Genomic DNA, 54340 nt, shown 5'->3' with positions numbered 1-54340 from the left:
TAGCTAGAGAGATAACAGTTGTAACTAATCATTCACATAGTAAGGAAATCAGTTTAAAGTAATAATATTCATATCATATTTGTGTACCACATTTTCATACCACCTTAGGTGGCATTTGATATGAATATCCACATTATTTGAATTAATCAGATTTTTAAATTTAGTTCATTATTTAATAAACTAATAAGTAAGAAAAACTACTTAATTAAATGATGTTTGTGGTATACGATGAGTCTTTTTCCTTCATTTCCTTGGGTTTTGCAAATTTTTCAAATATTGTGGTTGTCCACATCAAATACCACCTAAGGTGATATAGAAATGTAGTATAAAAAATAATATGAATAGCATTACTCATCAATTTATACTATTTCTTTCTCTAAACTTTTCTCTCAATTTCCTCTTTGCTTAATCTTCCGATGGTTTGTTAAGAGTTAAAACATTAAAAAAAAAAACACTCATATTATTTGGAATACCGTCACCGTAGCATCTTAATAAGTAGATGAAAATTTTGAATCAATCAGCCTAACCATGGGTCAGACAATACACAAATGCGGTGGTACATGTCCCCGCATGAAATGAAGGTTGAATTTACATTAAATCGGATAATACACAAATACAATGTGACTCGTTCTTTTTAAGACTATTTGACCATTCAATTGGCAAAACTGACATACTAAGTTTGTACCTCCGTTAAGTTGGATAATGCTCGAATACAACAAGACACGTTCTTTTTAATAGTGTCTGATGATTCAGCTGTTAATGAAACTTTTTTTCTTATACCAGTTAAAAGTACTGTTACAAAATTGAGTCACATGGGAGTTGGCAGTAAGCAAAAGCCTTGACAGGCCTTAAAAATTTAGACTTACTGTATAACTACAGTGACATGGCGTCGCACTTAAGCAGAAGGCAAGACTAGGAACTAGAAAGTGGACGAAAGAGTGTACCTCATAAAAAGAAGAGGGACTGCTTTGGGAGTAGTCCCAAACGAGAGAGAGAGAGAGAGAGAGAGAGAGAGATTACTTGTTTGTTTTATATTGGGAAGCTTCTTTTGGGGTTGATCGATCCCTTTCTCTAGGTTGTGTCCTTTTACAGCTTTTACAATTTACAGGCTTTGTAATTGGACCCGGCTATTCTGCCCTCTCATTTCTCATATATTCTTATTTCTTTTTATTTTGTACGATCACGGTTAAGCAACGTCAATATTTTATATTGATTTTTTTATAGAGATAATAAGACAAAAAGCAATAGTAATATAAAATGTTGACGTGGCTTAACCGTAACCGCACAAATAGGAAAAGATGAGAGTCTATGGGAAGTGGGAGGGCAAAAGCCAGGACCTTTGTAATTTGGATGGAATCTATGGATTATGGTGTATGTCTCATTCCAGGTAACTAGATTCTCTATCTCCCATCTCTATGTGTGTGTGTCTGTCTTGCTCTTGGCCTATAACCCAATTGTTTGAGAGATGTAAAGAAGAGGTGACAAAAACAAGTAGTGGTGGTGGTGCGTATCAAGAACTTGTACTGGGTACGTTGGAAGTAGTTTTGGGTAGTTACAACTTACATGAAGTTGAACACCAATAACACATGCTATACTTTCAAGAAGTTGAACTTCAAGATTGGCTCATGTTATGGTCCACAATTCTTACCCTTTGGATCTTTAGTTAATGTCTAAATAGCTAAAAGTTCCGTACCATGACATTATTTTACTGCACTTTTATCTATCTTTGACATTACATATTTTGTAATATGAGACATCCTACAATGCGCACACTCATCCTTAGGTTAAAATAGATCTAGACTTTGGTTTTAATTTAGGACAAAGCTAGGGAAACTAAATTTTATAAACTAAATGATATAAAAGTTGATGAATTGGATTATTACGTATGTGTTGACTAATATGCTTATTTCTTATTGATGATACATCATTTAGTTTGCAAATTTTGTCACATCCCGACCCGGGCTCCACCACATCCCAGGCTCGACTCCGCCATAACACGATATTGTCCGCTTTAGGTCCCGACCATGCCCTCACAGTTTTGTTTCTGGGAACTCACTTGAGCAGAACTTCCCAGTGGGTCACCCATCTTGAGAATGCTCTGGCCCCTTTTTCGTTTAACTTCGGAGTGCCTACGGAACCCGGAGCCAGTGAACTCCCAAAAGGCCTCATGCTATATGAAGGTGAGTATGTACATATAAGGCATAGAGGATCCCACTTCAGCACGCCTCAATTTAGGTCGAGGTGTGTCAAATTTAGTCTACCTGCACTTTTACACATCGTTTCCATAATATGGCTTCGTCATTGTCCGGGTGTAGGTCAACAAGCCTTGACTTCGGTGTTTATTTGGATATTCAGGTCGGGATGTGTCATTTATGTATCAAACGTACAAAATTGAGTACCCACCAAAGTTTTTCTCAATAACGACACTAAAAAGAAAGGATAGTACTCTTCACACACCCATTTTTACCTCCTACATCCATGTTAAGTTTTTGTCATTGATCTTCTTCAATTCATTCGATTCAACGACCGAAAAGTGAGAGGAGAATAAGAAGTAAAATTGGGTGTGTGGATAGCATTACCCAAAGGAAAAGTCCAAAACACCAAGACAAAAGCTATGTAATTATTCAGCTTTTAGGCGTATTTATGCCTACGCCCTCTGAAACTCAATGAGTCTCACTTTATTCCATGTAATTCAAATTTTGTTTTAACCCTCTAAAACTCAACTTATTTTTCACTTTGCTCCATGCAGTCAGTTGGAAAATCCGTTAAAGTTGGTGACATGGCACAAATGGGACCCTCTTTTTACAAAAATATATGCTATGTGGATGCCATTTAAAAAAAAAAAAAAAGAACAAAAATAATTTTTTTTTTTTTGAACTAACAATATTATCTATAATAAGGGAAGGTAGGCTAAGCCTCACAAATGGGACCCTCTTTTTACAAAAATACATGCTATGTGGATGCCATTTAAAAAAAAAAGAACAAGAATAATTTTTTTTTTTGAACTAACGATATTATCTATAATAAGGGAAGGTAGGCTAAGCCTCACAAATGGGACCCTCTTTTTACAAAAATACATGCTATGTGGATGCCATTTAAAAAAAAAAGAACAAGAATAATTTTTTTTTTTGAACTAACGATATTATCTATAATAAGGGGAGGTAGGCTAAGCCTCACAATGGGTTAGCAATAATGTGGTTCAATTTCGCCCTTGACAAGAATCGAACCTAAGACATCTCACTTGCAAGTAAAGATGAATACCATCAGACCGTATAAATTTAAAACACAAGTTTAGATTAATGCATTTAAAATAAGAATAAGTCCCCTTATCCTTCTTGTCAGAACCCTTATTACCCCTTTTCCCTCATCCCTCTCCCCTCCTCGCTCTTCTTTTCTTTTCCTTTCTCTATTCTCTTCTTTAATTTCCTAGACAATCTCATTGATGAGTCGATATTATACTTCATATGTTACCCTATTCTTAGTATTAATTTACTAGTTATTTTGGTGAAGTTTTGATACTTTGATTTATATTTCTAATGTAGGACATGCGATTTCCTCTTGAGCAAAAAGTGACCAAATAGATGAATGTTGGAGTGATTTCAATTGGAGGATGTTCATGGGTCTCTCAACTTGTTCGTGTCAAAGTTTTAGATTTTCTCCCAAGCGGATAATTTAAGGTAGTGAAATAAAAGAACAGGGTGCAATGCTGTCAAAGTGACGTTTTGGGCTTATTTGGACTATTTGGTATCCAAAATTGTGTCTTTTCACGATGGGCCATTCTGGAAATATGTTTGAGACATCATAAGCTTTAAAATAAGTCAAATTGGGCCTGATTTGAAGTCCTTAACATCCAGAAACGTGGCTGGTTCTCTGCTGGGCAGATTTTCATGTTTGTTTAGATTATGGTTCCTAGTTTCACTTAACTTATTGTTTTTCCTAGTTTTTGGAAAGACCTTTTCTAGGAAGGATTTTATTTTGTAATAGTATAATAAGACTATTTGGCCATTAGGGTTCGGTGTGCACTAATTTGGAAAATTGGGCTTAGAGAGCTTTTGAAGGCATGATTTTACGTAAGTGCCCTTAGAGGCAAGGGTTTTGATTTTTGTTGATCAGCGTATAGTGAGGCGTATGAAATTTTTCTTTAGAATATCCTTGAAATATTCGACAGCGCGGGCTCATAGGCGCAAGCAGATAAGGATTTGGAGTTACGATTAAAGTTCTACGAAACTCTAAACCGAGAAGTACTTTTATTTTGGTTACTATTTATATATATATATATATTATTTATATATATATATATGTATATATTTAGAAGTATTATTATTTTATTAGTTGTTGTTAGAATTAAGGGAAAAAGAAAGATGAGGGCGTCGGGAGGAGGAAAAACAGAAGAGAGAAAGAGAACGGACAGAGCTACCCAATCGGAAGCAGAGCGAGGAAGGTGTTGGGCCAACCAGAAAGAAGAGAGAAGTGAGGGACGAATCAGAGAATGGAAAGGAGGGGAAAAAGGAAGGAAAGAAAGAGAGGAACCGGCCGGGTTCCCCTTCGACCCGCGCAACCCGTTTCAAAACCCGCCCACCCCATGTGATTTTTCGATGGTTTTGCACCATTCTTCTGGCGAATTCCAGCCACATGATGCAAAATTTAACTTAACACACAAATTAAACCATCTTGTTGTCAAATTGTAGTAAAAATACAAGTAGGGATCGTTCTAAACCGGGGATTAGGAGGGCTTGCTAAAACCTCTAAACTTACTAAAAAACATAAAAACAAAGTTAAAAACGTTTGAATGGACTCAAATGACTCAAAACAGATTCTAAAGACGCAAAACAACTTAAAAACACTCAAAATTGCCTAAAAACACTTACTGGGCAGATTTGACTCTAACACAACTTTGGATGAATTTAGTGTTTTGGTTTGAATCAAAACACTCAAAAACACTAACGAAATAGAAATTTAACACTTTGAAACAACAAAGTAAAAGGGGGATTTTGGTTTTGACGAATTCGAAACAAACAAACAACTTATAAAATTAGACAGATTGTAAAGCGAATTTAAGAAATGAGATGATGGATGGATTAGTTAGAGGTCCGTTCTTCACACATGACACACTTGTACATGAATTGATTTCCAATTGCTTTTCAATAAACTATGATGCTCAACACCCCAGATTAACCGTGATGCATAAATTAACCCTTAAATTTTCCTTTACTCATTGAATTGGATGAATGCATGCGACAACCCAAATCATTCTCTAAAAGTCCCCTATATGAATGCATAATAGAGATACAATTAGAGATCATTACGTTCAATGAAAATCATAAGTGTTGACGAGGCAATTATAACTATGAATGCATGATACAATTGCTAAGAATTCAACTAACGCGATTGTGATAAACAACCTTCACTACTCATGAATATAAACTTGTAACAATTAGGTAAAACTCATTTATATTCTAGCATCTAATTCATGCATGAAAACTAAGTATGCATCCTTAATAAACATACAAGAATCAGTTATGAATAAAATAGATAATTGAATTGCAATCACAACTTATCAAATCACAATTGGAAGAAATCAATTCAAATCTCAAGCATGTTCATGGCTTCAAACTTCCCCCTAACTAAATAGGGGTTTAGCTACTCATAATTGCAACAAAATTAGAAAATAACAAAGTAGACATTGAAAGAAAGAACGAAGTACACCTAAAACGCTCCAAAGTTCCAAGCTTGAAACGCCAAGGACCTTTGTTTTCACCACCTTGTTGTAGCACAAGTGTCTAGGATGTGTATGGATATATGGATGGAATGGATTTGCACGGCTAAGAGATGAAAGTGTATGGATTGATGAGATGTAGTATGGCTAGATGAATGGATGGAGGTCACGGCAAGGAAATTGTGTTTGTGAATGAAGCTCTTTTGATGGATCAAGATTGTCCTTAGGAAGGGGAATAGTGGATGTATTTATAGGCTAAGGAGACGACCACTTCAATTCCTTGCATGTGCAGTTTGTATGGGTGTGTGATGTCCATGTTTCCCTTTACATATGCACTCACATGACCTCCATCATTTCAGCCACAAAACAAACACATTTTCTGCCATGTTTCTCCTTTACATTTACACACATGTTCTTCATCATTTCAGCCACAAATCAACCCATTTTCTGCCTATGTGTGTGTCTTTCCTTTGCCCATGTGTGTGTGTTTTTCCTTTGCATTAGCACACACATGTTCTTCATTATTTCAGCCAACAATCCACCCATTTTCTGCCCATGCCAAGCCCTCCATGCCGTGCCTTTCTTGTTGTGTGTGTGCTGTCCATGTAGAGTGTGTGTATGCCCTCCAACCTGTGTAGTTTGCATGTGTGTAGCTGTCCATGTTTCTCTTTTGCATGTGTCGTGCCTTCTCTTTCTAGCTGTGCATTTCCACTTGCTTCAAAGCCAAATGAGTGCAATCATAACTCCATTTGCTGCTGAGTGTTGATGACAAAGCAAAACACAAAACAAAAGCCTTTACTTTCTCATTTTATTAGCCAAATCTGCTTAGCCCTTTTTTGAACCTTTCAGTGTTACAATGCCCATAACTTCTTCTAGAAAAATGATATTAACAATCCGTAAATTGCTCTAGAAAATAGACATCCGTAGCTTTCCAAGCATATAAGGTTCATTCTCTCATTCATTCTGAGCTATTCGTAACATGCTTCCAAAGTCAGTTAATCTGCACAGGCAGTTTTGACGAATTTGTTACTTAATATCTCACTTGTGCTACTTTTCTTTTCTTTGCTTGATAAATCACACAAAACACAAAAACATAGTAAATAGCTCAAAAATATAAGGAACTAACTAAGAAAAGACAAGTGAATTTTATGTAAAATATATATAAATATGAGCTTATCACCACCCACCACCTGGAATCAATTCATCATCATCTCCTCTTCCATATTCAGCCATAAATCTACACGAATTGATCATGTTTTCGTGAGATAGCACTAAAGGGGTGCGCGGTGTATGGTGGTGAAAATCCATCATTTCTGAAATGAATTTCCTCGATCTCCACCACCATTAGACTTCCCTTGAGCCCCTGAACAGAGCCCAATCAGTTATAGGTGTGGTGGAACACCGAGGAGCGAGGATTGAAGCCACCCAAATACTAGGGTTTCCGGCGGATTTGACGAAATTTGGGCATTTCCAAGCCAAATTGGCCTTGGTCGCAGGTATAAAGTTTGCTCTACTCTTTGAGATCTTAATTTCTGTAATTTTTGAGAATTTTTAGAAATAGTTGAATTTTCTGGCGAGCTGGGGCGGCCGACCGCCACCAGCGGCGGCGCGTGGCCAGGGGGCCGTCGATGTTATTCTTAGGCTAATTAGATGCCTTGAGTTCAGTATTGGTAGTTGTATGACATAGGTTGATTGTTGGAATCTAAATTCTCTACGTTACGTTAATAGGCCATTATATGAATCGACGATCCAACTGTTGGATCGTCACCAAACTTCAATTTCAATCCACAGTTTCATTCACGTCCACCCACCAATCTAATTATAATGGGCAAACTACAACCACAGTTTATAATTCTATTTCCTTTCGATAAATCACCATAAACCATCATCAATTTTGTAACTATTAAAATTCTCAACCATGATAATCCTTGATTATAAGGTTTTAAAATCTCTATTCATAATCATTATTAACAGAACAATGATTTCATCACTTTTTCCCTTGATTCCAAACAGTGACTAGTAGACTGGAAAATATTGTAATATACCTGGCCAATACACATCACACTTTTTTTTTCTTTCTTTTTCTTTTTTTTTTCTTTCTTTCCAATCTCACATCCACGGGCCTTTCCCGCCCAATTCACACATCCACGGCCTTTTTGCCCAATTTACACATCCACAGGCCCTTTTGCCCAATTCACACATCCACGGGTCATTGTGCCCAATTCATATATTCACGGGTCATTGTGCCCATAACAATATTTCTCACTGGCACATGTATAAGACAATTTCTTCCATCTACTTGTCACCATTCACTATCCCTTTACATTCAACACTTTCATAATGCATAGCATAATATTGATTCAATTCAGGATTAATCCAAAACTTTACTCAAATGCTCATCTTCCAAGCTATAACATGAATACGATATTTTAAAATTTTCCTACTCCCATTCAATTCAATTCAAATCATCATAATTCATAATATATGCATTCCAAATAAATTCCGGCTTACTCCTAGAACTTATGAAATAATGCATTATCAATACAATTCATAATTCACACCCACAACTCAATAATATTCCATAATACATAACATAATGTCAATCCAATTCATTTCACTTCATGATGATTCTCAACATGTATGTATTTCACATATAAAACATGAATGCCACTTTATTCACAAAAATTGTGAAATAATGCATATTATTATCCACACCAACAAGAACTCGAAAACATTGCATATTACTGAGTAAGATCATTTGCTCTGATACCATTTGTAACACCCCGGCCCCGAATATTTACTTTCGGGAATTAAATTGGTGGATAGGCCCAGAATAAACTTCGTTTTTATTCAGCAAATGTTAAATCATGATTCTTTATTTAAATTCTTAATTTCTTCTCAAAAAAAAAAAATATAAACACAACCTAATTACCAAGGCAATGCATAGGTTCTCTTTTGAATCTAAAATTTCTTCTACTAACTCAACTTCTTAATATAAATAAATTCTTGATTAACAGACTATGAATTACTCACAAAATCTATAACACATCTCATTTTATGAGAGCATAAAGATTATGTGTTATAAATAAATCTCCCAATTACTCTTCTTGGACCAATTCCAACGTATGATTATTCTCGGTTATTTAACTATCATCGGTCGAAATTCTTTAATCATAGGCCGTACTTCCTTCCATGGTCTATAATTCATAAATTCCTTACCAAATGTACTACTTATATTTTCACTTTGTCACTTCCTCCCTTTTTATAGATAGATTCTCATTCAAAGCAAATTTATTCTCGAAGTGGTTAAGGCTGCATCTAACATTGTTAGACTGCCTACGTACCCTTAAGCGGGATCAAGCCTTTCGTAGTTCACAATTCCAAAATTCGAACCAAATACAAAACTATTCATTTACTCCCACATACACCACAGTCATATTAATATTCAAACCATAACAATTAGATAAAAAAAAATACATACTTAGAATAAAAAAATTAGCATAACAACACAAATGTCGGCTCTCTAGCCATGCGCCGCCGCAGGTGGCGTTCGGCTGCCCCAACTCGCCGGAAAATTCAACTATTTCTAAAAAATTTCAAAAATTACAGAAATGAAGATCTCAAAGAGTAGAGCAAACTTTATACATGTGGCCAAGTTCAATTTGGACTAGAAAGGCTCCAATTTTCCTTGAACCCGCCGGAAACCCTATAAACGGTTGTCCTCAATTCGTCACCTCCGGTGCTCCGTTGTCCCTATAATTGCTTGGGCTTTGTTCCAGGCCTCTAGGGGAGTCTATTGGTGATATTAATTTGATGGAATTGTTTCAGAATTGGGGAATCAAAGACACGGACCCATCGCACCCACCGGTGCGGGTTACACTAAATTAAAGCCAATTCCCCAATATTTTAAGTTGAACTTGGAAGAAGGAGAGTCACTAAGTCAAGTGGAAGGGGTGGCGATGTCCAACTACCCAGAAAAACGCCGGAATTGGCATCGGAGCGGGGCATCTCAAGTTGGGTCACGCGGGTCAAAGAAGAGACCCCATTTTCTTCTCTCCTTCTCCCCCTTCTCCTTTCCTTCCTTTCCTTCTTTTCTAATTGGCCCATGCCCAATTCCTTCTCTCATAGCCCGCCACCTGTCTCCATTCCTCTCTGCTCCAGAAGATCTGGAGCCCTCCAGAGATTGGTCAAATGACCATTTCACCCTTTTCTTTGCTCGTTTATATCTTCTTTGTTATAACTCCGTTTCACGAACGGTTTGCGCCCACGTATTCATGAGGTCGAGCTCTATTCTTAAATATAAATTGTGACCTAAAAAGGTCGACAGATTTTAAATAATTAATTTCCAACTTCAAACTTCGTAACTAGTTTAATTTAAAACTAATTTCTCAATGAATAACATAAAATCTCGATAACACTTTACGTAACTTATAATAATTTTTGGAAACAAAACTTTAAAATTTCCCAATTCTATTTCCATAATCATAAATCGATTTATTTTCGATTTTCCCCACATATTCATAATTATGAATAACTATTTCATATATTTAAATTTTTCAGGGTATTACATGTTTTATGTAAATTATGTGTTTTATCGGTTAGAAGTCTAAGATGTGATTCGATAATTGGTTATAGGCGACGATGGTTTGTGATGTCTCGATATGCATGCTAGGGAATCGTAGCGCGGACCTCAGGTGAGTGGGCCTTTTCCTTTCTACTGTATATTATATATATATATGATTGACAATTCCATAAATGTTTATAAATTAATTATTGCTTATGATTACTATGAATGTTTTGAAATACTATTGTGAACTACGAATGGCTTGATCCCTGCTTAGGGTACGTAGGCAGTCTAACGAGACGTTAGATGCAACCATATAATAAATGAGAATGAATAATCGAGACAATAGTCTAGTTTGGGAAATTGATTAGTTTGAGGGACATTGGTGGAAAGATTATAAGATTTGACTCTATGTTTTAGTGGTTAAATGTCGATCATAAATCATTGTGTGAATAATCAAGAAATTGAAGTAAGGAAAGGGAATTAATTGATAGTTAATTTAGCTAGTGTCTAATTAGGCTTATCATCGATGATTACTCTCAAAAGTAAATAGTTTGGGAATGGGGCATTACAGTTTATGCATTCTAGACCATTTGTTTATATGTTTATATACCTAGAAATATTATGATATGGTTAAAGTTCAGACTTACATCCTGGTATATCCATATGTATATTCCTTGCACATAATTATTGTGAACGCTCTGAAGTGCACAGATGAACGCATGACACACAGGTAAGTTCAGGTAAGTATACGGTATTAGTTGAATTGATGGGATTATGGTATGACTACATTTATGTTTTAAGCAACTCTGACACTGTCATACAGGTTGCAATAGTAGGCAACTCCGGCATCGTCATACAGGTTACTTATGAGTCGTACATGTTGTATTAGATGCAATTAAAGCTCATAAACCTGCACTCCAGTGTTAGTGCTTCCGCATGTGGCCAGGGCACAGTCCTTCACGTAATGTTCACCTCCCGCACCATACGCTCACCTTGAATTCAAGGTAAGTGCATAAGCCTGTCGTACAGACTAATATAGGTGGTTCCGATTCGTAGGTGACTCTTCATGTAATCGTAGCACTTGAGCGTATTCATTTACACCCAGTCCTATCGTACAGACCACTACAGTGGTTCCGACTCGTGTGCAGGCGTAATGCCATATAGGTCATTATATGTGACTCCGACTAGATTGATTAATGAGATATGAATATGTCGTATAGGTCACTATATGTAACTCCGGCTAGATTGATTGATGAGATATGAATGAGATATGAATATGTCGTACAGGTCACTAGAGGTGACTCCCGACTTATGAGCTAGTATATGTGATGAAATAGGTGATGAACTAGTATGTAATGAGATATGGGTAAGTTGTACAGGTCACCCTAGGTGACTCCAACTTGCGTACTAGTATGAGTTATTAATCGCCTGATTATTTGATATTGCTTATGAGATGTTGTGTTGTGGTATATTATGATTTTCTAGAAATTATACAGGTGTTGTAGCGAGGGGTTATAATGTTTTATATGGTTTCTATTAAAATCTTACTTACAGGGCCACTCACCCTTATCTTGTCTTCACCCTTCATGTTTTATCAGCTGAGTTTTCTTATCGTCGAAGATTCGTGGCGATTCTTAGTATTGGAGATTATTTCGAGGGTACGATTCCCAATTCACTCTTCTGTACTTACTTATGCTCTAACATCAAGTGTGCAGTGGGTTTATTCCCGCTCACCAATGCACTCTGGTATTTAGGCACTCTTAGGTTTAAATTTATTCATAATTTTTCCACATCATCACACTTTATGGCTTCGTCACCTTCCAGGTGTTGGCCAGCACAACTCGATTCAGAGTCCTAGTGGACATTCTGGGTCGGGGTGTGTCATGCATGCTTGTTTTGAATTATTGATCAGGGTGTTTAAACTATTAAATTGTCTTAATGATTCATGACCATTAGGTAATTAAACAAGTAATTTGATGCAATTTCTATTGGAACATCACTTTGAAATTGAGTAAGGCTTCTTGTAATTAGTAATTGTAAGTTCACTTAAGGCGAACATTACACTCTTAAGGTTTTTCAAGGAGTTTTCACAAAGCTTAATCGGTCTTGCATGTTTATATTTAATTTGAACATCACAAACGGGTAATTAGTAAAATTGCATATGATTGTTAATGGTGACGGCAAGGCCCTAGTGCTTAAATTGATTTTCAAAACCATTTTCTTTTAGTAAATTTTACTTTGCCAATTATTTAATTGCTTTTATTTAAAATTCGTTTTTATTTTTTAAATTTCAAAATCAACATTTTCCAACTTTGTTTCAAATAATTAATTAAGAATTAGTTCTATAAAAAAATAATAATTAAGAATTGGTTTAAATACAAATTATTCATTCAATCCCTTACTGAGCTGTTATACTACGACAATTTTGTTACAAGTGTTTTTAAGTATTTTCATCCCTACTTTTAAAAGTACTAAAAATTTCTCGCATCTATCAACCCCCACTCTCTCGCCAAAGTTTCACTAGTTCAAGTAACAAAGCAATGATACAAGTTGTGGGCATTTTCTCAGTAAAATTATCAGTTGTGCTTCAAAATACTGATGACCTTTTGTGGAAGGTCGCCGTACTCAGAGAGACACCGGCGATATCGAGGCATTTTTATTTTCTATTTTAAATGTACATTTATTTATAATATAAAATTCATTCTTTAATATTTAAGTTATTTGTTTTGTAAAAAAAATATGGACACATGGCGCTTATGTGGCATGAATTTGTGGGACCACCAAGGCCACCTGATCAAGTGATCCGGCCCTTCCACATTTCATTTAACAGTAAAAAATTATCACAGCTTTTAAAAAGTCATTTAATAAATTTTACATCTGCTGTTAAATTTGATAGCAAAAGGCCTTGCCTTCAAATGACTCAGAGTCAAATAAGAAATTGAAGGCTCGGTTGGAGAGAATTTGTTGCCATTTTTTTACTGCTATATGTTTACGTGATAGTTTTGATATCTCCTTTAAAGATGCTCTAAAATTTTCATTAATGAAATAAGTAATGGGAACCCAGAAGATAACTAGAAAGTGGAAAAAGATTGAATAAATAAATAAATATTGAACGAAACTTAAACGACAGGCAAACTGCATCACCTAAAAAGGAGTAGTTGTTTGATTCTTTAAAAATTGAGGTGAGATATATCACCATATAAAGAAATACTTGTAACTTAAATTTGCCTAACATTTTGCTCTCTATCCATTAAAAAATGAGTTTTATTAACAAGCTACATATTGTTGAATACATTCACATAAAAATTAATAAATGACTTATGTATCATATAATATGAAATGACTATTTTAGCCATAAGGTTTGGATACACCCCAAATCAATTTCCCAGTGTATTCTAAGATTATTTTTCTTCAAACTCCCACCCTCCATTAGAAAACAAAATCCTAACCACTAAAAACATAAACAATACATTAATGACAAAAAATGTCATTTTTATGAATCAAACATGAAATCCACGTTTTGGGCAATTTCAATTGTTTTTTTTTCATTCTTTGGGTGATTTCAACGATGTAGTAATGCATGTTAAAACTATTTTGGTAGCGGAGGGTTTTATCGTTGTAATCTAGTAAAGATGAGTCCTCCAAACTGCAGCTAGGGTTTACTTTTTTTTTTTTTCCCTCATCTCTATATGTAGCAACCAAGGAAGAAAATGCCGATAATATCGGCGATATATCGCCGATATTATCGGTTTTTAAGGGAACTGATATTTTTATAACTATCCAAATGGTTTTCGTGATAATATCGCGATATTATCGATAATATCGCAATATTAGCGATAATATCGCCGAGGCTCCGTCGTCGGCGTCGCAACGGCAGCCGAGCTTCCTCTGCGCGTCGCCGTGCTTCCCAGAGACGGAGGAGAGGGAGGGAGAGTTCAGGAGGGTGGTGGAGATGCTGCGCTGGCATCAGGGTGGACGGATTTGGGGGTGCCTAGGTGTGGGTGCGATCGGGGAAATGGAGTCCTCTGCGCGTCGCCGTGCTTCCCAGAGACGGAGGAGAGGGAGGGAGAGTTCAGGAGGGTGGTGGAGATGCTGCGCTGGCATCGGGGTGGACGGATTTGGGTGTGCCTGGGTGTGGGTGCGATCGGGGAATTGGAGTGAGAGAACGAGAGTTCGAGAGAGAGATAGAGTTGAGAACTGAGAGAGAGTGAGGAGTCCGAGAGGGACTCGGGAAAAGAGAGAGAGAGAGAGATAGGGTGAGGGTTAGTGGTCTGCCACGTGGCAGCGTGACAAAGAGTGAGAATCAAGATGGAGGGTCCATATTAGATTAGGATAAATGACTCAATTGCACAATTTATATAATTTCAGGGAAAGAGTGAAAATATAAATTAATCTGGGGGTCCAGATTAGATTAGGATAAAAGACTCAATTTCAGGGAAAAAGTGAAAATATATGATTTCAGGGAAAGAGTGAAAAATTTGAACCTCAAAGAGTGAAAAATTTGCCAGCTCGCTATATAATCAACTTAAATCAGTTAAATCCATCATACAATGCATTTCCTTCCCATTTTTTGTGATAAACTAATAGATAATTGACTAAATAAACATCCTGCAAAGTTTCATTAAAAATTTCCAAGTTTTTCTTACAATTTCCGTGGTTTCCATTTAATTTTTATCGATATCGATATTATCCCGATATTTCCATCGATATTTCCGTGTTTTCGGACTACCGATATTTCCGATATTACCGATATTTTCTTCCTTGGTAGCAACTTCGATTTTTATTTGAACAATACGATGAGGTAGGATACCTGATAGTGACTTTATGTGGATGTGCGTGCAAATTCCTTCAAACAAGCAACTCGAGGTTGGAAGCTAGGTTCAATTGATGAGTTGATGGGATGTGTGATGTGCGTAGGATGAATAAATACTCATTGGTTATGGATAACTGTGGTTATCTGTTTATTTAAATTTCATGGTTACGGTTATGGATAACCGTTTAGATAAATAAACAATTGATGAGTTGATGGGATGTGTGATGTGCATAGGGATGGGCAAATACCCACTGGTTTTGGGTAACCGCAGTTATCTGTCTATTTAAATTTCACGGTTACGATTATCGATATCCGTTTAGATAAATAAATAGTTATGAGTATAACCGTTTACCCGTGAAATTTAAATGGGTGGTTATGGGTATTAACCGCTGTTATAAACGGATAACCATTTACCTATTTATTTTATATATGTAAAATTAACACAAACTATGTTCCCTATCAGATAAAACTTAATGCTATTGACTATAATGCATGGTTTCCGTAGTTAATATTATATAGACTCAGCACAGTTTGAGGGACTTGTAGCCGTTGGATCAAATTTCAAGAGTTCGGATTTCCGGATCCTTAAGACTTGGTGGGGGAGATTCGGCTGGGATCTTTGTCCCAGTTGGAGAAAAGATGAACCTGCTCATGCTTTTCATCTTCTCTCTCATCAACTCCTTCGGATTATCATGTAAGCAACAAGCTCTCTCTCTCTCTCTCTAAGATTTTTGTTTAATTCAGTTGTTCAAAATTTGGTGGCAATTAATATATGATGCAGATGGGTATGATCCATTAGATCCATATGCCAACATAACAATCATATGAGATTTTCTGCAGCAAAGTGGAACAAATATAAACATATTATATTTGTGTTGAAAAATATGTAGACCAAATGACAAATTTTTCTTTTTTAATTTTCAAGTTGTTAAAATAACATGCAGACAGATAAAAAATAGGTAAATGGTAAAAAAGAAAGGATAAACGGATTAAAAAGGGTAAATGGGTAAACACGTACGAAACGGCTACGGTTAAATGAGTATGTGGTTATGGGTATGATTAACCGTTTATAAATGGTTATGGGTATGAGTATACCCGCTTAGGCAAATACCCAACGGGTAAACGGTTATGCGGATATGAGCATAAACGGTTATAGAAAAATAATTGTGGTTACCCGCCCACCATAACCGTCGCCCATCCCTAAATGTGCGTGCACTTCCTAATTGATTGAGTTGTTGAACTTCTAAATTCAAAGATGATCGTCGTGCAAATTGCCCTCAGCCTGCACATTGGAGACCTGCCTGCACATTTGAGACTTCAAATCTTTTGTATCTACTAGAAATTGCTGCCCACGCGTTGTTGCGGGATTAGAAATTGTATGGAAGATTGATAAGCTAATTCTAAATCATCAAGTTTGCAACTGCATTGCATGACAATCAATTGAAACGTTTTCTCTAAATTATTAAACAACATTTAGCATAAACTGACTTGCAAGTTCAAATGCATGAATGCAAATGAAGATAAATTGTGAAATTCCATACACGTCAAACTTCATTTAGGAAACTGAAAACCATAAAAAATAAATTGATAAACAGACAAAGGTGGTTCACAATTATAAATGTTAAATGCTAATAAAACATATAATACAATGATCTCAGTTTCTCTCATAATTATAAAATGTTGAATGTAAACAGCATACCCAAATTACTTGTCAAACCAATCAAAATTTCCACTCCTTGGTTAATATCAGAGAATGCCAAATCCAAATCCATGAACCCCACACCGTGAACTGATTCCTTACCAAAGTTATAGCAAGTATTGTTATCCAATTCCAATAATGCTGTTATAGTACTCCTTGAAAATGCATGAGTTGGTATATCCATCTCTCTCTCTCTAAGAGTAATTGTTAATAGTAATTATAATAACAGGCCAAAAGCACTGTCAACTATGTTATCAAGGAAAACAAATGTCAATGAGAAATGAAGATAAATGACTTACTGGTGCACTCAAGAAATTGAGAATCATTTGGTGCAAATGGCCTCCGATGGGATCACCTCGAATTCTCAGGTGCTACTATGAGGATAGCTTATGTTCAATACAACCATGCAAGAATAGCCATTCTTCAATATTTAAGCAGGATTGGAAACAGGGAAGTAGCGTATTAAAGCATTAAAATAAGGTTAGTTGGCCAAAAGTTGTTAATTTTTTGTGTAATTAACCAGTTTGTCAATTATCTTATGAACATAAAGAAAGAGCAACATTTAACAAATCAAAAAATTTCTTGCCAATATTTTTTCTCTTTATATAAGAGATGTCATGCAAATACAACCTTCACGATAAACCTTGAAAAATAGCCAATCTCCAAAATATAAAAACAAAACTTGACAATTTACGCTCTTATAGTGAAGGCAATTTTCATAACGTGGATTCCATTTTATAGAAGGCAAGCATAAATGAATTAATTATGGCAGAGATGGCATTGTAGATGCTGGAAATCATGGAACCAAAAAGAATCGTGGCAGAAAAAAAAGCACTATTTGTCATCAATTCAAGATAATATAAAAAGAAACTATACATGTGCAGTGGTTACAGGTACCAATCCTAGGTGATCAGCCAAATAGTGCCTCAAGTTGCTCTTTTGGGGAGCTCATGACTATGCCTTGACCCTTTTGTTTGCCCCTTTGTTGTCTAAAGTCCTGCTCTTGGCTCTTTTCTTGGAGTCTGATCAAATAATTAAAAGTTGTAAATTAGAGCCTAATTAATTTATGCGAACAAAGTAAATCAAGTAAAGGGCAAAGAAAAAAAATTAAGAATTGTAACTTACATTGAAGGCAGATTCAATAATGTCATCGTTGAAATGTTGAAGTATGACTTGGGATTTCCAAAACCAGTAGGGCAGAATTCCTGCATAAATTAAAGCAATGATGTAAATTACCAACCCCAAATATTAAAACTAAAACAAAATTCAAGTTTTTGTGTGAAAATTTAATTGGATTTGTAGGTACTTAATTGCTCAAACAAATAAAAATATAAATTACCAAAACTAATATTGATGAAATGAAGTAATGATCTTGGTTACCTCAAATCGTCCAGAACTGTTAACAAAACGGATGAGCTTTGCAATGTGAAGAGGTTCATCATTGTTATTGTTAATTAAGTAAATAGAAGCCCGGTAGGAACTCTAATCACATCTCTATGTTCCATGTTGAAGGAGTCCTTTCTATCTTTCATCAGAAGCGTACAAGAAAATTGTCCTGAAATAGCAAAGCAACAAAAAAAATGAAGATATTAGAGTTTATGATAATATAAATTCATATAAGAAAAATGAGTGTTAACGAAGATATTAAATCCTAATCTCAAAAGGGTCTCCTCCACAACTCAAAATCTCCACATTAAAATTTAAAATTTCAGTGCTTTCAAACAACCAACAAAAAAAGAAACCACCAAGAAACAACATTGATCTTTGCAACACAATTTTTCATATCTTCCAAGTATAATCTTTCATACAATATATATGAGCACATAATTTAACATTGTAACACAATCTTGCATTTCTTGTAGGGTAATTTTGATTTCATCGGTTGCTTTTGGGTACCCTTAAGACAAAAGTTAGTATACCTTGACGTACTTAGTAGCTCAAAGGCAAAGTGTATGCAAAGAGCAATAAACCAACATCTGCAGCACACCAAAAGCTGCCCAACAGAAAATAAAACAAAATTCTGATAAAAAAACACTCTGTTAACATCATCATCATAGATAACAAATACGGAAAAAACTCTAAAAAATTTCAATCAAAAGTTTAAGACTTTAACTCACAGATTCGTTGGGCAAAAAAAATGTCCATCATTGCATTCTCATACAAAAGAATTCTTTAAATAATGATTTCATGCAATCCAATAGCTAAATGTTAAAATCAGAAAAAATTTCTTTAACCCAGATTTTTAAAATTAAAATTATAAAAATTTGAACAAAAAAAAAAAAAGAGAACCCTAAACAAATATGTCGGAGAGCTCACCAAGAAACTCGAGCTTTCATGGGTTTGAAATTTCTTCAAATCAGAACGGCAACCAAGTTTTGCTTGGTATAAAATTTCTTCGAATCAAAACGGGATTTAGCTTGGATTTTCCCAAGAATTCATCAAATCAAACAACAACAAAATTAAGTGCAGCAAACATAGTGCAGAAGTTGTCAAAAGAATAGATCCAGCATTCATGCAAAGCAAATACGATCATGAATTGAAAAAAAGGTGTGTGTGTGTGAGAGAGAGAGAGAGAGAGAGAGAGAGAGAGAGAGAGAGGAACCTTGAGTTTTCTGGCGGATTGTGAAGTTTGAAGAGAACCCAGATCCAACAATTGTGAAGTCTGAGAGAACCCATAATTTGAATACCGAAATCTTGCGTTTTTTGGCAGATTTTTCCATCGCTGATTTCAATAAACCCAAATCAATTTTTTTTTTAAGTAAATAGATTTAAATTCAAAATTGGGCATAATAAATGAAAAACAGAACCAAAATTTCAAATTACTTACCTTAAGTTGAGAGCATTTTACAAAATGACCTCTTTGGAGACCCAGCCTTCGAGCAGCTGCGGCCTGATGGTGGCGGTGCAAGAGAGAGAGTTTGAGAAGCTGCAATCTAATTTTTTGGATTTAGATGAGAGAGAGCAGAATGATGCAGAAGAGTCGAGAATAGGTACCTTCAAAGATGATGGATGCGTGAGCAGCGAGGGTAAAATCCTCTAAACATAAACAATGTCGATGATCAACACGTGGAAAGCATGTACTGAAAAGGCAGAGCAAACCCAAAAAAAAAAAAGACCAGAGACAGAGGAATGAGAGATGGACATCCAGCAAGGACAAAACGGACTTCTTACTGTAGCAAAGTGTGAACAGCACCGAAATCAAAGCAGAAACCAAGGGCAGTTCCGCCTTTTACTGTTGGTGAACAGTGCTCATACTCACAGGATGAACAGTAGAGAAGAACTGGGCTTTAGTAGATATAAATATTTTGTGCTTGTTTGTTTTTTTTTTCTTGTGATTTAAATTATTAATTGATATGTATTATGTTTACGACAATAGAATTAAGATGAGTTAAATTATAAGCACGTATCAATTAATGGTTTAGCTCATAGAGAGACTATACACAAAGAGTGCAGAAGATTTGGACTTCTCATTAGGCACCACTGTGCCACCAGTAGCCATAGTCAAATATGATGAAGGACAGTGCGGGGTGTGAGCTTAATATTAGAAATATGTATGATGTATCAAGATAAATTTTAATTTAAAAAATAGATACGGGGTTAATTAAATATTTATGGTGTATACAACAATGTATGTAGTGCTAATAAAACAGCCCTTTAAAATTATAAATTTAGTAACGAGTACTAGGGCCGTGTTGACATTTGATGCAATTCATAATTTTATGTAGGAAACCCAAAGGCGAAAAGATCAAATGATGATATTTTTTTTGGAATACAACAGTTCAATTATACTCAGGAGATTAGGTGGAGAACTTGAGTCAAGAAACATAATGACATAGTCATAATAATTTTGCTATGAACTTGTCATTTACAAGAGTCAAACTTACAAGCTCAAGCTCTTATCATCAAATGAAAAATAATATCATTAGACTATAATGTTAATTGACTTCAAGATTAGAAGAAATTACTCGCAACAACGTAAACCACTTTAAAGTCCCCTAAATAGAATGGAGGATAGGAACAATGCCAGTGAAAAATAAGGGCGAAATTGTACAAAACAAAAATGCCTTTTATAATGGTAAATGTAGTCATATTCCAGCTGATTGAAGGCTTAACTAAAACAGGCCCTTTAAAGGAAGAAATCCTTAGTTAAAAAAAAAAATGGGAACACCCTCTTGACTGTTAGATTTGGTTTTAATGAAATTATATAGTTGAGATTAAATCACAGACCACAAAATCTAAACCCCAGAATTTCATTAAAGCTAAATCTGATGTCCCTATTTTTTTTTAAAAAAATGGATATCCCTTCTCTTAAAAGCTTCCTAACTAAAAAGTCACATATTCTAATTATGGCAAATAAGGATATATTCGAAGTCTGGATTATGCAACACTTTTAGGGTGCGTTTGTTGCATCGGACTGTCCCGGACTGGACTAATTACAGGGACTAAGTTGGACTGGCTTAGACTAAACTAAGCTGGAGTAGCTTAGGGAAGCGTTTGGTGCAGTGTCGGACTAAGAAGCAGGATAATTAAAACAATAATGTTACTAGTTTGATGTTTGCTTAGATTATGACTACATTATTGTTCTATTTTAATTGCTTTTTATATTAAAGATATTATTAAAATTAATAATATTGGATTAGAGTGAGACTCAATAAAAATATAAAAACCAAATTTTCTTGCCAATGAAAGAAACATACATGATTCATGATGCGTTTGTTGTACCGGAGTATCTTGGATTGAACTAACTTTCGGGACTAAATTAGATTGACTTGGCTTAGACTAAGCTGGATAAGAATAGTTGAGTGTTTAGAGTTCAAATACTTCTTTTGTCATTCATTAATTCATTTTACTATTATTAATACACCTTTTTTATTGTAAAAAAAACAAAATACAACTATTTTAATTTTACTCTCTCTCGCCCCCCCCCCCAGGGTCTCTCTCCCCTATCTCTCTCTTTTCTTCATTCATTTGCTTTGGTTCTTCACGCGCATATTTGCTCTTAGTAAAACTCAAACCAGAAAAAATAAAACCCACATTTTTTCTTCTTTGCATTTGCTTTCTCTTGAATTCAAACCTATATTTTTCTTCTTTTAATTTACTTACTTTCTCTTCAAATCAAACCCAGAAAAATCCCTAATTTTTTTTTTCAATTTGCAGAGCCTTCATCGGATCATCAGATCTGCAAATTCATTTCAATCGATCTCTCCAAATCAACGTCAATCGATCTTGCAGAAGAAAGAGACAAACTTGCTGGCGCATCTTCCTAGCGAAGCTCTTGGCAAACTCAAGTAGGGCGCGACGGTTGGTGCGGGATCTAGAAGAAGAAGCAAGTTGAGGAAGACAAAGACAAAGTGAGTTGAGGAAGACGAAGCGAAGTGATGGTCTTAGCAATCCCATCCTTTTTGGGCGGTCTTGCTAAGACCGGTTAGTGAAGAGTTTAGTCGGCACGAGTCCGACGTAGTCCCATTAAACACAATCCTGGCTCGCCTAAACACGGGATTAATATTCTTAGTAAGCCAATCCAATCCAGTGATACTTAGTGAGTGCAAACAAACATGCCCTTAAGCCACTCTTATTACTATGTACAGTAATGCAAATGTTTTAGGGTTTTTACCCATGCATCTCGTGTATGAAACGTTTTTATCCTTTAAATTGTTATAGTAATTTCAAACTTTCGATTTGGATCCCATCTGGATCATTTTTGTAAGAATCTTAAGGATCATGATATCTTATTCGTTTATCATACACCGTGCGACAAGTTTTTTTTAGATATTATTTATGTTTAATATTAAAAAAATAAATGTAAATGAGGATGGTGCTAAGTCTAGTTGAAAATCATTGGCCAAAAAAAAAATGCATAAACAACAATAATAAAAGAACGGATTATATATTCTATCAACCCTTGATTTTGATTGATGGACAATTTTTTGCTTAAAAAGTAAATCATCGCCCAAAAAAAAAAAGCATAAACAACAATAATAAAAGAAGGGATTATATATTCTATCAACCCTTGATTTTGATTGATGGACAATTTTTTGCTTAAAAAGTAAATCTTGCTGATGCACACTTGCACAGCCAATCCTCGAGCAAAGTGACATTTAGAAGCAACGGCCCCGATTAAAAGTTGAAACATTTTGGATATTTTATTAGTTACTTTTTGTTTGAAAAATCACACTCAATTGCTAGACAGTCGGTCACCGTCATAATTAATTTTTAAATGTTAGAAAATTAAAAAAACAGGACGTTTAGACTTGTCTAGAGCGTTTCAATCCATTTAGGCCATGACCATCATTTAGAGAGAAAACAAATAACTTTATTTTTTATTTTATTTTTTTAATAAATTATAGTAGATTTGTTTAATACTTAAATGAACACTCATTATATGTATATACGCCATGTTTTTAATATGATCAAATACTTTATAAACTCTCACCTAGAGGCTTAGGCACTAAGCCCTTGCTCGGCGTTCACCTTTTAAATTCTTAGTCACTGTACATATAACAATTGAATAATATTGCGACATCACTCCCATTATTTTACACAACTTTCCCAATCACGTAGTAATATTTTTCATCAATAACATCTATCTCTTCCTACTAGTTTCTTCTTTTACTTTTATGTACACAAAAAATTAAAATAATTTATTTTTAGGTAAATTACACAAAATTACTTCAATTATGGGTCGAACCACAATCTCATACCTCATATTTTAAACATTGCAATGTCATAACTCAACTTATGAATTCGTTGCAATATCATACATTAGTTAAATTTTCTGTTAATTTGACTGTTAAATGATGACGTGGCAGGAGCTTGGCCCACTCCTTTGCCAACTGGAATAAAAAATTAATTAATCAATAATAAATTATTTATTATTTATTTAACAATTAAAGCTATATAAAAACAAATAATTTTGGGGGCCCTTCATCCCCAATCCTCTGTTATCCCCTTTGTTCACCCCTTAGCCGTAGCCCCACCGTCAGCCCATATCATCTCCTCCCCAGACTCCATTGAGTTCGTCCTCCCACCTAGAACAACGCCTTCCACTACTCCAAAATCCCTACTACCCTCGATTCCACCAGCAGTGGCAACCACATCAACAACAACGACCACATTAACAACATCTACCACAGTCGTACTCGCATTCTCATTCGCAGGGTCATTGCCAAATCACTCATCTCCTCATCATATTCAAGGCCCTCTTCTTATTCATCTTTTGCTAATTTTGGTATTAGATTGTTGGCACCGTTGGCGGGTCAACGCCTAAACAACATTCCTGCTCCATCATCTCCCCCTTCCTTCCTTCACCACCAAAACCATAACCCAACCACACTCCCCGCCACCCCAACCTGCCAATCACCTCAAATCTGCCTATCCCTCACGTCCAAGGTTGGGCTCAACACCCCTCCTTAAGTGGGACATGTTCGATCACAATTCCACAACGACGCAATCCCAACAGAAGCTCAAGGACGAAATCGACCCAGCTCGGCCGGCTCGCTAGCCTTCAAGTCATCTCCCTCACCAACAACTGCCTCAGCTTCAGCTGCATCGGCTCCGTCCTTTTTCCTCCCCAGTCATCTCCCATGACCCATTTACCAAACCGCCTCATTTTCGCCTCCAATCCCCTACCTCAGATCTGTCGTGAGCCTTGCTGAGGTTTGTTTTCTGGATCGAGTCCAAGTGAAATCCTGGAACTGATCGAAATTGTTTCCCTAACGGCGAAGCAACTCGATCGCCTGGAACCTCCCACCATGGTCTCGCCTTCGTGAACGACGATGGCTGCAAGGATGATATCGTAGAAGGTCTCGATGTCCATGGAGGCTTCGGCGATTGGTGTTGTGGTCGCTGGGATCATGGTCTAAAATATTCATAATATCCCGATATTTCCATCCAAATTTTTGTGTTTTTGAACTACCGATATTTCCGATATCATCGATATTTTATACATTGGTTGGGATCAGAGGAACGGAGAGAGTTGTCTGGTGGGAGAAAGAGAGATTTTTTTTTATTAAAATTTTGTTCATAATAGAAAAAATCTTTAATTTATTAAATTTTAATTGAATTAGGTAAAGAAATGGGTCCCCTGTCTGCCCAGTCATCAGTTAACTGAATAATTAACGATTTTTTTAACAGAGGTGTGACATTGCAACGAATTCATGAGTTGAGGTATGATACTGCAATGTTTAAAACATGAGGTATAAAATTATGATTTGACCAATAATTGAAGTAATTTTATGTAATTTACCCTTTATTTTTATACTTCATTTTTTCTTCTTACTTATAAATCACATAATATACATGTACAAAAACCTTTTTTTTAATTGTGTTTTTAGTCACTTCATATGAGTTTTAAAAGAAAATATCATGACGGTTTTTCCCCTTGGAGACAAATTAAACTTGCCATGCGTGCATAAATTTTGTTTTGTTCTTTTTGTCGTTATACAAAACACCAAAGTTTTATAATATATTTATGCATGTAGCGCACCGGTGTATTAAACGATCAATTTCTATAGCTAAATTATCCAACTGTTCAAACATCAAAGCATCAGAAATTACTCAGAAACACTGTTCTAAAAATCTCCGCCTAGCGCCGTCTAGGCGCTAGGCCCCAGCCCACCGCCCCGATTAATGCCTAGGCCCCAGCCCACCGCCTAGACTACCTAGGCACCCGCCTAGCCCGCTTAGGCATCCGCCTAGACCCGCCTAGGTTGCAACTCACTTAGACAGAAAATACATAACTTTCATTTTGCATTTTGTTTTTTTCCAATAAATTGTAAGAGACTTGTTGCATACTTGAATGAACAAACATTATGTCCTTATTTCACATGTTTTCATTATGTTCCAATACTTCATGATATATATGCATTATATTTTGTAGTTTATGATGAAATTATATATATTTCAAGTAGAAGTAGACACTTATTTACATGAAATATGATAGATTTACTTAAATCCGCCTAGGCCCCAGCCCGCCGCCCGACTAGCGCCTAGCGACTTTTAGAACTCAGAAAAGAAAAAAGAGAGAGATTCTCCCTAAATTCCGTAAATGGCTTATGATGAAAAGACCCAGCCACCCATGGGCCAATGCATCAACCAACAACAATCTGACTTGGGTTTCACTTTCGGATAAGGATTGTCTGCCCTCCTAGTTGTGGTGCTCTTTCATGCCCTCCTATTTTGTGCGGTCACGGTTAAACCACGTCAATATTTTATATTAATTTTTTAATGAGATAATAAGACAAAAAACACTAAAAATATAAAATATTGACATGGCTTAACCGTGACCACACAAAATAGGAGGGCATGGAAGGGCACCACAACTAGGAGGGCAGACAATCCTTGTCCTTCACTTTCACCGGCAACAACAGGAAGAAGATAAGCAAGGCGGGCCCCACACCTCCCCTGTATTTACTCACAAATATAATGCAAAGTTGCAAACCACGGATTTGGATCCTCTCTTGAGCTAATGGAGAGGATCCTTCTGACCACTAATTATGGACTGTTTGATTTTTATCCAACTATTATTATTATTATAATTTTGAAGAGACTTCCTGTTTGTAGCCGTTGGATAAAAATCCAACGATCCATGATTAGTGATCAGGATGATCCTCTCCATTAGCTCAGGAGAGGATCCAAGTCCGCAAACCACGATAACACCATAACCCCAAATAAATAATTGAATTATTTATTTCATATCTACTTAATCATCCTGCAAAACTTAAAGCATAAATAAAAAGAGAGAAGAAAAAAACTTATAGGCCTCTTACTTAGAGAAAGCATCATTTCATTTCTACTAACCTCTTCTTCCTCTTCTTCTTCTTCTTCTTCCTCTCCACCTTCTTCTTCTTGTTTCTGCAAAATATAAAAATTATACTTCACATCAATGGCTGCAACATGTTGCTTTTCTCCTGCTTCCACCTCCATCCAAAAATCTGGGCCAGTTTTAAAGCCTTTCAGCAGAGTTTTGAGGTTTAAAAACAGTCTACTAACAGTCAAGATCAAAAGCTCTACCCTCCAGATCAGATCCTCCTTGAGAGAAGAGGTCAGTATTATTTTCTTCTTTTTCTAATTCTAAAAAGAAAAAAAAACTGGGGATGGGATTTTGTTATAACTTTTTAAACAAATGATTAGGCAATATCAGCTCTTCAGTAAAACGACCTGATACGAATTTTTCAACATCTCTTTTTTTTTTAGTGTCAGCAAAGATTTCTTGTTTATATCTGATTGTTTTTTGGTCTTTCGCTCTTTTTTTGTTTTGTTGCAGGTTTTTGAGGATCGGGCCAATGGAATAATATGCTACAAGGATGACAGAGGGGAGATAATTTGTGAAGGGTTTGATGAGGGTCCTAGGTATCACCAACATAAGCCAACAACACCTTGGCAACCCAGGTAAACAAATCTTAATCTTATGCATTCTTAATCACAATCTTAATCACCAATCACCATCCTAACACAAGTAAAGTTTGATCATGGCATATGAAATTGATCGGCAAGCGATTTTAACACTCCTCGTTTAGCTTCCTTCACTCAAACTTCCCTTGCGAGTGCAAAGAAGCGTTTGCAAAATATTCAGTTTAGAGCGCAGACGGAGAAAACAGGATCGCTAGCCGGCTAGTTTGGACTCATCTGATTCTTATCTCTTTGTTGTTTTTCTTGGTAAAAATTTCAGCAGAGACGCAGAGATCTTTGATCTTCTTCAACGAAGGTGGATTAATTTTATAACAGACACAGAATTGTGCCGTGGCGATAAAGGCAGTGCATTTCAGCAAGAGGACATAAAGAACTGCAATGGCTCCAACACTTTCCGCTAATCATATAAACAATTTCACCAAAACTATATATGCCCCATTTATAATATGTAACATATAAATGCAGTGCCTTTGAAGCACATTCTGTTTGTTTTTTTTTCCCAGCATGTACACAATGTCCAATTTCAATTTTTTTTTTTTGCACTCCGTTTTCTCGTATTTTAATGTTATGTTTGCTTAATTGAAATGAAATAAGTCAATGATTCGAACAAGGAAAATAATGAATGGGAATGAGATCAACTACCCTAGTTAATCTAATTCCTGGTTAATGTCGAACCGGTGTTTCATTTAAGTAAACATACTCTAAATGTTGATCAAAATCGAAAACTAACATTTGGCAAACAAAAATCAAACTTAAAACATTACATATTGTTTGAGCAGTCTCAATTCAAGCGTCATGGACGACAATTGTGGGTCGACAAAATTTAAACATTAGAGAATGAGGACAAATATCATATGCCTTTTCACCCTCCTCTTTCTTTTCTTCCATCACTCCCCGAGTATTAATAAGACAACTCCTTCAATATATTTCCACTTTACCAATTTTCTTCCATCAAAATTTTGAGAGAGAGAGAGAGAGAGAGAGAGAGAGAGAGAGAGAGAGAGAGAGAGAGAGAGAGATGGCATTGCAAATGAACATGAATCTAATATACACAAGACTAAGGACTTTCACTTCACCGAATATAAATGCTGTAATGCTAAATACATCAAGAATTATATTCCTTCCTACTCAAGGATTTAATGGAGAGGTCATCCAATACTATACCCCTGACCAAAATTTCCATGGCTTCATCAACAGCCTTCTTCTGCATCTTCTAACAAAATAATCATGAATTTCTCACGTAAAATGAGAAAATGCAAATGATATACTTCTATACAAAAGAATTGGGATATCGATATCAAAAAACAAAGGTAAATGAATAAGGTAACAAAGTTCATGTGGCAGGGTCAGTTCCTGAATGGCATGCTTACATGCACATGTGGATTGACTCCCAGCGTCATTCAACCGAATTACCACCTGTCTCTTCGCCCAAATCAGACTGAGAGGTACTTGTAACAATCGACGGAGGAGACCACTGATCTGGAACCATCAGAAAATAGGTTGTCATTGCTTTCCGGAACCTTTTCTTGTACTGCTTTGGGGAAATTACAGTAGGAGAAGCGTTCTTTGGCCCACCGAGGATGCCCGAAGCTTTAACCCAAGTTTCAAGGTGCTTATCCCATGTATACTGCCTCATGAAATCAATAATTCCAAGTACTAATTCATGCTTCTCTTCGTCCACCCCAACCAGTAGTGAATAATCCATTACGTCAATTGACTGCATCAGATTAGATAACATGTTAGATTGGATAAGGGATCATCTAATTTTAGTATACATGGAAATACAAGTTTAGCCGATCAGAATATGGCATGCGAGCATACACACAAAGAAGAGAGTTAAGAAACTTACAGCAAGAAAAGCAGTATCATTCCAGACAGCTCTCTCCAACAACCGCTTTGCCTTGTTTCCCACAAAGATCGGAGATGTGGGCATCGCTTCAATCAAGTTCTGATCTAGCAGCACTTTGTCACTCCCACTAGAATCAGGATTGTAACGAGACCGTGAAGATCCTTTGAGATCATAGAGCCGCGTAATATTTCTGCCAAACATAAGATTCTCCATAACTAAGACATCTATCTTCGACTCTTTCCCTCCTTTAAGATGCTTTGATTTAACCTTCAATACAAATACAGCCGCAGAAAGAGTAGGTATCAGCAGTACTAAAAAATAAGTTGTTACAGCAAGTTGTTAGGTTAATCTGATTAAAATAGTTGACAGCTTTTGAGGTCAATCTAAAAGCAAGTACCTGATAGATCCCCAAAATCTTAGCCAGGCATGTCGGACTTTTTGTGCCAATTGATTCAGACATATATTTGAAATAGCCGGGAGCGAATTTTATGAAAGATTCCAACTCCGTCTTGGTGACTTGTTTAATGATAAACCGGTCATCCAAGCTTTTAGCAAAAAAGACATTGCTCTTTCCACCTTGGGCTCCCCACTTTTTACAACGACTAAGGGATCTTACATAGTCAAGCTCAGACGGGCAGCAAATCCTTCTTAAGGCTTCAAAACGTTTTGCATGGTAACATGTCACTGAGTATTTAACCTGACCAAGTGGGCTATCATCTCCGAAAGAAACTTTTGCATGCAAAGCCTTGGTATATGAAAGCGGATCCAAACCCAGGGAGCTACGAGATCCATATGTGGACAAAAGGCTCTCCTCAGTAGATCCAAAGCTTCGATGAGATTCAGATGTTGTGTCATCATCAGGATGGTGTGACTGCGTAGTGAAAGAATCAGACAAACCAACATAACCGCTGTTTCTTGTTCTTTCCCCCTCATCACTTATTTGCGAATGATATTCTGGTGACATAAGGGCATAAGATATAAGACTTGTGGGCTCGTCATCGTATACGGGGACAACAGTATCGTTTATCCCCACCGGCAGAAGCAGCCTAGCCCCACCTTCCAGTTCCAATTCCCGAAAGGATGAAATGTATACTGGATTATACTCGCCGAGTGTATCAAGCTTCTGAGCAGCAGATAAAAAATTCTTATTGAACCCACGATAGAAGTTTAAAAAGGGCATTTTCAACCAGCTTACAGAGTCTTCGATATTTTCAGACCCCTTGGTAGATAATGCAGGAGAAGCGGCATGCGCAATCATGGATGCATTCTGGTCTTCTGCATGGTCTAAATTTAATTTGTCCTTCACAGGAGAGGCACTTGAATCTGCTATTCCTAAAACAGGAACTGTGCGGGTATTGTCCTTCGCTGTTCCAAATCCACATTGATTTTCACCGGTCCACGCAGTGTCAAGGGTATCTGACAAATCCATTATGACAGGAAACTGACCATCCGAGAGAGACCTATGAATACCTGCCCTTGGTTTCAAAGGATCAGATTGATCATAGGTACTAACTCCATCGGAGAGATTACCTTGATCTTCATTTTCATATTTTGAATCTCGGCCGCTGTCTCTCTCTTTATTTAGCATTTCAGCATGGACAGTGTTGGCAACGTCTCCCCCGTGGTCAAATCCTTTGTTAAGCATTGCATCCACAAGAAAGGAATCACAACTATTATAACTTTTTCCTAGATTTATTGCCACATTATCAACAATCTTTTCACCACTAGTCGCAGGTTTCCCCTCATCTGGAATTGAGCTATTCAAACCATCGTTGTATCTGTTGTTCTCTAAACTGGCTGCATAAACTAAGCGATGGTCCCACATGTAAGATTGGAAAAGCAGCTGCCTTCGCAGCCGATTGATCTCCAGAATGTCAATGACAGGCTGGCCCTTTTTAGCTTCCCTGTTCAAAGTTTTCTGGAGCAATTCCTAGAAAATAAAGCATCGAGGAAAACATATTACGCCAAATATCAAAACAGAGAATTTACTTCACATACAAAGATTGGTTAGAATCATCTCCACTGACAAGGCCATATTGATGTAAATGAAAATATAAACCAACAAGATTATCCATTGAATTGACAAGAAGATTTTGTGACAATGAAAGATATTTCCACCTCGTGCTACGTTAAAGAAGCTTGAGGATGAATCACATGGGTTATATAAAGGAACTCGATTGACTAAGTATTGTTTCTGGTCCATCCACATGAATATGCAGTGACAAAAAGAAAACTCTACGTGTATCAACCAGCCATGCGTAAAGTTCAGATTCTAGAACATGCAAGTTTGCAACTAAAGCTGGAAAGTGGCACATGGATAATTGAAGGGCTCACCTCAAATTCCACCTTCTCCTTTTGTAACATTCCTTCCAGTTCGACAATTTGGTGTCTTGATTCAGGTGTTACCATGCCACTACTATGTGATCCCGAACCAGATCTTTTCTCCGCAATTTGACGAAGAGCATTAAGTACTTCAGAAAAAAGAAGCTCTGCCCGATCAATAACCTATTATAACCAGATAACCAGATAAACAAATCAATGACATAAAGCAATGCAATCCTAAAATATCCAAACATGGAACCACTGTACCTCATCTGTTTCTTTTTGTATCCATTCCTGCTTCTCATAATTGAAATCCACTTTGGCGGGTGGAAGGTAGACAGAATGAACATAAATTGATGCATACCGAAAGCAAGCGACCATCTTCCCGAATCTGCATGAATACACACGTTGAGAGAGAGAAAGATAGGGACTTCTATGCAATTATTCATTCCACCCACATATTAGTTACGCTCGACTACTTGAAGGGCCACAATGAAGTTATTTGTGAGCAGGTACTTGAAATTAAGAGAGTTAAGCATGACCATCAGAGTTGGGTTCAACCAACCCACAAGAAGAAAAAAATATCATATCAATCATATTGTACTACCACCTATGCAAATACTGGGACACAGAAAATACCCATAAAAACGAAGACAATCTCTATGTAAAGAATGGCCACAGCTCGCCACCCTGCTTGCAGCCGCATGGTTTGAAAAACTGAGCTCCAAAAATTTTCCAAACGATAAACCCCATGCGGCATCAGACATCACTATTCTCCTAGTAGCCGGAGGAAATCCATTGATCCTTGGACACTTCAAGCACCTGTGCCACATCCAGATCTTTCCTTCCTTTTCACCTGGTAAGATTATTTCTGGCAGCTTCTTAACAGATATAGTTAGAGTACCCTGACGATGAGTATAACAATGAACATGTGCTTCTGACGGCATCTCACAAGAATTGCATTGATAACTCTGACACATGATTAAGCATTTTCAGTTTCAAGTTGTATCACAAAGTTGAATGAAAAGAGAGAAGGTAAAAGTCAAAAATGGCTCACCTGATCAAATAAATGGTCTTGTAAAAACCGTCCTAAAGGTTTATCAAAACTGCCATAGTATTTGATTCGAAACAGATGCGACCTCTCACAGACAGTCCCCTTCCACACGCACCGGGATGACAAGGAAACCAAAATACTCTGATGGTCAGAAGGTGACGGTGGAAACTCTTCATTCATAGGTCCTGGTTCATCAGCTTGAGTATTACCATCTTCATGCAGAAATGAATTGTATGAACCACCTAGCTGATTTCCAGTACTTACAGTTTCATCATTTTGGGCGATCGAGAAGCCACCCTGTCCCATAGACTCTAAATACCTCAAGCTATTGCCAGCAAGATGATTAGACATGATATCAGAGCAAATTTTGGTTGCAGAATTTTCTACCTGTGAAAATTTTTTAGAACCCATTTCATTTCTATCATCAAATATATGATAAGGAGAAAGACCCTTATGATAAGTATCTGAAGAATTCCCAGATGGAGTAGAGTACACAGATGTGGTATCTGAAGCATTCCCGGACGGAGTAGGATACACAGATGTAGACTTGGTGAAACCTGTAGTGGGAGGAGCGGGTAGAGAGGTATGACCACTTAGTAAAGGAGGTTGTATTCTTCTGATTGCTGCGTCCAAATCTGAAACTGGGACACTGATGGATCTTCGTGGTTCATTGTGAGACTGTCCATTGCCAGCAACACTAAAACCAGGCACCGTGGAAATGGACCTCTCAATGCTTGATGGTTTATCTGGAAGCGCCACAGTAATTGGAGTGTTTAATGGGAGTTCTGGCAGAGTGGCTCCTTCATCGGCAAGGAAGGATGTCTCCAAAGCCAAATGATATGCTGCAAAAATCCCATACTGAACCACATGCTTCAATTTTTTTAACTCATCCCCATTAGCACCTCTAAGTAGAATCTGGAATGACATAGACAACATATCTAAATGAAAACTTCATAGCACTTCAGAATCGCAAGTACAGAACTATAAAAGGTTAAAAAATTGTCAACAGTGTCAAATTAATGCAATCTTCATAAACAGGTGTAGCAGGGATAATCAAAGGACTTACAGTACAACCCAATGGCTTTGGGCAACCTTCAAAATACATCAATGTCTTCACCAGTTTTTTCCCACCCTGACTGGCAGAACCAAGATCTTCCATGAACCTCTCCACATGAAATAAGTCGCAGTAGCCCAACTTCTGTGATGAGAGATGATCAATTGAAGGGACTATTTGAGCACCTGTGCAGCGAGCTATACGCTCTAAAAGTGGCCTCTTGATATTCAGAACAAGTGATATGTCTTTTGCAAGAAGATATTCCTGGGCATATCGAGAAACTGATTTCTCTACCAGAAGGACATCAGGGTGGTGTGCATCGACCTTTGCTACTGCCATCTTTAAGTGGTCCATCTCCTAGATAAGGATATAAGTGTATAATAATGATTATTAATTAAGGAAATAAAAATAGCTTCCAATGTTCTAGAAACAATCAAGTGAAAAAGAGAAGAGAAGATTAGGCAATCACAACCTGCTGCAATAGAGTATCAAAACTTGACAAGAGGTTAGAAACACGCTGGTACTCAAGAGCACCACCAAGGATCATAAACCGAGGTTTCTCTATTTTGGATGTCATTCGTCGATGAGCCACATTTTTCTTACACACAACTCCTTTGACCACCATACTAGAAGAAAAACAGTCAAAACCTTAGAAAACAAACAATATTTACCAAAGCTTTTGCAGCAACAATAGACTTTAATTTTTTTATTCAGATGGAAGGCAACATTCATACCACTAGGGCCATAAGCCTCAACAAACCAACTACAATGAATACAAACATGTGATTTCGGTACAGGTTTTTCTTTTTCTTCTGAAGTGATTAAGAAAGTCAAACTCATTCTGAGTAGGCATAACCTATAAACAGAAATATTACACCTAAGAGTTGTTGGTCTCGAGGTCAGGTCCTTGGTTTTCTCCCAAGTGGTCTGGGGTTCGACTCTCCCACGGTACCCACCTAGCAAATGCTAGAGTTTCTCCTCCCCAAATGTTGTGGGTCAGGCCAGGGGCCTAGTAATTAGTCGGGTCAAAGACTCGGATACACTAACTTAAAAAATAATAATAAAATAAAAAAATAAACAAAAATATTACAGGTCTATAAATAAAATATGAAGTGGAAGGTAAGATATGATATAGAAGTACATCACTAGCAGAGTTACTCATCAGATATGCATTGCAATACTTCATCAGAACAAAATTCACTTAACAGAAAAGCTTTCTTCTTTTGCTATTGCAAGTGGATAACTATGCAATAGTGATTTGTACTAAATATGGGTCTTCTATATGTTTCACCTATGTTTTCTTAATCATTCATGCACAGAAATCAAGCCATGAAATCACCATTGTGCAGTAGAAGACAGAAGTACACACTAATTAGGCATGAAAAATTCAATGAATCAAAATGCATCATTACCTATCACAGCGAGATCCAGAAGCTATACATTTTACTTTTACATAACCACCTGGGTCCATCCCTCCGCCTTTGCTCATATCTGGCTTTAATAGTGTAGCAGCCTCCCAGGACAGAGACGTAATGATCTCCAACCAACCTTCTGTTTCTCCTTCCTGGCCGATTGGAAGGTTCTCAACCTGCAACAGCTGAGCTACCAAAGCCCTAAAGTGTCCATCAACTACATTCTTCATGGCCTTCTTGTGCTCCTCACCTGACCGATCCCTATTGCGATACTCCCCACTTCCAAAACTGCTTGATGCACGTAAATGCCCCCACTCTCCTGTAGCGTCACCATCATCATCATCATCAAGTAGAACAGTTTCCTTTTCATCTTCTTCATCTTCTGGTTCAGGGGGAAGCCATAAAAGTCCATTGTTCTCAAAATCCACAGGTTCTGTATCATCATCCCCTGCAGAATACATAGAGGAAGATGCCTCACATTCATCCCCAGTATCATGTTCATCTTCTTTTTTTTCGAGCTGTTGGATTCCCTCCAAAACCTGCGAGTCATGACTGGGAAGTAACGAGGAGCTGCTTAAATTTTTCACATCAATATTTTCTCCATCAAGATGCACCTTATGCGATCCATCATCATTGCTCATCTCATCGAAATCAATGTGACTAAAGTAGTCACTGACTTGAGAATAGTTCTTTGAATCTGACTGATATACACCATACTCAACATCCTCGTCATCACTCCTGATACCAAAGAACATACAAGCGGTTCAGCAGTTGCTAAATAATTAAATTACTACATATAATTTATTGTTATCTTCTTATAAATTATGCTGAGAATGGGAATCATAATTAACTTGAATGCAATTCTTAAGGGTACAAATAATAAGAAATGTAAACCTGGCAGTCGCAACTTCATATTGATCTGGAGACATATCGGCAACAAAATCACTGTTCTTCCATTGACCGAATTTGCTCTGCTTTTCTGTGTTAGTTTCCATTAGAGACGATTGACAGGGGCTGAGGCCAGAACCAAGTTGAAATTGTTGATATGGCCCAGTTGAGTATGGCATTGAGTTAGTGAAGCTACTACTGCTACCAGTGCCACATGACTTAAAGCTAGCAAAACTGGTTTCTGATGGCGAAGTACTAAGATCTAAGTTGGCAACCGAGATTCCGTTATCAGGAATAACTATGCCTTGCTCCCGTTGCTTGTAACAAAAATTGCATGCACGAATCTTCTCCCAATCTTCCCGATCTGTCCTTGGGTCACCAGAGGGGGTAGGTATTGAGTTCTCTGTACACTTAGCACAGAAAACTCGTCCACAAAGTCGACAATGATGTTTACGGTTAAAGACAGTAAACTGTGAATCACACTCGTAGCATACCCTACAGCTATGATCAGGCATCCAAAAATCCCTCGAAACATTAGCAGGCTCTGATCGCCAAGGGATCCATGATTTAACCATGGAAATAAAATGGGAGAATATCTTGCTGGGCGCAGCCATCGACAAACGATTCTGCTGCCCTGCTCATTTGCCAATTACCACTCTTAACAAGCCAAATTCTAGATGGGAAACCTTCACCAATTCACCCGAATACTAAAACCGAAACACTAAACTATTTTCAAGCATATTCTTGATTACAACCGCGCCAAATTCACCCCATACGAACAAAAACTAACCACACAAAACACTAAAGGCACCCCATCAGCAAATCCTCTTTGTCTATTTCGATTCAACAACCTGGCACGAATCGAAAAACAAAGGGTATAATTTGGGTTAATCTTAAATTCAAACTAGTAAACCAAGATCCTACTTGCCCACCAAAAACAAATATCAAACTACAGCTCAATTCACCAAACAAAACTAACCCAAGTTCCGAAATCGAATGAAAACAAAGAGGAACACTGGATTCAGAAAACCCAGAATCTTAAAAACCCCCCACAACCACCTCCCAACCACTGCCATTGAAAATTCAGAAAACCCAGAAAGCTTCTATGCATGTACCAACTCAGACCCATCTGTCTCCAGTAAGTTCCCACATGCAAATACAAACCCAAACGTTCCAAAAACAACACCAATTTCAAAAAACACAGAATTCAAAAACACCAACAAATTCAAAAACCAGAGTCTCTATTTTTTCAATACAATTGGGATAAAAAAAAATAAAAAATTTACCTTGCGATTCAAGTAAAACGGAAACAGAAACCGTTTTCAGATCTTCCCTCCAGTGAAAAAGCCAAAAGGTGGCACCCGTAGATTGCCGCCACGTGCCCTCAAGAATCCGTGACGAACCGAAAGCTCCAAGAAAAATTACAGAGGGGGTACAAAAAACTGCGAAACCCCTCCTACCCAGAAACCGATTCGTCCCCAATTCAATGCCCCCAGCGCTTCAACTCTCGAACCCAACAGACCAATCCGCAATTTTTGAGCCAGAAAAGTTTCAGAGTATCAATGCAACAGCATCCATCTCCGTCGATCTTTGAAAATTAATTCTCTGAATCCCGTTCGTTCGTCGTATTTGTTAAATTTTCTGTACTTTTTTCTCAATATTTTTTCACTTTTTATTTTTTTCTTGCGGCAGAGACAAAGATGGCTCCTATTAACGTGGTTGCACGTATGTAATTTTGGTCTATTTTTCTTTTAATTTTCTATGTGTTAGTGGGCAAACGACGTCGCTTTCATGACAAACGAACAACAGGCCCAGAAAGTCAGAGAGGCAGAATTCAGAATTCAAATACCGAGAGTGCCCTCGCATGTGCTCTCCGGCCAACATAGATTTTGTGTGCGTGTTACGTTTTGACGGACACCTGTGTGCACTTTCGTCATTTAATGTCGCTGTCCAATTGACAAGCAATTGTTTGTAACTTTGTTCAGTTGCTGTGTCCAATCCAACTATTCAAATGGAGAATAGTGCGGAGCAGATGGCGATTTACTACCGTGACAAAAATTAATTATGTTTATGAATTTTAAGGCAAAATAATATTGATTAATTTTTTTTGTCATTTAATATTATGATATAGTGATATTTTTCCTCATCCATAAATAATAGATCTTAGATTTGATTTTCGCCAAAAACGAATTTGAACCATATTATTGCTGGTATAAGGCTAAGTCATCCCTTTATGTAGATAATATTGTTTTTTTTTTTTAATCTTAATTGATTCTTTTCTTTCTTAACAATTAACAATTTAATATGGTAAAGTTATTAATTGTTTGAAAAATAAAAACCTATCCAAATGGATTTTTATTAACAAACGCGTGAGCCCCCCATTTGACATTTATACTCAAAACATGCTGATTTCAAGGGCAAGAAATCCTAAATTCTATTAAATATTTCTATATTTTTTCAATTTAATTATTTTGATAGTTGTTTTGCCGGAGAAATTTATTTGGACCCATTGTTATGTTCACTCGATCAAACAACTTTCTCCACCAAACTCCCAAAATTGCCTTTGAATAAAAAAAAAAAAAAAAAAAAAAAAACAGAAAATAGAGATTGTTGATTTTATCCTTACACCCAATAACCCTAGAACCCACCACACTATTACACTTCTCTATATTTTCGGCGAACCCAAACCAAACGTCAACAAAAAATTTATGTGAGTTCGTCAACGACTACTATCTCCATTCATTATTTTTCTTCTCTTTCTCTTCCTCCTCTTCTCATACCCCTGAGAAGAATCAGCATCAGGTTAGCGTCGTGGCTATGGAGCCTAAAATAATCCCAAAAATTCTAGAGGCAACACATGGACTTTTTCTCAAGAAAGACAAGATTGCCCTCAATAAATGGGCAGACTTCTCAAATACTCATACACACAGCTCACACCCCTGAAGGTCCCAATTGCTGAATGTCCACGGCTCACCTGGCTTTGGCAAGGAATATTTATGTCACATCCTGGCCCAGGGCATATCACTTCCCGGGCCCGCTCCACCACCGTAGCACGATATTATCCACTTTGGGCCCCGACCACACCCTCACGGTTTTGTTTCTGGGAACTCACGAGCAACTTTCCAGTGGGTCACCCATCATGGGAGTGCTCTAACCCCCTTTTCGCTTAACTTCGGAGTTCCGACGGAACCCAAAGCCAGTGAGCTCCTAAAAGGCCTCGTGCTAGGTAGGGATGAGAATATACATTTAAGGATCACTCCCTTGGACGATGTGGGATGTTACAATTTAGAGAATATTTCTCCATAAACACCATGCCCGGCCCTATCCCTATAAATCCCTCATATTCTACCAAATTTTGAGAGCTTTTGCAACCCTAAAAAGCCCTAAACACTTTTACTCTCTTAGAGAAACTAACTTAGGCATCGAATATCTGTTGACCTAACCCCCCCCCTCCCCATCTTGTGGGCGCGTAAGGCTTAGGTATTTGATCAAATGTGTTGATTGTTTTACAGGTGCATTTTTGTCAATACTGAAGACAGCGGAAATTTGCATTGACAGTGGCATTTCACCCCTAACCACAACTCATCCGCTAATTCTTCAACATCAGTTGGTTCAGACCTCCACTTAGTTTCACCCAAACCTCTTCCTAGTTATGGATAGATCAATCAAGTTCGGGTTCATAAGCAGTGACAATTGCCCTATTAAGACTCGTTTTTGCTACGGCTCCGGTGGGTTCCCTTAACCAAGCCACTGCCTATGAGTCGCCAACTCATTCTTCAATGGGCATGCAATCAGAACCCTGAGCTCCTTCCACTACTTGGGAGCTTACGATTTCATGTTCTATTTCACTTCCCGATGGGGGTTCTTTTCACCCTTTCCTCATGGTACTACGTCAAACATGGCTATGCTCATGTCAACCCCACTTCACAGCGGCCTCTCAAATTGTCGATTGATTGGATCCAAATTCATATAGAGAAACAAGAAAGAGTGAAAGGGTGCATCAATGGTTGTTGGAGTTTCGATTGCGTTTACAAGATATAATGGAGGGGTCCAATGGTGAAAACCTCTCTTCCCTTTTGTTTTCTCAATGGTGGCTGTGAGCTCGAACGAGTGCTTGATATTTACTCATTGTTTTGCAGTTGGTGATGCTTTATTGTAATATTTTTAGATTTAATTTACAATGACCTTTTTGGTAAGTTCTTCATAATATGTATTTGTAATGTCTTTTTCCAATGAATAAGATATCCTACTCTTCCAAAAAAGATAAAAAAAAAACAGAATAAAAAAAAAAAGAAACTATTGTATTAGTATATTTGGCGGTGTAAAATTGGTTCTTTGGTGTTCGGTGACACCGTTTTTAATTTTTTAAGTAGCAGCTTCACAGCTCACACACTACTCAGAGCCATAATCTATGATTAGTTGTTACTAATTACAGATGCATAATCGATCACTATCATACATTTTCACATTTTCTTATATAGTTGTTGATTAATAATGTGTGTACGAAACCGTGTCAAATAGGGATTTAGAGAACAGATTTATATTTGTGTCCAAGTCTTTCTAAAAAGAAACACGAAGCCAGCTACTACTATTGGAGCACCCACCAACCAGCTCTTAGTAATTACTAATTAGCAGCGTATCTCTTTTCAAACTTGCAAGAGATTTAATTGTACTTTTCTTTTACGTTTCAATTTAAAATATATTTTAAGTTTCAACTTCAGAGAATTTAAGTTCAAGCCTTCTTATCTTACGACTTGAGTAGTGAAAGCATAATTTTTAGAAAAGATCATAATATCGGCACTCTAATTATTCAAAATAGTCGCCCTTCTTTCTTTACATAATGTAATTTAGTCAGAGTCTGCTTAATAATTTTTTACCTCCGCGATCATGAAATTAGAAGATTAAACATTACGATTGTGATATGAAAATAAAAAATAAAAAAAATGTGATTGTGATATGCAAACATTTATCCTCTATTATATTCTAAGCTAACTATAATTCATATATCCGTCTTCACTGTAAAATGTAAAAATTTTAGGTTAAAATTTGTACCAGTAGTATTTATTTATGCCAACTGCTTATATCGAGTCCTGTTCAGTAGCATGCGCATGCAACCAGTGTTTAAAATATCGATATCGGTAAATATATTGATATGGAAATTTGTGGAAATATCGAATATCAATATTGATATATGTTGCTTTAGATGGAAATGATGTAAATTTAAATGAAACTTTAGGGATTGTCAAGCATTAATTTGAACGAAATATAAGAGTTTCTCCAATATTTGACAGTTGTGTCAGAAATATAGATGATATAAGTCCATTTTAATTTACTCTAAACGTAAGAGTTTCTCCGATATGAGGTGAAGTTTAAACTGTTGGAAATTTAAGTAGTTTGAGTAGAAATTTCTTTGTCCCACATTGGCCATTCCCAAAATATTTTATCACTTTATAAGGCTTTGTCCTTTATAGAAAGTGATTGGAGTAATAGGCCTGGAGACTAAAATTGGGCTCACCCTTGGGGTTGGGTTTTGGGGTGTACTAATTAATTGGTAATTAATATATAATTAATATATATTTAATTGTCAAAAGATGGGCCTTGGGCCTTGGGGCTCTAATAATTAAATTAATTAATTATTTTTGGAATTAATTAATTATTTTTACCAACAGACTCATCTGAAAGTGTGAAAACGCAGAAACAAAAACACCATTTTCAGCAGATGCATCCCTTCCTTATACCTGTTGCGAACATGTATAATCACATTATATATACATCTATCTGCATGACATTTAGAATACAGAAAAAATCATAAATCTTCTCCTGCAATCATAAACATCCTTTATGAGAGAACCACATTAATATTCGCCAGAAGTCAATTTTCCAGTGCTGGAATTTCTAACTTAGATTGTTGAATCCTGGTGAAGCAGACGTCCGTAGAACTACAAGCACTGAGTAGGGGCGAAATTTCTGTTTCAAGGACATTGCAGTACGCAAGCCTCGATCTTTTGTTACTTTGCTTAATTAATATTTCATCTTGTTGAGTCTCTGGAATATATTTATTCGTATTTATTATTAGCATATTTATTTTATTACGAATTGTTGACATATATCCAACATAAACTTTAACCCCAACTTTCCTATCCTTCTTTGATTTTTTGGATATTTCCTTGTATCGAATTAATTTTAAACATTGCATGCAACAAGGGGTGAAGCCCACAGGCCAAGAAATACCCAGCAAATCCTCAACCCACTTTGAGGCCCAAAGTCTCTTTCTATGTGAATGAACCCATATTTTGGCAGGTCATCTACACACTTGTTTAATAACACAATCACTACAACATTGTTCTCAAATAACGTTATCAAGGGAAGTGATTTTAACATGTGATATTTAGCTTCTCACATATCCTTTTTTATTTATGGTCATTAGGAAGTGATTTTAACACGTGATATTTAGCTTCTCACATATCCTTTTTTATTTGAGAACTTTAACGAAAAGCATCAAGTACTGTTCATTTTAACGAAAAACCACATTTTTACATTAAAATGTCAACTATTCACTTTACCCTTTATTTTGTCCTTATCGTTAAAACTCAAAGTTTTCAAGTCATTTTCATTAGTTTTCCTTTTTTATTTATGGTCATTAGATCAAATAAATCAAACGAAATCAACATTCAAAATTAAACATGGGTCTATAAGAGACTAAAAAAGGTGGCCTTTCCTATAATTATTGTATCAATCGAAAAATATTCACAGTCTAGACAACGTATTGATAATTTATTTATGACATATCAAAGATTACTTGAGACTACTTATTATCGATATAATTGGACATTATCGATGGCGTTGACAATATATTGAGATGATATCAGTATAAGGGGACAATGTTGACAATTTTGATCGAATTGCCTTAAACTTTGGCAAGCAAACATGGTCGTATTATTTTGTTATAGATCAAAGCAATTAAGAAAGTCAATGGAAGCAATGGTTTACTTCAAGACTTCAACAAGGATGATAGCATAATTAAGTAGTGGATAATTATCAGCTAAGCCAGATTATATTAATCCTATGCTAGTCTCAAGCAATAAATGCGTATTGACATCATGCTGCTTAACTCAAGTAATATTCTGTACCGCATTACGTCTTAAAGGTGAAAGCAAGGTAACCTCGAAAATAATTATTGCTTTCTCACAGTATTTCATCTTAATCTTTTAATTAGTGGTTTTTTTTTTTTTTTTTTAGCCAATGAACGATACAAATCCGATTTAATTCAAATAGAAATGTTTACACTTTTTGCTAGACTGTTAAATAAAAATCTAGGTCTAACAAAGTCTCAATAAAAAGAAGGGAAATTTAACAAAAAGCTTCTGGTACTGTTCACTTTAACGAAAAACCACATTTTTACACTAAAAAGTCAATCATGATACTATTTATTTGACCCTTTATTTTGTCCTTATCGTTAAAACTCAAAGTTTTCAAACCATTTTCATTAATTTTCTTTAAAAAAAATCTTCATAATTGGTTACATGTGAAGCCACCAAATAGGCCGCTTTATTTCACAAACACAAAACATATTCATACTGTTTTGTAAAATCTAACGAGAACGCTTTCAGCCGCCACATCCTTTAACTACCTCTCCCGTATGATATTGTTTATTTTTTATTATTTTTTATTTTATTTTTTTACCAAAAGCAGTTTCACTTTAAAATTAAGCAATAAAGAGTGTTTGATAAAATTAAAATATCCTACTTATTTTAAAGGCAGTGATCTCTATACGGCAACTTTTATAAGCTACTTAGAAGTTTAGAAAAAACAAGGTTAAGTTTTTAATGAATAATTTAATTCCTATAATATCCTCATTAGTCTTTAAAAATGACATTATTTATGCTTTACCCACATTTTTCCTATTGGAGAACAAAGTGACCGTCACTACTTACTACTATAACCACCACTGCTTATCACACTAACCACCACTACCTACCACTATAACCACCTTATAGCACCACTATTGTTGCCACCACCACCACCACCACCATCACCACTACCACCACAACCATAATCGCCACCACTGGCAACCTAACCACAACAACAACCTCATCATCACTATTATCATAACCATTATTGCCACCACTGCCACCATAACCATCATTGTCTCCATCAGACCCACCACTATTGTCACCACAACCACCGCCCTTACCACCATTGTTACATCTACACCCTACCCACCACATTGTTGGGTTTCCAGGCATATTGGGATTAATTTAATTTGAATAATTAAAGACACAGTATAAAATAATCATGCAATATGTCCCCATTATAAATCCAATTGGTTATATAGATAAAGCAACAAACAAAGAAGTATAAGAGATTAACTTACTTGAATCTCTAACCACGTGCATGCCACATGATTGGATCATCCCTATAATTGCAATTTTCCTCTTCGTAATTGATCACGTGAAGGTCCCCAAGTTTGAACCTGTAAGAGTATCCACTAAAAAATCTAGAAACGGATGATGGAGTGATTGATTCAAATGTGCTAGCAATATCTCTCATTTGGATCAACATAGAATGGGCAACATTAAGGTGTTTTGGCTTAGAGTTTTTCTCTCTTTTCTTTGAGGGAAAAACTAAACAACTTTGCATTGTGTGTATTGAAAGAAACATAATGAGTATTTATATACTCCTTGCCACACCCTCTTAGGGTTGTACCCCACACGCCAAGCCCATTCACATACCCACTTTGGGTTTGTAACTTGGATCCTTTTAAATTAAATAAAGCTCAATGCTTATTTAATTAAAACTGACACACCCCGACCCGGTATGTCCACTAGGACTCTTAATCGATCTGTGTTGGCTAACACCTGGAAGGTGACGAAGCTATAAAGTGTAGTGATGTGGAAAACAAGGGTGAGTGGGCCTGAAAATAAATTTTAATAAAAACCTTTGAAAACGTTATAACCTCTCGTCGTAAAACATGTATAGTTTCCAAAATATACATACTACGTATAATATGAAAATACTTACCATAGCCTGCAAACAAAAATAAGGCATGACATCCCAAAATTCAAAATCTCAACAGTAATATAAGTAAAATCAGGTGCTCAACAACCTATATTAGCACACAAGTCGAAGTCACCTAATGTGACCTGTACGATTGCACCTATTGCTCATCAATCTATGTTAGCACATGAGTCGAAGTTGCCTAATGCAACATGTACGACAGGACTAAGTGTAATAATATACGTTCTAGTGCTACAATCACATGAAGACTACCGTTATTCGCTGTCACATACAAGTTGGAATTGTTTATTGCAATATATACGACAAGACTAACACCTACTTGGATTCAAGGCGAGCGTGCGGTGCTGATTTGAACAACACGTGAAAGATTAGCCTAGCCTCGGGTTGAGCACTAACACTTGGGTGTAGCAACGATGAGCATACTATATGAATATAAGCATGCCATAATGATGCAATAATTCGAATCAACTTAATAACCTTACCTGTCAATAAACTTACCTGCGCATCTCGTAGGATTATTGAGCATTTCACCATAGTCCAACATTTCTAATAACGATGTTTAATCATGACATGATATGCATAAATCAATTGAAAAACATTTGTGGAAACTATCAATCATATATATACTATAAAAAGGAAAAGACCTACTCACCTAAAGTCTGCGCTACAACTACCTAACACGAATATCGAGGCGTCACGAATGATCGGCGCCTAGAACAATTATCAAATCTCATCTCAAAATTATTATTGATAGAACACGTAACTTACATAAAACACATCCCCAAGGATGTTCTAGAATGATTTGAAACCCATTGACCAAAAGTCAAATGTCGATCAAAGGTTGGTTGTAGGGTCCACAACCCTACATAATTCGATCCAGAAGATCCACAACTCATATTTCCAATCCGTAACTTCCAAAGATACACATTATTCTTCTAGAATATCATACTCAAATTTCATTACGATCCAACGGTTGGATCTCCGCCAATTGCAAATTCAAGTGGCAGTCAACATTTTATTTTATGAGCTTACAAATCCAATTCGGGAAGAGCCGTACGTCAAATTCCTGATCCATAATTTCTAATATCCTCAAATATTACATAATATAATGTATTAAAGTTTGGTGACTATCCAACGGTCGGATCGTTAATTCATATAAGGATCAAGTAGCAGTCTCTATCAAAACTATGTTTAAACGATGAGATTTCATCAATCGGACTTCACCTATGGAATCGGGGTATCAAACTTACCCTAGGAAGGTCAAGGGGTGCCTCGGCCCACATGTTGCTACCACGCGCCGCCGCACACGGCAGTCGGCCACCTCGACTCTCTGGAAAAATCAACAATTTCTAAAAATTCTCAAATTTCACAGAAATGAAGATCTTAATGAGTAGAGCAAGTTTTATACCTGTGGTCAAGTCTAATTTGGGTGTTCGTCGCCACGAACCAGTCGGAAACCCTAGAATGGGTGTTCGTCGCTTTGACTTCTCTGGTGTTCCAATGCCCCTATCACTGGTTGAGTCTTGTTCCTTGGTCCAATGGGAGTTGATTAGGAGTGGTGGTGGGTGGTGAAACTCGCATGAACGGAGGAATCGCCATCGAGCACCTCCGGTGCTCTGATGAAGTTCTAATGAAATGAGACCTAAAACCCTTCGATCTTGGGCAGAAATGGTAGATGAGAGGTTGTGGAAAAGGTTGCAGGTGATGGATGGTGGAAAATCTCCTGAAACATAGTTGAGAACCGTTGGAAAACACCGGGGTTGTAGCGTGGATGGGTAGACGGGAAGATGAGGGGTACACTATCTCTCTTCTCTTGATTGGCTCTCTCTCTCCTCTTGATTGGCTCTCTCTCTCCCTCTATTTTCTGATTGGTCCTTAGTTCCTTAAATCTGATTGGTCCACCGCTCCCTTATTTGATTGGTCCCTTTAAACTTACTTAAATCTAATTGGGCCTCTTTCCCACAAGGTGGGAGTTTATAAATTTCTAATCTAAAATTTAATAAAACAAATTCAAATTTCCGTAACTATACCGTTATAATCCGGACTCGCAAATGGCTTTCGCCTATGCGTTCGTAGTGATGAGTACTACAAGGATACGCTAAAAGAATAAGTCATACGTCTCTCTAACCGATGGTCAACGAAAGTCAAAATATTTGCCTTAAGGGGCATTTTCGTAAAATCACTAATTTAAATTTTATAAAACTTAAAAGTAGAGATGGGTTGTCACAATCTACCCACCTTAAAAATTTTAAAAATTTTGTCCCCAAAATTTGAAATCACTTATTAATAAAAAAAATAGTGAAAAGACAATAGAAAAATAAATATGTAGAGAAGATATCAAGTTAGAGCGGTTGCATAAAAGAGAATGTCATTCAGTCGCGATCGGAGTTCAGTGATTCTTCTTTCATGCCTCCAAACTCAAACTTTCCTTATCCTTCAATACAATACTACAGTATAAAATCCTTTACGAAAACATCAAGTCAAAAATAGATATATAGCAACATATCGTCAAAATACATATATCATATAATGTACCATTTAAAATAGTTGTACTGAAATCAAAACTGAACATAGATTATTTTTCACCTACACACTCGTTGCGTTATGTATTCCGAAGGTAAGCATGTAGTAACCTTGGGTGAAGACCAAACAATAAATAAATAACTAAACGTATAAATAAATAAAATACTAACGTAGACGGACCTAAATGTCCACTTGCTTAACGACTTCTACAAATAAGTTCTCAATATTACGGTTTGCTGCCCGCAATACCAATAACTCACTGTGTCTCGATAAGCAAGTAACAAATTCCCGATGGTGCAATATTACCATCATGCCCCCCATTGGGAAATACACATACAACGTCTGATCAAAACCTCGATTGTATTCATGCACTACCCCTTTCGGACAACATCGTCAATATCATAAATTTTCTATATTGTAATCTCGATTATTCAAATACCTATTTACAATACTCTTCTGTCAATCATATATTGTGCATAAAGTCTCCATGCAACGTTTCAAACAGTGCCATACTCAAAATCAGAATTTGTAACTGTAATTACATGCATCTAAAATAAAGATAACTGCATTTTACAACCATGCTAATTGTAGAACGGACAAATTGCAACACGTCCACTAAGGTCTGAGTCGTTTGTTTCAGACTAATCGTTAGCTTAAGGGTAAAAATGTGATACTATAACCTTAGTACACATGGCCTTCAAGAAGACTGCCAATGACTTGGAAGTAAAACACGTGTCATGGTGAGGTACAGTAGTGACACACACACCATATAACCGAGCAATGCAGTTCACAATGCCATAGTGAGGCAATTCATATAGAATTCTTCTCGAATTTAACGAAGAACTATGTCGAAAAGGCTAAAAGAACACTCAAGAATTTGAGGGTCAAAATAAGTCCATCAAATTTAGAGTTCAAGATATCTAGGTTGATTGCATGCCATCCCACTACAAAAGCAACTTCCAGAAAATTCAATCACCAACAGTAACGATCCATTCGACGAAGTATTTGTCGAGTGATTGAAGAATTTATGATCACAACTAGATTTCAATATCCAAGTAGTTCTTCTAAACATTCTACCTGCCTTCGAAATAGTATGAACTACAGTACAATAGACACGTGTGACGACCCGTCCCTAATTTTCCTATGTAATTTCTCCTTGAGTATGTGTATTGATGGATATGCCCTTATTGGTAAGTGACGTGGATGTATTCATATTGCTTTCATTATATTTCTCGCTATCACATTTAAATTGTACACATTGTTACGAGTGTATGTAAATTTTATCAGTGTGAAAACACTATTCCGAATAGATTTTCGATACTCTTTTCTGTACAAAATCCAAAACCCTATCCCTAGCTTTTTATTAGCCCATCCTGTGCACTCCACCAATCCCATCCATTCCCTCATTTCTGTCCCCCAATCAGAAAAAGAGAAAATGAACTCTCTCTCTTTCTCCCGTATACTCTCTCTCTGCAAAACCCTCAAGCGAGCTGCAAAGCTCACAGATTGAACCCAAGAACCTCATTTTCGTGTTCATCTCATCCTCACGAACATAACCATGTTCTTAAAACCTGAACTGGATGAGTTTTCAACGTTGAACTCGTGAGGTCCGAACTCGGGCAAACTGAGTTCGACTTGTTTTCGAATGAGTTAGGATGTTTTGAAGCTTGGGAAGGGTTTTACATGACATTCTAAGGGTCCTAGGCTTGTTTTGGAAGAAGGTCGACGTGAAACGACTGAGTTTCAAGGAGTTCACTTTTGGCCAGAACTTTCGAGGTGTTTTTCAACGACCTCTGTCCACTTTTTGGACTCCAAATAGGTATAACGCGATTCTTCACTTCACTAGCTTCAAATCCATATAAAGTACGTCGAAAATGGTTGAGAAATGAACAAGAATAGTGAGTTTGAAAATTTTCCAGAAAACCGACGAAAAATCAAGTTGCAGACGGTGGCGGACAACGACGACGATGAGGTCGAGGACAACCGGAGAAGGAGACAGAATATTCCGTTAGAGTTGACAGAATATTCCTGACCGCGTCAGGTAACACAGTTAACTTTTGTTAGCATTTAACGAAATGTTTCATGGAATATTCCTGACGGCGTCAGGCTAACTGATGGCACTGGCCTGCGCATAGGGGCGCGTCTGACCGTGCCCTTGACGGCACGTGGGGGCGCATGAATCATCCAAAAATTATTTTAAAATTTTGGGGAAGTTCGTTACGTCGAGTAGGTCACAATGATATATTTAAACCCTAGGGTTGAGCAAACTATGGGGGTTTTTGTGAACACGAATTTTTCCTGAAACAAAAGAGACAAGAACAACGTGCACAAGCAAAATATTTGTATTTGATGATTTTGGGTTACAATCTCTCTATCTTGATCCTCTGATTCGATCTCCGTAAGGTGTTGATTTATGGATATTTTGTTGATCCAAGGGCCGTGGAGGCTTGATTTTGGATGAACTGTTAGAAGTTTCTTCAAGGGCCGTGGGCTTGATCTTTGAATGTGGATTTGAGCGAATCTTCAAGGAGCCGTTGGGGCTTGATCTTGAGGATGAGTATTTCTTCAAGGGCCGTTGAGGCTTGATCTTGAATAACGGTGATGAGCGGATCTTCAAGGGCTTTTGGGCTTGATCTTGAAGAACAGTGATGAACGGATCTTCAAGGGCTTTTGGGCTTGATCTTGAAGAACGGTGGCTTGTTGATCCAAGGACTGTCGGGGCTTGATCTTGAATTGGTGGATGATTGTTGGTGTAAAGGGCCGTTGGGGCTTGATCTTGGAAGAACGATGAATGAAGAACGAAGAATACTTTCTTCGAGGGCCGTCAGGGCTTGATCTTGAATTGGTGATTGTTAATCCAAGGGCCGTCGGGGCTTGATCTTGGAAGAACGATGAATGAAGAACGAAGAACGCTTTCTTGATTCTTCGGGAACCTGGATGCTTGAGAGCTTCGGAGTTTCAGAGCTTCAGAGCTTCAAGAATTTGCCTAATGATTTTGGTTTTCTTAAATGAATGAATTAGCCTTCTATTTATAGAAATTTCCATGGCCTAATTTTGAATATAATATTCCAGATGAAATAAGTCGTTTCTGCCAGGTGTTGACACGTGTCCTGTTTGATGACTTTTCCAACTTATTTTGATTTTTTGTTTAGACACACGCTACGTGTAAAATTTATGTAATACATGAGCGTTGAAACTTTGATTTATCGGTCAACATTTATTTACCGAAATTTTGATGTCTACAAATGCCCCCACTTCAAGACGCGTTGTATACATGTGCTTGTCACGTGTAGGAGATGCGTTTTGAAGTCCCTTAATGTAGATGTCGATCCAAGGGCCATCGAGGCTTGATCTTGAATTGGGCTGGAGATTTCTTCAAGGGCCGTCAAGGCTTGATCTTGAATTTGTTTGGAATTTCTTCAAGTGCCATCGAGGCTTGATCTTGAAGGTTGAAATTGGACCACAAGGAGCTTCATGTGGTAGATGATCTTTGGCTTGGGTAGTGGATGAATCGGCACATATTTGTTTTTTGTTTTTTTTTTTTTTTTGTGCTTTGTTGACTTTCCACAGCTTTGATCTTGAACTGGGTTGGAGGATTTTCTGGATTCCTCCAATTGTTGATTTTCCACAGCTTATTCTTGAACTAGGTTTTGATTCAAGAGTGGTAGACACTTGACCTTGAATCGGACCTGTGATTTCTTCAAGGGCCGTCGAGGCTTGATCTTGAATTTGGCCGGAAACTTCTTCAAGGGCCGTTGAGGCTTGATTCTTGAAGGTTGACTTGAACACATGACAAGCAGGCACGAGGTGAAGATGACGACTTGTTGCTTTGTTCAATCTTTCTAATTCACACCTGAGCATTTTGGTCAACGGTATGATCTTCAAGATTGATGGGCTCTTCTTCCAGTTGGTGACTTGAACTTTAAGGATTTGATTCAAGGGTGGTGAAACGGCACATGCAGCCCACAACGCCTAGCAAGTCAACCCAAGAAATTGAGGGTCAAAACGAGTCTTCCACCCATAGTGATTACAAACCTGATTATATGAGATACTTTTGATTTTGAAGAAGTAGCGGATGAATCAGCACGTGCTTTGTTGTGCTTGTCTCCCCATGCTTCAATGTATCATTTTCCCTTGTCTTATCTATTCTTCTGGCAGAATGTAACATCTTCTCGAGTTCTTCAGCTCAGACTCCTTCTGCTGAGCTGACCGTGCAGGCTGCATTCTTCTTTGCTTGTTTCTTCAGGCAGATGTGGCAGCTTCTTGAGTTTCTCAGCTCGGACTCCTTCTGCTGAGCTGACTGTGAAGACTGCATTCTTCTCTGTTTGTTTCTTCTGCACGTTGTCTCCACATGCTACAAGGTATCATTTTCACTTGCCTTATCTGTTCTTCAGGCAGATGTGGCAGCTTTTTTGGAAGTACAGCAGCAGTGGGAGACGAGTACTCGAGAGCAGTGTTAGGTAGACAATCAGGGAAGGGTTCCAAGCAGTCGGTTCCTTACCCAAGTTTGAGTGGAGGTTCCGGCATATTGTTTTCTTTATCCTTGTCTTTGTAGGTAAGAACAAGGACAAAGGAAAGGACAGGGAGAACGCATGATATGAGATACTCTTGCTTTCTACCCTGGTGATATGAGATACTTTTGCTTTGGTGTCATTTGTTTGCAGAGGTACCCCAAGGAATAAGAAACACTGAGTGATTCGAGAGGCTTCGTTGGGAAGGCATTCTCGGAGATGAAGAAAGGTTATGTATGTCTACCTTGCTATGGAGGGTGAAGGTGGACAGTTATAGGAAATTCTTTAGTACCTGTAGAGGTACTATTCTTTTACTCGTGTCGGCAACCAATGCATGATTGATCAGTATGGCTTCACGTGCTTTTTTCTTCATCAGAAATTTTCGAAAAATTGTCCGTAATTTCCGCCAAGCTGAATGTGCATGTGATAGGTGTTGACGAGGCTGAAAAAGACTGGCGCCTCTTCGATATCTAGGATTGGCGCTTCGACAAATTACCCGTGATTTCCGCAAAGTTGAGTTTGCGTGTGACGGGTGCTGACGCGTCTGGGAAAGCAAGATACCTCTCCGATTTCTGAGCTTGCCTCTTTGATTTTTTAAATTGGCCTCTTCGAATTCTGAGTTCGCCTCTTCGACCTCTGAAATCCTGTCGAGTGTTGATTTTTATAGAGGCACGCAGTTCGTTTCAAAGCACACTTGAATTTTCGCTTGTAGAAACTCCCTTTGTGCACTTCTAAGATCTTGATTTTGTCCGACTTCTTATTTCTTCAACACCTTTGAAAATGTCTGGACCCTCCGACCGTCGTTTTGATTTGAACCTTGGTGAAGAGGCAGCCCCGCCTTCTCCAGATAACATATGGCGCCCATCCTTCATATCCCCTACTGGTCCTCTTACCGTTGGGGATTTGATGATGAAGAATGATATGACCGCTGCGGTGGTGGCCCGGAACCTTGTCACTCCCAAAGATAACAGACTACTTTCCAAGCGGTCTGATGAGTTGGCTGTTAAGGATTCTCTGGCTCTCAGTGTGCAGTGTGTAGTGTGCAGGTTCTGTGTCTAATATGGCCCAACGCCTATTTGCTCGAACCCGTCAAGTTGAATCATTGGCGGCTGAAGTGATGAGTCTCAAACAGGAGATTAGAGGGCTTAAGCATGAGAATAAACAGTTGCACAAGCTTGCACATAACTATGCCACAAACATGAAGAGGAAGATTAACCAGATGCAGGAATCTGATGGTCAGATTTTACTTGATCATCAGAAGTTCGTGGGTTTGTTCCAACGACATTTGCCTTCGTCTTCTGGGGCTGTACCGCGTAATGAAGCTCCAAATGATCAACCTTTGGTGCCTCCTCCTCCTAGGGTTCCGTCGAGTGATGAAGTACCAAACAGCCAACCTCCGGCGCCTCTTCTTCCTAGAGCTTCGCCGAGTGGTGAGGCTTCACTTGATCGTCCTTGAAAATCCCCTCCTGTAAATTTGATTTGACCCTTTTTTTTTTTGTATAATGCAAATTTATGTAAAATTCCCAGAAAAATAAATAAATGGACTTTATTTCTCTCAATGCATTTGTTTTTTTTTTTTTTCACGTGGACTGATCCACCATTCCAAAACCCTTTCCCCTTTGTTTTGCATGGTGTTAGACACCAAGAATCCATTTACTTCTTTATATATATATATATATTTTTCTTTTTCTGCACATGGTGCCAGACGCACCATGAAGCCCCTTATTATTATTTTTTTTAATTCCTTCTTTCTTTCTTTTTTTTCACATGGTGCTTACACCCACCATCACTAATGAAATGATGGCCCTCATACTCATACCGCACCATGATATATATATATATATATATATATATATTTTTTTTTTTTCTTTATATACGGTGCTATGCAAAGCTGGGTTTGTGGGTGAAAACCCAGGCCGAGCCCGAGAGATGACGAAGGAGGAGGGGCTGCACGTGTTGCTAAAGCTGATGGGCAGAAGGAGAGGGCCTCAGAGCACCGGTTCTTCAGCCATGGAGGGCACGGACGGAAGTGCGTTAAGGACCAAAGAAGAAGGCGAAGAGACAGGGGAATAAGCCCTTCTTCTTGTTCTGCCATGGAAGATTAACCTCTCCGGAATCCGAAGCTCCGCTACTACCACAGCTGAGCACAGCCAATAGACTCCGCCATGTCATTTCCCTGGGCTCCCCCAAAGACACCCTTGCTCCACGCCAATCGCTGGATAAGTGACAGCCGCAACTCTACCTCTCTACCCAGCGAGAGCCCCACCATGAGGTCACACGCCACGTAGAATCTCTACCCAACTAGCCGCTGCCATGCCGCCGTCTGCGTCTTTCTTCTCTCAATAACTAATGCACAGCCAGTCATCTCGTTGTTTCCTCTGTGAGCCTCGTCAACACCTACCGAGCCATTGCCGATCATGCACGTTATTCCTCTGACCGCTTCAACGCATTCAGCAACTCGACCGAGTCGCATAAGCTCAGACAACTCAGCCTCTCATCGAACT

General features: G+C 37.4%; 2 protein-coding genes and 1 long non-coding RNA gene across 9 annotated transcripts; 1 reads left to right on the top strand and 2 right to left on the bottom strand.

The window, feature by feature from the left end:
- Nucleotides 1–16197: 16197 nt before the first annotated feature.
- On the bottom strand, nucleotides 16198–19805 carry LOC126610147 (uncharacterized). Of its 4 annotated transcripts, none has more exons than XR_007618397.1 (6): nucleotides 19623–19805; nucleotides 19398–19517; nucleotides 18715–18815; nucleotides 18176–18350; nucleotides 17921–18000; nucleotides 16198–17817 (listed from the first exon to the last, which is right to left on the bottom strand). It is a non-coding gene; the product is annotated as an uncharacterized LOC126610147 (long non-coding RNA). The 4 variants fall into 4 exon arrangements; XR_007618398.1 differs by having other exon boundaries at nucleotides 18725–18788; nucleotides 19623–19804; XR_007618395.1 differs by having other exon boundaries at nucleotides 18715–18788; nucleotides 19623–19803.
- A 6699-nt stretch (nucleotides 19806–26504) lies between these two features.
- On the top strand, nucleotides 26505–27747 carry LOC126610894 (uncharacterized). Of its 4 annotated transcripts, none has more exons than XM_050279048.1 (3): nucleotides 26505–26837; nucleotides 27060–27184; nucleotides 27290–27458. In XM_050279048.1, the coding sequence occupies exons 1-3, from the start codon at nucleotides 26679–26681 to the stop codon at nucleotides 27408–27410; spliced, it is 405 nt and encodes a 134-aa protein (XP_050135005.1). In that variant the 5' UTR covers nucleotides 26505–26678; the 3' UTR covers nucleotides 27411–27458. The 4 variants fall into 4 exon arrangements, with proteins under 4 accessions (XP_050135005.1, XP_050135006.1, XP_050135004.1 ...); XM_050279049.1 differs by having other exon boundaries at nucleotides 26506–26837; nucleotides 27313–27458; XM_050279047.1 differs by lacking the exon at nucleotides 27290–27458 and adding an exon at nucleotides 27468–27747 and having other exon boundaries at nucleotides 26507–26837.
- Nucleotides 27748–28229: 482 nt separating this feature from the next.
- LOC126610893 (1-phosphatidylinositol-3-phosphate 5-kinase FAB1B-like) lies at nucleotides 28230–37517 on the bottom strand. Its single transcript, XM_050279045.1, has 12 exons — nucleotides 37071–37517; nucleotides 35791–36635; nucleotides 34897–35634; nucleotides 33957–34110; nucleotides 33497–33841; nucleotides 32434–33345; nucleotides 32016–32347; nucleotides 31644–31767; nucleotides 31389–31559; nucleotides 29452–30984; nucleotides 29055–29321; nucleotides 28230–28922 (listed from the first exon to the last, which is right to left on the bottom strand). Exons 2-12 carry the CDS (start codon nucleotides 36396–36398, stop codon nucleotides 28602–28604), a joined length of 5505 nt encoding a protein of 1834 aa, XP_050135002.1. The 5' UTR covers nucleotides 36399–36635; nucleotides 37071–37517; the 3' UTR covers nucleotides 28230–28601.
- Nucleotides 37518–54340: the final 16823 nt, after the last annotated feature.

Source organism: Malus sylvestris, chromosome 17 (genome assembly GCF_916048215.2).
Source record: "Malus sylvestris chromosome 17, drMalSylv7.2, whole genome shotgun sequence".
Lineage (NCBI taxonomy): Eukaryota > Viridiplantae > Streptophyta > Magnoliopsida > Rosales > Rosaceae > Malus > Malus sylvestris.
The sequence above is the reverse complement of the archived record's forward strand: the minus strand, read 5'-3'. Positions and strand labels throughout refer to the sequence as shown.

Excerpts from the sequence above, each read along its gene's own strand:
- LOC126610893 (XM_050279045.1), bottom strand. The coding sequence starts at position 36,398 with ATGGCTGCGCCCAGCAAGATATTCTCCCATTTTATTTCCATGGTTAAA. Across the intron at positions 35,635-35,790 it reads TATGAAGTTGCGACTGCCAG|GAGTGATGACGAGGATGTTG; the intron begins GTTTACATTTCT and ends CTTTGGTATCAG. Across the intron at positions 29,322-29,451 it reads AGATTTTGGGGATCTATCAG|GTTAAATCAAAGCATCTTAA; the intron begins GTACTTGCTTTT and ends TTTGTATTGAAG.
- LOC126610894 (XM_050279046.1), top strand. The coding sequence starts at position 26,679 with ATGGCTGCAACATGTTGCTTTTCTCCTGCTTCCACCTCCATCCAAAAA. Across the intron at positions 26,838-27,059 it reads GATCCTCCTTGAGAGAAGAG|GTTTTTGAGGATCGGGCCAA; the intron begins GTCAGTATTATT and ends GTTTTGTTGCAG. Across the intron at positions 27,185-27,464 it reads ACAACACCTTGGCAACCCAG|CAGAGACGCAGAGATCTTTG; the intron begins GTAAACAAATCT and ends TAAAAATTTCAG.